The 72,089-nt window shown below is 43.6% G+C and overlaps 1 protein-coding gene across 1 annotated transcript; it reads left to right on the plus strand.

Annotated features, from left to right (window-relative positions):
* The first annotated feature begins 19,475 nt into the window (after positions 1-19,475).
* On the plus strand, positions 19,476-55,133 carry LOC119137208 (pinopsin-like). Its single transcript, XM_037276333.1, has 4 exons — positions 19,476-20,190; positions 32,562-32,890; positions 45,477-45,710; positions 52,655-55,133. The coding sequence occupies exons 1-4, from the start codon at positions 19,812-19,814 to the stop codon at positions 52,925-52,927; spliced, it is 1,215 nt and encodes a 404-aa protein (XP_037132228.1). The 5' UTR covers positions 19,476-19,811; the 3' UTR covers positions 52,928-55,133.
* Positions 55,134-72,089: the final 16,956 nt, after the last annotated feature.

Consider the following 72,089-nt stretch of genomic DNA (forward strand, 5'->3'; position numbering starts at 1 on the left):
ATGTAAAACAGCTGGTTGGGAAAGTAATGAGCAGCCTCTGATAGTGGATGTGCAGGGCCGCATTTTTCTTTTTGAATCACACACACGCACACATTTCGAGTCATAGGAGTTTCATGGTAGTCTTATCTATGTCTCCCCTTTGTCTCCTGAGTAGAGCATTATAACCATATGTGCTGAAGAGCAACAATCTGGGAGGAATTGTCTACGTTGAGTGTATAGTACGTGGGGAAGATAATCTATGGTCCCACTTTCTTTTCTCGCTTGCCCTCCTCCTAAATGTCCTTTCTAAGCACTTTCTTCACTTATTGATGAAATGAGTTTTTGCCACAATTATAATACAGCTAACAGAGCGATGCAGTGAACCGAACATTTATCTGAGCACAATGAAAGTTGTAATATGCTCGCATCCATTTTCTCACAAATGCTGAGGTATACTGCAAAGGCTTTGTATTTTATTTCAAAGCTTTGACCACAAAAAGAGTCAGGAATTATGCTAACAAAGTAATTATAATGGTACCTTGATATCGGAGCACGCGCGCACACAAAAAACAACACACATTTCAACTTTGTCTTTCAAAACTTTTCAATTTAAATCATATCATAGAGTCAATAATTATAATTAATTGCACATCTCAAATTAGTGGTGTCATAAAATGTTAAGTTTACTTCACAGAAGATGTTTGAAGAAGTCTGCATGACTTCACAAAGCTCGGTCAGAACGTAGCATTAAAGTATTTGGAAGCAAATTGCATACATGAAATCTAGAGTCTGCACGTCATTCAATTTGTTTACGGACGTTTGGCTAGGCTGTGAGTCGGTTACATTTTCTATTTACCTAATATGCTCCCTGTAGGAACTTGCTAAGCCTCTGTCTCATTTCAAATGTACAATACAAATATGAATACAAATATGTAGCACTTTGAGTATATAATGAACGCATTGGGCTTTACGGTGTACAACTGAAAGTATCAAATATTCCATGACCCTGTTGCCTACAAGAATAATAAGTCTTGGGTCAACATGTTGACTGGCATTGAAGCTGATGTGATCCCATCGTCACTTTGTTCCTTGGTGACGGCTCACTGGCAGCTCATTAAAATCCGAGGTCGGACAGGAGCTGTGAAACTGAGAAATTATTCTTCTTTTGTGTGCTGCTGCATTGTTGCGCAGGGACCCACACAGCCTTGGAAGGAAAAAAAAAATTCTTAACTCAGGGATGACTGTGATTCTGCTCCCATGAGCCAATTTCCTTCTCTGGTGGTCTTATTGAGCTGCTCTCACCTGTATGTAAAATAATAACTCTTTCACTTCATCCAAATCGAGAAGCAATTGATGAAACCAAGCATGGAGAAGAACAGGAAACCAATCAATTGAACATACGCCTGATTAAAAATTAATGTGAGAACAATGACCATGAGGATACTTGACTGTTTAAGCCAGACGAAATCTGTCAACATCAATTGATTCATTGACAAGTAATCGATTATCAAATAATCAATTTTAGTCATTGAGTAATTTAGAGCCAGTTTTTGCATCACAATTGTCCAAATCCTCTAATGTCAGCTTCTCAGCAGTAATTATTTGTTATTTTTTTAGTCATTCAAGTAAAGAAACTGAGTAGCTTTTGTGCTTCATCATAACGAGACATTTGCAAATGTCTGTTTTTACATTGTAAAACTGTAACCACGCCAATAACTGAATCAGTTTCAAAAGGTTTGGTGAATACAACATTCATCACTCTTATATTATTTAGTTGTTTTTATCGCTAAACAATACCAAATAAACAGTAAATGGGGTAATGCAAAATAAAATTTAATGCCATGATTCAATTAATCGATTCTATAAATATTCAATAGTGGCAGCATTGTTTTGATTAAATGCAAAATTTCAGCAGCATATGCATTTGGATGCTAATTAAAAAAAATACTGTGGGTGCCATAATATTAGCATTACATTTCATGCGAGTCATCGATTATTTTTTTTTTTTTGTCCTGTGCCGTTTAGAAATCATGTTCAATCATTGTGCATGTGCTCTTAATTCAGGATCAGTCACCACATCCCTTTAATGAGGTCTCACTGGTTACCTGTCTGACCTTCAGGGGACTCTGCTAGTCTGAATTACAGATGTGTGTACTGGCTAATAATGAAAAATATATCTATCATTGAACCTGTACTACCTACGTACCTTAGTCAGGTTTTATTAGCTTGACATGACCTCATATCGTGTTAGTTGATTTATTATTCTCCTGCAGCCTAGAAAAGGTTTATTAGTATTATTATCCATCAGTTTTGTGTATTGCTTGCGCTTATCAGGGTCACGAGTAACGAGAGCTTATTGTCGCGTACTTTAAAGCAAGAGGCACGTGTCAGGCTTCGGGGTGGAGGAATGGAGCGAGGACGACCAAATGCAGCTTGGACCAGGGTTTAATGTAGCAAACTCAAAGGACAGACCCGGCAAACTAACGTGACTAAACAACAAAACCAAAAGGACTGACCGCCCAAAACGTGAAACAAAAGACAGGAACCAAACAACCGCGTGACAGTGAGACATGCATTGTCCACATCTCAAGCAATGCTCCGACAGCGAGTGACACGCAAACAGAACTTAAATACAACACAGGTAACGAGAGGCAGGTGCGTGTGATTACACTAATCAAGGGCACACAGGAAGGGAGGGGCGAGCACACAGACACAGAAACAATGACATCACAAAACTGTGGACGAGGCATGACAGAACCCCCCCCACAAGGGACGGCTCCCGACGTCCCAAAAACCCAACCCCCCACGGCGGCACGCGGGGGGGCGGGGGGGCGGCACGCGGGGGGGCGGGGGGGCAGCGCACTAGTCCAGATGACCCCACTGGTCTGTGACAAAGTCTGAACCGCGCTCGGCGGCAACTCGGGGAAACAGAACCGCGCTCGGCGGTAACAGAACCGCAATCGGCGGCAACTCGGGGAAACAGAACCGCAATCGGCGGCAACTCGGGGAAACAGAACCGCGCTCGGCGGTAACAGAACCGCAATCGGCGGCAACTCGGGGAAACAGAACCGCAATCGGCGGCAACTCGGGGAAACAGAACCGCAATCGGCGGCAACTCGGGGAAACAGAACCGCAATCGGCGGAAACTCGGGGAAACAGAACCGCAATCGGCGGAAACTCGGGGAACGGAACTGTGCTCGGCGGAAACTTGGAAAGGCAGAGCCGCAATCGGCGGCAACTTGAAGTCCGGACCGCAATCAGCGGCAATTGGAAGGCGGAGCTGTACGCAGCGGCAAGAGTCACCACGCGCTGCAGCAGTGGGGGTGGGGCCATGGACGATCGCAGGTCCGGCGCAGCTGGCTTGAATCTGGCGACCGCGAGTCTGATGACGTCGGGAGGCACTCAGATGGCGGCCGCGGGTCCGGCGTCGCGGCAGCGAAGTCCGATCGCGACAGCGGAGCCGGTCGCACCGGGAGGAACTCTGATGTCGGCCGCGAAGCCCATGGCGCTGGAACCTGCTCGGACGACGGACGTCGATCGGGCGTCGCGGACGGGAGCTGATGGCGGAAGGTCCAAGCGCTGGTCGTTGTGATGGTCGGAGCATTCTGTCAGGCTTCGGGGTGGAGGAATGGAGCGAGGACGACCAAATGCAGCTTGGACCAGGGTTTAATGTAGCAAACTCAAAGGACAGACCCGGCAAACTAACGTGACTAAACAACAAAACCAAAAGGACTGACCGCCCAAAACGTGAAACAAAAGACAGGAACCAAACAACCGCGTGACAGTGAGACATGCATTGTCCACATCTCAAGCAATGCTCCGACAGCGAGTGACACGCAAACAGAACTTAAATACAACACAGGTAACGAGAGGCAGGTGCGTGTGATTACACTAATCAAGGGCACACAGGAAGGGAGGGGCGAGCACACAGACACAGAAACGATGACACATCACAAAACTGTGGACGAGGCATGACAGGCACGGGTACAAACTGAACTGTTTGCCAGCCAATTACAGGGCACACATAATCACACAATTCACACCTTTTCACACCTACGGACTATTTCTAGTTTTCAAGAGCTTGACATTAGCTTCTTTTGGCTGCTGGTTTCTCAGAGTTCCAAGTCACTCAGTATTTTGACTAACCACAGTTTTGTTGTTGGATAATAGCATTTATGTGGAACCAACCAAGATAGGTTGAAGCGAGAAATTAGGCATCACTGAAGTTACGTTAGTGCCTAAGACCTAGCTGAACTCTCCCGTTGTCTTTAGGTGACCACAAAACGGAGCCCCAGCTGCGATTTGCAAGCACTACCAAATCAACTGCTTCACCAAGTACGTATGTATCGATTGCCCTCTCCAGTGAAATCAAAAGCAAAACAGTAAGTTACCTTCTTATTTGTTGCCATCAATTTCCAAATCGAATGACCTGCCACAGGCAATTTTGTTCCCCCCTCCCGGCTGACATGCTTTGCATTTTGATGACTCTTGCGGCCGTGGTGGCTACTATGGCTTTGGGGTTACCAAATACGGCACTCCATGTGAAGGCAAGTTGGAGTTGAACTTCTAATACTTTAAAAGCTCAAGTCCTTATGGACTGAACTCACCTGCCCAAAGAGGGATGAATGTAATTATTAGGAATTGTGAAATGCAATTGTGGATTTTAATCTAATCCGCTCTAGCAGCAGACCTGACACAAAACTCAGTGGGCCCACAGAAGCCCAAACCCGACCTAAGGGTTGCATCATTTGTTCTGCATGAGCAGCAATTTTCATCAAACAGGAAGGACCTATGAGACAAAGTAATTATCTGAATGATTGGACAAACAACATTTGGATTTTTTTTTTCTCCCTGCATCTGTTCAATCCATTTCCTGACCTGGATTGATTTGACAGTGATTGTGCCTTTTCATATTCTCGCAGCATTGTGATGTAAATCGGGTCTATGCAATGGAACTGTCTTTCTGTTTTGCCCGTAATGAATATGGGGCTCCACTTGGAAAAGGTACACATGATGGAGATTACCTTTCAGCATTACGGCTTGCTCACACACAACACATTATCATGAGAATCCAATACTATTGCACAGACAGAGATGATAGTTCACACCTGTGATTTGACCTTGGTACGTCCCACGGTGTCTGCAGTGGTGTGGACTGATAATAATAACAACCCTCGTGCATTATTAAAATATTCTCTTCTCAAGTGGAGCACACGCACACATTCTTAGGTTTTCTCTTTTAAAGCACAGAAACAAAAGTCCTGTCTTAGTATTTCAAGCATTGCATTTTCTAGCCCTGGGGGGAATTTGATGTTTCACTAATAGGATGTTTGGCAGTTGCTTGAAATGTTGGTTAATACTGCCTATCATTTTGTCACAGTGGTTAGCATAATACCATCCGTCACTATTTATAATTCTCTATTCTACAGGTGTAATGTAAACGGATTTGAATCGGAAAATCGGTTTGATTGAATCAAACTGGCGGCTCGGTGATGCACTGGGTAGCACGTCCGCCTCACAGTTAGGAGGGTGCGGGTTCGATTCCACTTCCGGCCATCCCTGTGTGGAGTTTGCATGTTCTCCCCGTGTCCGCGTGGGTTTTCTCCGGGCACCCCGTGTCATGCCTCGTCCCCAGTTTTGCTGTGTATAGGTTGTCATCGTTTCTGTGTGTCTGTGTGCTCGCCGCTCCCCTCCTGTGTGCCCATGATCAGTGTGATCATACTCACCTGCCTCTTGTTAACTGTGTTGTATTTAAGTTCTGTTTGTGTGCCACTCGATGTCGGAGCATTGTGGACAATGCATGTGTCACTGCCACGAGGTTGTTTGGTTCCTGTCTTTTGAGTTTGCTGCAATAAACCCTGGTCCAAGCTGCATTTGGTCGTCCTGCTCCATTTCCACACTCCGTTCGTGACACCCCGGTTTCCTCCCACATCCCAAAAACATGCTTGGTTGGCCAATTGAGCACTCCAAATTGCCCCTAGGTGTGAGTGCGAGTGCGGATGGTTGTTCGTCTCTGCGTGCCCTGCGATTGGCTGGCAACCAGTTCAGGGTGTCCCCGATGACGGCTGGGATAGGCTCCAGCACGCCCGCGACCCTCGTGGGGACAGAGCGGTGCAGAAAATGGATGGATGGATGGATGGATCAAACTAAATAAAATCCTATTTTAAAATATAATATCCTGGAATTGTATCGGCTTCTATTTATCGAGATATGTGATGTTGCTAATGAATTGTAATTTCTTTAAATTCAATGAATTTGAATCAAACCATTTCACTTGAATGTACCCTTCTTGTATCATATTGTAAATAGATCATGTGTGAAAGCCACCTCGTCTCTGCCATCCCTCGTCAGAGCTGTCAGACAACGAACATGGGCTGTGTCTTGTCACGTTTCAATCCATACCTTCACTGAAATCTCTTAATCATAAATGATACTCCATAGACTGAATGTGGACTTAAGTCTTTTCCTAAAATGACTACTTGTTGACAGGGGAGGTCGCCTTTCCTGTCAATCAAAGCGACACAGTGACACACTCACCATATCTACTCTAAAGACACACATTCCTCCTCCACAACAGCTCAAATTTATGTAACGTGCATGTATGGGATGGGAGGGAGCAGAAATGAAACTTCTAATTCAAGTGTGTCATTTGTCATGGCAACACCTATCGGGCATTAGAATTAAAGTTGAGCTCGTGTAAATGAGATTTTACACAGCGGGGGGGCTCTCCACTCTTTTCTGCCTTACAAGCCTTCAAATCAGGACTACTCTTTTAGAAATCCCAGTCGAATTCTCCACTTTGGTCCCCTCTCATGTATTCAACTGGCAAACATCATGCATATCCTCACTGCATAGCCAACGACACCCCGCGGACCTCGTACGGTGGTTTGTTGAAGTACTCAGACTGCCCCAATTTAGCAACACTTTGTTAAATCGAGACCCCATCGATGCTACACCTTGTCTGAATCAAATTAGTGGGCAAATAGTTTGATAAATCAAGCAGCGACTCAATGCCACCGAAATGCAATTTCCCACACTTGATTAATTTAGCGGAATAATATCCAAGTATATTATGGCTCATGTCCACAGTTATTTATCTAATGGTCTTTCTCTTGTACCACTACGCCACATGTCCGTTATTCTTCACCATCTCCCTATGTCTCCTTGTGTCTCCAAGGATGTGATTAGAGGTGTCTTTTCTCCCTGTGGGAAATCACTTGTGTTCCTTGCTAGTATGTCCACAGTGACAGATTTGGCCCAGGATTCGCTAGCTACCATATGGGAATAGGTGAGATGAACATGAAGAGGAAAGAACGATGAATGAGAATGAAAAGCAAGCAAGAGAGCTGATGTGTGGAGCAAAGAGAGAACATGAGAGAAATGGTATGGTGACAAAAATCAAGTTTGGGGAAAAGGTGATGATTAATGAATTGTGCTGTTTGGACAAGGATGACACGTGTAGAATAATTTTACGACTGCCGGTCAGTTGCACAAGGCCAGTGCTTTACGATTCATATATCAGTGATAAATTTGAGTCCATTTTTTTCTTCTTCAGAAAATCCCCCCAAGGCCTTTCCAAGATACAATGCAGTTTTATATTGTGATGTTGGAATGGGTAGCTCTGTAGACGTGCTTCTGTTACCAATGAGAAAAGCCAGCAAAGTAACCAAAAGCCTACTCATGGAATAAATCAATGTCAAATTGTTATTTGAGTACCTTGCCTCACAATAGGCTTTAAAAAAAATGCTTCAACCTCTGATCTCAGCAATCATCAAAGTTAAATTTGTACAATGCTAGTGATACTTTGTCTTATGAAAGACTTCTATTCTAGTAGCTTTGGTTATTGTAATTGTGTGAGGTTTATACTGCTGAAAAGAGCCAGAAAAAGCCACAAAACATGATCAGGGGCATTCAATGATTATAGAAGTCACAACACAGTCATTTAATTTTGGTTGACAACATGAATTGATAGTAGAAAAATACAAAGAGTTGTAATTTGGCTTGAATTGCTTTTCAGTCATGGTTTGAATGACAGCATAGTATTGAATGTGTATTTGAATGTTCCTTGATCGGGGTAAGGTGCACAATGTCGTTTCATTAAAAAGACATTAAAGAGGGCCCGTTGACTGATTTTGTTGTTGGCCTTCCACAACAACATGGCTAAGTGCTACCGTGCTAATTTCAGTGCCCAGTCAGATTCACTCTGACAAATCCTTCCCATCATTTATTGCCTGCCAAATAACAAAGCAGTCCCCCTCTGTTATTTCACACTCTCCAATAAGTGTCATGTTTATGGAGTGACAAAAGAGCTCCCTGAGGGAAAAAGATAAATAACGACATCACATTGATACATGTTTTCTGCTTTCTCAGCTTGTCACTTTGAAAACTGCCGTTGACGTTGATGTCTGCTGGCACAAACCAAAAGTGTGTTTATTCTTCGACACACTTGGCATCGCCATTCACATTGTCTATGACAAAGAGTAATGGCTGTCAAATGTCAATTGTCAAGAGGGATATGCTCCCGTGCGGCAAATTTCCTGACGAGACAGACTTTTCTTTTACCTTGCACTTCTATATCAAAGCGCTTTATTTCAATTAATTGTTATTTATTTATAATGTAGCACAAGGTGGTTCACGTAGACCAGGGGTGTCAAACTTATTTTTGTCGCGGGCCGCATCATAGTCATAGTTTCCATGGAAATTGTCAATCCAAATAAATGTGGGAATGTCTCTCATATTATATACAGTATAGTGTAGACTGCGCAACAAACTAGTGAATAACTAGATGAATAACTAATTTTCAAAACAGAGACTAATAAAACTGTTCAAATATTGAAAAAATATGAATGTTAATAAAAATAGCTGGCAATATCGCTATTTTTTAAAAGTGAAAACAATTTGTAATTTTTGTCTTTGCGGGCCACATAAAATGATGGGATGGGCCATATCTGGCCCCCGGGCCTTGAGTGAGACACCTGTGACGTAGACAAAAATCATTCTCACAAATTTTATATTGAGCCCCCAATAATTATATTGTATAATGTCCAGTTTGTGAGATACTAGTGGTCCTTTTTTTCCCCTCGAGTTATTTTCTGCAACTCAAGAAGGGCACAACTAATATCTTTTCCCTTGTGAAAAGAAAGCCAATGAGAAAGCATTGAGCAGGGTCATAAATCACGTTTACACCTATACATATTTGTGCATGTCCTGTCAATTTGTTCCAGTAAATCTTCTCAGCTTTCTTGATATTACTTCAGACTGCATCATTTGCACGCTTGCACTATTCAATGTGTTATAATGCCCAATGGCTCATTTTATTTTATTTTTCACTGCCACACAAGCGTCTCCTAGCACGCGCCGTTTTCGCGTGTGGGATCGAAACTCACGTGGTTTGTCATCACACAAATTCATGTCACGATTTGTGCAGTATTTTTCGTTCTAAACATTTAACGTTTTTGCATAATTAGTATATACATTTGTGGTATAAGATTACGCATTCATTCTTGGCATTCAACATAAGTATCATCATTTATTTCCCTTTATCATTTTCCCACTTATCATTATTACCATTTATTTTTGATGAACATTTATCATTTATTTATTTATTATTTATTATTTTTGCCGCTTATCATTTTTAACGCTTATCATTTGTAACGCTCGTCATTTTCCCATTTATTTTAACATAAATTATTTTCCTTTTTATTCTTTCCGCTTATCATTTTTAACATTTGCCTTCGCCTTCACACGCAATTTCTCCAGAAATTGCAATTCTAGAATTTCCAGAAATTCAGAGGCCTCAGATGCGACAACCGCATAGTAAAGTTTGCTGACGACACGACTCTGGTGGGTCTCATCACCAAGGGCGACGAGACTCAGTACAGGTTGGAGGTTGACCTTCTGACCGCGTGGTGCAGGGACAACAACCTCCTGCTGAACGTCAACAAGACCAAGGAAATTGTTGTTGACTTCCGGAAGGGTCACACCCAACACCTGCCGCTGACCATCGACGGTCCTGTGGTGGAGAGAGTGAGCAGCACCAGATTCCTGGGGGTGCACATCAGTGAGGACCTCTCCAACACTGCATCACTGGCAAAGAAAGCTCAGCGCCGCCTGTACTTCCTGCGGAAACTCAGGCGAGCAAGTGCTCCTCCGGCCGTCATGACTACATTCTACCGTGGCACCATTGAGAGCGTCCTCTCCAGTTGTATCGCTGTCTGGGGTGGTAGCTGCACTGAATACAACATGAAGGCCCTGCAGCGCATAGTGAACACGGCTGGTAAGATTATTGGTGCTTCACTCCCCTCCCTGAAGGACATTTACACAGAGGCGTAGCCAGGAATTTTTCCAGTAGGGGCGCACGCCCACAGGAAAAAAAATCGAACATCACCCACGCCGTTCGCTGATCGCTAAAACAACGTCCGGGAGGCAAACGGTGAATGGATAACATCGCGCACACAGAATAGCACAAGCACATTCGCGCAAGACCGAAAGAAAAAAACGGCATGAAAATGAAGAATCGAAAAAGCTCGATTTTTTTTTTTTTTTTTTTTTTCAACCGGGGCGCAGGGAGTCCTAACCGGGGCGCCGCCCCGGCTCGCCCCGGCTTGGCTACGCCTCTGCATTTACACCTCCCATCTCACCCGCAAGGCGACCACGATTGTGAGTGATGTGAGTCACCCCGCTCACTCTTTGTTTGATCTTCTGCCCTCCGGGAAGAGGTACAGGAGCCTGTGCTCCCGCACCACCAGACTCACCAACAGCTTCATTCTCCGGGCTGTTAGGATCCTGAACTCTCTCCGCCCTTCTGCGTAGCGTCCTGTACTTTTGCGCTATATTCTGACTGTCTGCTGTATGCACACTTGCTCCATTTTTGCTCCTCTTATTTATTGTGTTATTTGTTTATTTATTATTTATTCATCACTCTTATTTATTCATTGTTTGTGCCTTCTTGTTTTTATTTTTTTTGTGTTGTTTACTTGTATGTACGTATATTGTGTACTATGTCTTGTCACCGTGGGATAGTGGGAACGTTATTTCGATCTCTTTGTGTCTTGGCATGTGAAGAAATTGACAATAAAGCAGACTTTGAACTTTGAACTTTAACCACAATTCTCCAGACTTGAATGATTCAAACGATTATTTAAAATTGTTCTGTTTCTACTGTGCATGATGGCGACGGTCATTTAGGAACAATTGATCATCCAACAAGTGCACTTTGGGAAGATTGTGCACAAGCAAGCATGCTGTACTCGAGCCCGCCTCATCCAACTCAAGTATGACAAGAAAAACATGTCCCAAGATATGGATTGCACTGTGTGAGCATCAGTAAAAAGTCCACAGTGTTCATTTGAAGATGGTCTTCTGCTTCAAGCAGTGGGACCCATCTGTATAGAACTCTTCTGACAGCTGCCAGTCCAGAAGAATGTGGTGTGCCACTTCCTCAGCAGCCTTCCTCTTCCACCATCGTCAAAGATAGATTTTCTCCTCATGTATCATGCCATGACAGGCCTTGCGAGGCAGCATTTAAAACATGGAGCTCAAGTGACACTGGTAGTCAGATAAAGTAGGGGATGTGGCAGACCTTCATTTGAGACCTGCGGACAATAAATCTACGTGATCCGTGGTGTCACATTTTGTCGGAGCTGTCCTTAATGCCTTGGGCATATTAAGTTGCAGAGCTGGAGGAGTTACAATTCCAAGGACACTGTTAGGAAGAGGCGGAAAAGCCAGAGTTGAAGGGAAGTCAAAGTGTGTGAGATAGGAAGAGCAAAATACATACAATTTTGACCAGCTCAGTGGCCTAGTGGTAGAGTGTCCGCCCTGAGACTGGAAGGTTGTGGGTTCAAACCCCGGCCGGGTCATACCAAAGACTATAAAAATGGGACCCATTGCCTCCCTGCTTGGCACTCAGCATTAAGGGTTGGAATTGGGGGGTTAGATCACCAACTGATTCCCGAGCGCGGCACCGCTGCTGCTCACTGCTCCCCTCTCCCCCAGGGGATGGATGAAAATCACACGGGGATGGGTTAAATGCAGAGGACAAATTTCACCACACCCAGGTGTGGGTGTGACGATCATTGGGACTTTAATCTTTTTTTTAATCTTTAATATAAGAGAGCAAACAATCTCTTTTGTTATAATCTGTGTTTTTCTTGACGCATTTTGTTGTTTTGTCTTGTTTTCCTTCCCTTGTCTTGTCAAATCATTAGAGATTTGTTTCCACTCGTTCTCAACATCCCCCCGTGTGTCTACAAGCTTCTCTGTCTCGCCACCATTTTGTCCGGAGGAATCCGGAGGCATTTCCAGGTCAGCTGGGCGATGAAGTATGTCTGGGTCATCCCCGAAGCTTCCTCCCGGTGGATCGCGCTCTGAACACCTCACTAGGAAGCCATCCAGCCTTTTCCAGCAAACTTTAGACTCAAAGGTTTTGACGGAATTGTGGAGTCAAAACCTGCACTGGTTGTTAGTTAATTAGACATGCTTGAATACTCTGGATCAGCGTTGTCCTATTTCTTCGAGGACAGGCGTTGGAATTCAAGCTATGGACAATTTGGAGTCTTCAGTGTTTTTGGAAAGTGACAGTACATGCAAAACACAAGACCAAAGAGCCTGAAGGTCCAAATCCGCAATCTCTGGAATCTGAGGCAGATGTGTGAACCGCTAGGAAGAAAGCAGAAATTTCAGTCATGAAAAACAACCTAATATGTTCAGAATGTCTTTGTGTTTCTGCTTGATGTATAAAACAATAAGGTAGGATGCATAAAACATGAACGTCGACATATCTCTGGAGATGTATTGTTCACATTGTGCCTCAATAAAAGCATTTAAAAGCGTCAGCAGCTCTTTCAATCAACTTCATGTTATCACATTTTCCATGGTCATCAGAAAAAAAGGCTTATAGTTATCATTAAGAATTGATCAATATTGCTTTCAAGACCTGTTGAAAGTTATCTGAAAAGACAAATAATGGATGTCCAATCATTTTGAGAAACTCTTTGATGCGTTCCTATTATGTTAGCCTGAGATTATAGTTGATCAATGCAATCTAAAAGAACTTGGCTTGGTTTCCCATCCAAAAGCTCTTTTGCAGTCACACTTACTCAAGGTTACTGATAAATCCCAATCACATATGCTCTTAAAACTACAAGGACTTGGACAAACAGGGATGAGCGGACAAATATTGCACCATGCAACCAGAGTGGGGCATTTAAAACTATTTGGCTGTAATCAGACGACAATTTCCCTTTTCATGTGTGAGACGGAGGCGGCTCGGTGGAGCACTGGGTAGCACGTCCGCCTCACAGTTAGGAGGGTGCGGGTTCGATTCCACCTCCGGCCCTCCCTGTGTGGAGTTTGCATGTTCTCCCCGGGCCTGCATGGGTTTTCTCCGGGCACTCCGGTTTCCTCCCACTTCCCAAAAACATGCTTGGTAGGCTGATTGAGCGCTCCAAATTGTCCCTAGGTGTGAGTGCGAGTGCGAATGGTTGTTCGTCTCTGTGTGCCCTGCGATTGGCTGGCAACCGGTTCAGGGTGTCCCCCGCCTACTGCCCGATGACGCTGGGATAGGCTCCAGCACACCCGCGACCCCCGTGGGGACTAAGCGGTACAGAAAATGGATGGATGGATGTGTGAGACGGTGATGGATGTTTGCAAGGTGATTCATACAAAAGGTTCTTTAGTCAAGTGTTGTTGGCTTTAGGACTTTTAGTAACTTTTAGTTACTGATGCCAGTGACCTTCAGATTATACACAACTAGAGGCAGAAATAAATCCTACTAACTGACTAACTGATTCAATTCAAGTTGATGTAAACACCTAGTTGACCTAGAAATGTGACCAAATACCAACTGCCCAGTCCCACTGAGATGATTAAATAAGGTTGATCTTCACCACAGAACCTGAGTGCCATAATTAGGACAGAATATGTTGTCAGAGTAAATGTCGCGGAACATTTTTCTCGGGTAATTACCTTGTTGGAGTGCATCAAGAGTGTTATTTAGTGGGCACGGATTAGTACGCACCTTGGAGAGAAAGACTAACTTTCACTTTTAGCTCTGTAACACTCCCCTGGCATTGCATAGGAAAAAGTTGGGCATATATTTGAAGGCCACGAAATGCCAGCTTTTAATCACATGGGCCTACTTTTAATTGCCACATAGTGGTTGACATCTTGAACCACTCATTGTGGTGAATCTTGTTAGACTTGTCTGCACTGACTAAAAAGACAAACATCCAATATAATTGCAGGGATGTACGGTGAAGACGAAGAATTTGTTGATCCTGCAGTAGACAGATTTAGAAATTAATTAGATATTTGGGGTCTTCTTAATTAAACAAAGGTCGTGCTGTTCTTTCCCTAAAAATAAGAAAGACGTTTAACCGAAAACCATAAAACCCAAGCGATTAGCGCTGATGCAAACGATATATATATATATATAAAAAAAAAAATATATATATATATATATATATATATATTTTTTTTTTATTGTTTTGGATTGCTTATAAAGTGTTTTTTGTACATGAGTAGGCGCCTCTTATTTTGTGGATAACCGCCCTTTGTATTTTAGACAGACAAATAAATAAACTAATTAACAAATACACATTAATCTAACAAAAAGCCAATTGTAAATAAAATAAGCGACAGAAATGTTATGATAGCGACAAATAAAATTAAACATGTCTTCATCACGGAGAACGCAGTGTAGACAAAAACTAACATTTGCAACAAAATGTTCACGCACGTGCTAATTTTCAAACGTATAACTTTACTATTCATGATTTAAGGAGTTACCCTTCCAATGTGATTTTGTTTCTCACTGGAGACCCCCTTTGCCTACACTATATTAGATTTTCAGTGCTGATATAATGCAGTCATGTTAAAATCCCTCAACAGTCATCACTACGTTTCTAGACAAAAGCATTTCTTTGCCCAGCGTGAGTTTAACTTTAACTTTGCTCACCTTATATTCTGTCTGTCTGTGAATACAATTATATAAAGTTGTCTACATGGCTTATAATTCTTGAGAGCCAGGAAATGAACAGCAGAATTATTTTTTAACTCTCCTCAAGGCAGGTGCAGAGGATGTAACTTTGGATAATTCGACTCGTCACTTGAATGAAGATGAGCTCATATTCCGAAAGCTTTTTTGTTTGTTTTTCTATTTGATGATGTTTAAATCTGTTCTAGTTTATTCTACAAATCTTTTTAAAATAATGCATCTGTTTACCGACAATGAGCACCAGTTTTTACTCTACAACTTTTCACTCTCCCGAGTGTGCAAATTTGCTTGCTCATCCTACAAGGGACACTGTTGAAATATTTGATTTTTCAATTTTCATTCATTATAAAACCCACTTTCAATTTCGATAATATGCAAAAAAAAAAAAACGTGTTCCATCACATCAACGGACATTTTTATAGAAAATTAGGTCCACAAGTTTTGACCACTCTGTTTAATCTTGTTTTTGATATGCAACCGATCATTTACCAGAAAAAGAGAAAAAAAAGATTTGTGGTGCTTCATGATTGTTTTACACCTACTAAATGTATTTAGTGGTGTTGTCGTTTTGCCCCACTTCTTCAACCCATCAGTGTGATGGGTCTGAGTCTGTTTAGTTCCTTCTGCTTCTCTTCGTTACAATTGTCCCTTTCCTATTTCTGACAGAGTTTATTTTCTCTTTATGGATTACAGTCTGAGTGCCGCTTTTTTTTGTCTGCATTCTCCTGCATCAAATAGGGTCACAAAGGACGCCAGTCCTTCGCTGCTATTTATGCACAGAAGGAGACCCTAATGGCGCAGATGCCGTGAATGGCCTGTAAAAACTCTATTTCCTATAAGAAACTATGTGCGAATGCTGTCAGTGGGAGGTGAATTATTGGCTTTGAGTAGCTGTGAGAGTATATATATACGTATACATATATACACATATATACATATATATACACATACTATATACACATATATACAGTAATCCCTCATTTATCGCGGATAATTGGTTCCAAAACCACCCCACAATAAGTGAAATCCGCGAAGTACCGTATTTATTCTAATTATTGCCCAGGGCGATAACTAGAGAAGGTTTATGTTTATGGGGGTGGGCGATTAATAGAGAACACTTTTTGTCCGATCGCCAAGGGGCACTGAAATGGGCGATAATATGTATATTTTCCTTATGTAGTATGCAATACCTGCATCTTCTTAACACTAGAAGAGCGGCTGTTTTGATCTACCTCTAACAGCGGGGTGCGTCAATTGACGCTCCATCGATGCGACACGTTACCGTCGCACATCAAATGTTGCGCACGTCAGTGACGTGCGGTGAGGTTTGGGGTTGGTGAGGCACTGACTCAGAGTCAGATTTACAAACGTACTGTATGACACGAAGGCACTGACTCACAAGTCAGATTTACATGCATACATGGTTGTTATCCCATTCTTCATTAAATTTAATAACATTTTAAACACACCACTGTACATTTAAACACACCACTGCAGTATTCTTACCTTTACTTGTAAATGAAGTCCATTCTCCTGTCCTTCTGGACGAAGATCTCGATGACAGGGAAAGCAATAAAGTCGATTTTTTTGCAGCACAACCACAAAGCCAGTCTTTTTTAGAGTACCAATCCTTTTGAAAAGAACGTGTTGTAGTCCGTCCCGGGAGGCCCGTAGTTTGAATTAATCCTCTCAAATCTGGCGTTGGTCTTCCCTTACTTATGATTTCTTGCTTTGACTGAAAGTCGAGTTTTGAAAAATTTCTTATCTTCGAGATTATATCCTCCATTTTCAGGGAAAATAAAGCCAAATAGCAACACGTTAGCACCGAATGTTGTTGGTTGTTTTTCTTTTCTTTTTTTTCTTCTTAATTTACTCTGCATTTACTCGTGTCGTGAACTATTAGCCGAAGGCTCACTATCGCCCCATCTTTGAGGCAAAAGTACTGGCTGCCTCAAGGCCCGTATTTTCCCGCTGACTGCAAGCACGCGCCGTTTGCACGCGCTCAGTACAGTGTGTGAGTGGTGCACACTCTCACACACACGCCCTGAGAGGCACTACCTGTCACTGCCTCAGCCTCCATGATTCTCGTCTCCCGTTGTTATTTGAACAAGAAATACAGCTATTTTGACTATGAAAATGATCCAAATGTATAGGAAACACACCAAAATTGCATTAAAAGCATAGACCACAGGACAGATATTATATTATGTTTTATTATATTACCGTATTTTCCGCCCTAAAAGGCGCACCGGGTTATAAGGCGCACCTTCAATGAACGGCCCATTTTAAAACTTTGTCCATATATAAGGCGCACCGGATTATAAGGCGCATAAAATAGAAGCTATACTGCATCAAACTGAGGTTGACTAGGGTTGCGGTATGCATCCACTAGCCAATAACCAACGAGCCCTCTGTAAACAATCGCGTTTCTCAAACGATCTCCTATAAAATGATCAGAACTGACTAAAGTTCGATCTAACGCATTGGTACTACTTACCTGTTTCCCTTCCATATCGATCCGTAGATTTACTCGAAACATTAACAGAGCAGCCTATTTTGGCATGAAATAGCCTGGTACGTATAGCAGCTATCGCAATAGCATTAGCCATCCGCAAAGTCTCACGAGCCTCAGCTCGCAATCTCCCATGAGCCTCAGCAAAGTGTAAACAATCGCGTTTCTCAAACGATCTCCTATAAAATGATCGGAACTGACTAAAGTTCGATCTAACGCATTGGTACTACTTACCTATGTTTCCCTTCCATATCGATCCGTAGATTTACTCGAAACATTAACAGAGCAGCCTATTTTGACATGAAATAGCCTGGTACGTATAGCAGCTATCGCAATAGCATTAGCCATCCGCAAAGTCTCACGAGCCTCAGCTCGCAATCTCCCATGAGCCTCAGCAAAGTGTAAACAATCGCGTTTCTCAAACAATCTCCTATAAAATGATCGGAACTGACTAAAGTTCGATCTAACGCATTGGTACTACTTACCTATGTTTCCCTTCCATATCGATCCGTAGATTTACTCGAAACATTAACAGAGCAGCCTATTTTGACATGAAATAGCCTGGTACGTATAGCAGCTATCGCAATAGCATTAGCCATCCGCAAAGTCTCACGAGCCTCAGCTCGCAATCTCCCATGAGCCTCAGCGAAGTGTAAACAATCGCGTTTCTCAAACGATCTCCTATAAAATGATCGGAACTGACTAAAGTTCGATCTAACGCATTGGTACTACTTACCTATGTTTCCCTTCCATATCGATCCGTAGATTTACTCGAAACATTAACAGAGCAGCCTATTTTGACATGAAATAGCCTGGTACGTATAGCAGCTATCGCAATAGCATTAGCCATCCGCAAAGTCTCACGAGCCTCAGCTCGCAATCTCCCATGAGCCTCAGCAAAGTGTAAACAATCGCGTTTCTCAAACGATCTCCTATAAAATGATCGGAACTGACTAAAGTTCGATCTAACGCATTGGTACTACTTACCTATGTTTCCCTTCCATATCGATCCGTAGATTTACTCGAAACATTAACAGAGCAGCCTATTTTGACATGAAATAGCCTCGCGGGTACAACAGCTATTCGGTGACGCCCCCTGACTACAGTTGCCGTAATGCTGGGAAGCGATGCGACCTTGTAATTTACTAGTCGTACTAAAACGTACTGAAACATTTTGGCAGAGCACTGTGTACAACCAGTATGGATCAACAAATTCATCAGTTGATCCATATATAAGGCGCACTGGCCTATAAGGCGCACTGTCGGCTTTTGAGAAAATTTTAGGTTTTTAGGTGCGCCTTTTAGGGCGGAAAATACGGTATTCATTTTTTAACAACTTATGATGACAGCTGAGGAAACCATGTTGAGCCCTTTACCGCCCCTGGTGGCAAGGTGAGGCACTGCCTCACCTGCCTCCTATGAGTGCACGTGCCTGGTAAATATGATTTTAGGACTCTTTTATTATTATAACTTTTTATAACAAGGTACAATACTGTAAATATGTTTTCAGAAGTCTTTTATTATAAGAACTTCTTTTATAACAAAGTACTGTAAATATGTTTTTAGAACTCTTATTATAACAACCTTTTTTTTGGCTCGAAAAGATCCACGATGCAGTGAAGCCGCCATAAACGAACCGCGAAGTTGCGAGGGATCACTATATATATGTGTGTGTATATATATATATATATATATATATATATATATATATATATATATATATATATATATATATATATATATAATATACTAGAGAATTCCCCTGAGAATATTTTGCTTCTTTTTGCCTGCACACGTAAAGCGCGTTGGGTTCGAGCGCATGCAGTTCTACATCTCATCCACGAAATGATGATGATGGCAATGATGACGATGAAGATGGTCTGATTGGCCGCTCAGTCTTTCCCACTGCACCGGCGCGCCTTACGTCAGCAGCCTTGCTCGGCCAAGAGTGATTTAAACACGGCCAGAGTGGGAAGGTGTCTGAGAGGGAGGCGCGAGCATCTGTAGAAAGAGCCAGTGTGAGTGTGCATGCACACTGCCACACGGTGGAGCAAAGCCTTATGAAACTTTTTTTCTCCGTTATTACCCCCTTCTCATACACTTTGAGAAGTTCTAATTACCCCCACCCCCTTTCAAAATAAAAATTTGCACCAAATTATGACCCACGGTCTTAAAACAGAAATTTGATGGCTGGACATAAAAGCCTTTGTCGACTTACACAAATAAAGACAAAGCCCAACAACAACAACAACAACGACTGTCGTGTAATTGTGGTCGTCAATTAGTTGGTGCGCAGTGGCCGCCCAGTGCGCCTACGCCGCGATGCTTTTGTCCAACGTGAGCCTGAGCATCTGCGCGGGCTTCAACAGTGCCCTGCACGCCGGAGCCGGGGAAGGGCACCCGGACCTGGGAGGCGGCTCTCAGCGCTCCACCCTCAGTCCGACAGGGAACCTCGTCGTGGCCGTGTGCTTGGGGTTCATCGGCACTTTTGGACTTGTCAACAACTTGCTGGTGCTGGTTCTCTACTGCCGCTACAAGATACTGCGCTCGCCCATCAACTTGCTCCTGATTAACATTTCCATCAGCGACTTGCTGGTGTGCGTGTTGGGGACGCCGTTCAGCTTTGCGGCCAGCACACAGGGAAAGTGGCTCATTGGAGCGAAGGGCTGTGTATGGTACGGTTTTGCCAACTCTCTCTTTGGTAAGTACGCTACTCTTTCCACAACATTCGTGTATTTAATTGACGGACGTTTAGCGACTGGAGGCTTTCCAGATTGCCAAGATCGATGATTCACGGCTAAATTCACGCTTTCTGTATTTAAATGAAGGGATGAATGAATGAGAACACGTTTTCTCACAATCATTGTGTTCATCACAAGTTTGATTCAAGCCTGGAAACATAGCGTTTCTCTAAGCGTGCGTGAAAATGATGGATTTTTAATGACAATTCTCAAACTGCCTATTTCCAAGTGGGCAAAAATGCACAAGTTTGTATTGCACTCCTCGTTGATTGCGGCTGTGGTCATGCTATTTTACGGTAATTATAGACTCCGCAGTTGCGCACCATGCTCTTAAATGCAGCAATTAATGACGTCTTCTGGTGTAAATGAGCATTGTTCCTATTGGGGGATACCTTTAAAGACATCCCCGTTCCATCCTCACGCATCCCACAGCCTGCGTGAAGGACAGTTGAGTACCACAGCTCGTATATATGGATGACATTTAAGTACGCTCATTAACGCGACTTTACAAGCGCGTCCTTAATATAGACTGCCTGGTCATTATTGTGGCAATGGCGTATTTGGGTTCTTGTGATTGCGCACACAGGATGAGGGAGAGTGCAGATGGTCGTTAAATATTGCCGATGTTATTGCGTATTGGATATTGTTATTGAGTGCGCCTGAGGCAACGGATGCTCCATTGCCCCTCATTTAGCTGTGGCGCACGCTCCTTCGGTTATGAGCAGGCGGAGGCACAAGCAAGGCAAGAGGGACAGTTTTAATAAGAAACGGGACCCTGGTGTAGCTACCTTTGCTGGGATCATAAAGAGTGAGCATGGTGATGGAAATTATGAAAAATGGCCTGTTCACCTGAAACCAGGTCAGGCTGTGAAAAAAAAAACAGCCATCATGTGTGCACCTCTTTAAATGCAGTAAAATCAGCGGGTCTGCATAATTCATAGAACGGCAATTTGATCAGAAAACAGCTAATCTGTTTTGACCTGGTGCAACAACCTGGCAATGTCCAATGAGGAGAGCTGCTCTAATTGGCCCAGAAACAAGTCAACTGTGTTCACTTCCACCTCATTGTGAACGCTCCCTCAATTTACAAAAATACCAAAAGAAAACCCCAACCATGCACTTTGCACTGCAAACAAAAACGAATGCTTTGTTTGTTTTTAACTGGTCAGTTTTTCATCCATCATCTAACGACCAAAATATTTGTTAAATAATTCTTGCAATGATCTGAAAAAAAATATTGTCTTATAATTTATTGATATCATGTTTGAGTGAGTGACCAAAACAAATAATACATATCTAAAAGTGTCAGTATGCTTTTAAATATGTTGCATTACAAAGGCACATCCTCACAATTGTTAAAACTGCGATATACAAAGCAATCTATCAGCGCTGTTCTTGTTTTGTATTTTAGTCATTTATCTTATTCTCATTACCTGTTTGTACAACACGGGACACATCCATCAATCCACCAAATTTTACGCTCACCTACTCTGAAACATTTCCTCCAGCTCGTCCGTCTTAACAATGAAACCGTGTCGCCTTATGCACAACTTTTAATAGGATCACAAAATAATCCATCCATCCATTTTCTATACCCCTTGTCCCCACGGGGTTCGCAGGCGTGCTGGAGCCTATCCCAGCAGTCATCGGGCAGTAGGCGGGGGACACCCTGAACTGGTTGACAGCCGATCGCAGGTCACATAGAGATGAACAACCATCCGCACTCGCACTCACACCTAGGAGTAATTTGGAGTGCTCAACTGGCCTACAAATCATGTTTTTGGGATGTGGGAGGAAACCGGAGTGCCCGGAGAAACCCACACGGGCACGGGGAGAACATGCAAACTCCACACAGGGAGGGTCGGAGGTGGAATCGAACCAGCACCCTCCTAACTGTGAGGCGGAGTGCTCCACTGAGCCACCCTCACAAAGAAATATTGAATAAAATTTCTGTCAGTTTTCAGAAAGTCTTACCTCTACATTCTTTCTCAAGCCTATGCACGATAAGCTGCAGTCGCCGGTCATAAACTTACCGCAGTTTTGTGGCAGGGCTCGTATATCTTTGGCTGGCTACTATGTGTTTTGAAGAGCTGCTTTTTAATTTAAAACATTGATTCGGCTGTGTGTTGCACTTAAAGAGAATCTGGAATAGTCCATATATCACAGAAAACTGTCTGAAGAAGATATGTGGATGAAATGTGGACATCCAAATTTTATGTTTGAGAAAGACAAAAGCAAGGTGCTCAGTAAATCAGATTCAGCATAACATTAAGATCATGTCTATTATTTACTTCGCTGGCTTTGTGAATTGACAACCATTTTGCTTTCCATATCAAATACTGAAACTCCTTCAACCTTTTGTGCTCCACATGAATAAATTGAACTTTTCCTTTTCTTGAATCTAGTATAAACCCAAAACAGACTCTCATGCTTTCACTTCTGCGGGGATAATTCATCAAGTTCCGAAGCGTTTTTTTTTTTTTTTTTTTTAAAACAGCATCGCACATAACAAAGTCAGCCACCCAATACTGTCGTATATCTGGATGTCGTTTTGCTGATGCCAAGTCAAGTGTTACGCTGATATTAAGCTCTGAAGATGTGTTGCGCTCACATCCATAGGAGCCAATTTAGTCTGATCTGACAAGAGTTTGGCTTGTGCAAGAGGAGGAGGAGCGCCACATTGAAAGTATGTTGAAAGAGCGATAACTCTGACATCATTAGCATCTGCATTGCTTGTGGATGGATGACTTATCCCCTAATGGGCTCATAAAAACAGCAAAGAATCGGATTGGTTATATTTAGATGGAACATGTTGGATTCACTTGTGAACCTTCAGTAAAAATGGTCATTGGAGCTTGAAATTGAAAATATGTTTAAAGGCTGATGCATCAATGCATGTTATATGTGCTGAGTTATCATCCTGATTAAGTTTGTTCGAGTCTCTCGGTTGGAGTCTGCTGCTTTTATACTCACAGCTGACTTTATATTCTATTGAGAACTTCCACAGATTTTATTTTATCAGGAGCACAGACTCAAGCATTTTTAGCAACATACATGTTCTGAATAAATTCCTCCTGCATCATTTTTCCCGTGTCTTACACTATATACTACATTTGACCCATTCACCTTTGTCGGCCACCTTTGACGATGGGGACTTCCAAAGGTTCCTTTTTTGCCTTTTCTAAATGACATCAATGCTGCGTGCCCGCGCATGCTGTTGGACTCCTGCTCCTGGGCTCAATTGGACTCTGCACACAGTCACTGGATTAACCTTGCGGTGCTCAGCCCACTTGCTGCATACTGAAGTTAGATTGCCTTTAGTGCACGCACACACACACACACACACGCACACACACATGCACACAAACACGCACGCATGCACGCACGCACAAACACACATATGCTTGGATATCTATAATGTGAGCACAAAGATGAATGCACACGTTCAGAGGGGAGTGACTGCATATCAATATGGGCATTTTGTAGACACAACACCTGGTTGGACTGAGGTTAATTTGTCATGACGGTGAAAATTGATATTAGCATGGAAAGAACAACACACATCGTTATGAGGTTCCGTTGGAGACATACTAGTCATTAGTAACTAGTGAATAGATAGTGACTGAGGATCACTGCTGTGATATATATTTTTGCATTGGAAAAACATCTCAATCCCATGTTTTTCATTCAGTCTGCCTTTTCCTGGCTACATTGTATCAGTGGTGACATTATGAGCTTGATGCTTCCTATCAGACTCTGAAGCGAGAGGCGCAAGAAAGCGTCAGAGCTAGGACAGAATAAAGATCCTTTCTTTATCTCGTCGTAACGTGCTTGATTTCGGGAAATTAGATTCAGCCGTTGCCTTTGATCCGTTCATTTGATTTGAGATGCTGTGAAGTTGAGCAAAGGTTGCGCTCGCTACTACATTGAATCGCCTCAAGCAGCGGGAGATGGCATAATAAAAAAGGGACCTGTAATTGCTATGGAAAACACAATATTATAACTAGCAGATTTAAATATGTTGGCTTGACTGGAGATCACCTACTTTACTGGTCTGGAATATTAGAACAGTATGGAAAATTGTGTTAGTTCTGTCAGGGTCCGGGGTGGCATGTTTCTTTTATCCACAGGGAGCAACTGTGAGCAGAGTGCAGAGGGCCCAGGTGTGACTCATCAGGCTCGTTAAGGAGTGCTCTTAAGGAGCATGCTGTCGACTGCTCGTCAACTGAGTGTCCCTACCAGTGTGATCATCTCCACGGTTGTGCCTCTTGCTCCTCGAGCTTGCTCCTAGTTCTCGCCTTGCTCATCCACGCCACGTTCTTCGGATTCCTCTGGTTCGCAGTAAGATCTCCGCCACAGTCACGTTGATTCCTCTGACCAGGTCTTGTGCATCCTGCTTGCAGATTACTTCCACCGATCACCACCAAGATCCACCCCGGTCTGGCTGAACTCCTCACGCCCCGCCACTGCTGCCCCGCTCCGTGCTCCTGGCTCAGATCATCCCGGTCTACCTCACCGCAGCTCCTCCAATAAACACTCCTAACCCATTCTGGACATCTGAGTTGGTTTTTCTGCATGTGGGTCAAATCAGTCGTTACAACGATGACAGAACACTCCGGCCAATCAGACCCAGCAGAGCCAATCAGACCCAGCAGAGCCACTCAGACGCGCCCTCGCGGAACACCAATACCAACTCCAATCCCACGAGTCCACTCTCCAAGCCCTCCTGGAGCAGCAGCAGCGAACCAATGATCAGCTGGAACAAGTGACCAGATTGCTCCAAAACAGCCAGGTCAGAGAAACCCCCTTGCCACCAGCTGGCACCTCGAGCTCTTCCGCATCGCCGCCGAGTCTGCACTTTGGCGAGGTTCGTTCCCCTCATCCGGAGAAGTTCTCCGGAGAATGTGATAATTGCGGAGGTTTCCTCCTACAGTGTTAGTTCGTTTTTAATGGGTCTCCCCAGTCTTTTTCCCACGACGGAGCTAAGATCTCGTTTATTTTGGGACTCATCACGGGCAAGGCGCTGCGATGTGCAGAAGCCCGGTTTCTGACTGCAGGCATTTTGGCTGTTCTTACGAGGAGTTTTTGGAGGAATTTAAGCAGACCTTTTCGACCGAGACCGATCAGACCGGTGTGTCTCGCCGGTTGTGGGGGCTTAGGCAAGGGAATAGCACCGTGTCAGATTTCTCCATTGAGTTTCGGACGTTAGCAGCTGCGTCCGGGTGGGGCCCTGTAGCCTTGAAAACGGGTTTTTGTATAGCCTTAAATGAGTCCTTAAAAGACGAACTGGCAGTCCTGGAAGAACCAGGGACTTTGGACGACCTGATTTCCCTGGCCATTAGGTTGGACAATCGAATTAGGGAGAGACGGAGAAGCTCCCGATGGGAGCGGACGGAGGCGAGATCACAGTTTTTAAGCAGGACCAGTCCGCCCAGGCGATCGCCCAGCCAGTCCTCTCCAGGCCATGCAGATTGGCCGGGCCCGACTCTCCCCGGAGGAGCTGCAGCGGCGCCGCGAGTCCCGACAGTGTCTGTACTGCGGCTCCCCGGATCATTTCATTGCCTACTGTCCAGTTCGGCCAAAAGAGCGGGTCCGACGGTCTTGAGGGGAGGACCGCCGGACCAGCCGACAAGTGTTAAGTCTCCTCGCTTCTCCCTACCCGCCATGATGTCTGTGCATAACCATCACTACGAGCTATCCGCGCTGGTCGACTCGGGGTGCGAGAGAAACTTGATCGACCAGGACTTCGTCTCCCGAGCCAAAGTCGAGATGGAGCCCCTCTCGCTGTCTCTGCCCTGGATGGGAGAGGGCTCTCTAGCATAACCCAACGCACCAGACCCGTGGAGCTAGTCATCTCTGGCAACCATCGTGAAGTCATTTCCTTTTATGTCTTCCCCGAAAGACAGTCAGCTCTTGTACTTGGTTTCCCCTGGCTCCAGAGACACAACCCTCAGATCAACTGGTCAGAATGCCATATCGAGTCCTGGTCCACGACGTGCTTGTCTTCAGTCTGCCGTGCCATCTCGCCCGCCCCTAGTAGCACCCGAGGAACCTGGGCTGATTGACCTTTCACAGGTGCCCAGAGAATACCATGACCTAAGACAGGTTTTTAACAAGAGCAAGGCTTCATCCTTACCACCGCATCGCCCCTATGATTGCACCATAGAGCTTCTTTCCGGAGCTCCACTACCGTCCAGTAGACTCTACAATATCTCACGCACCGAGAGACAAGCTATGGAGACTTACATCAATTAATCACTGGCCGCTGGCATCATTCGCCCATCCTCCTCACCCCTGGGGGCAGGTTTCTTCTTTGTGGGCAGGAAGGATAAGACTCTCCGCCCTTGCATTGACTACCGTGGCCTCAACCTCATCACCGTCAAAAACAGGTATCCTCTTCCCCTCTCATCAGCATTTGAACCAGTCCAGGAATCCACCATCTTCACCAAGCTCGACCTCCATAATGCATATCATCTGGTCAGGATCCGCCAGGGAGATGAGTGGAAGACCGCTTTCAAGACCCCGCTAGGCCACTTCGAGTACCTGGTCATGCCTTTTGGACTTTGCAACGCCCCCGCAGTCTTCAAAGCCTTGGTCAACGATGTCCTTTGGGACTTCCTCAACATATTCGTCTTTGTCTACCTTGATGACATCCTCATCTATTCACGGAACCCCTCTGAACATCGCCATCATGTCCGCCTGGTGTTGCAGCGTCTCCTGGAAAATCGCTTATTTGTCAAGGCTGAGAAGTGCGAGTTCCACAAACATTCTTCACATTCACATTCTTAGGATTCATTCTCGAGGGAGGTCAGGTTCGGCCTGACCCCGACAAGATCAAGTCTGTCCTGGACTGGCCTGTTCCAGAGAACTGCAACCAGGTCCAACGCTTCCTCGGGTATGCCAACTTACCGCCGATTCATCCGCAACTACAGTCAGGCAGCCTTGACCTCTACCAAGACAACATTTACCTGGACTCAAGAAGCCAACGTCGCGTTCATCACTTTAAAGGTGATGTTCTCACAGGCACCAATCCTGATTCATCCAGATCCCAGCAAACAATTTACCCTGGAGGTCGACGCTTCCGACAGTGGAGTAGGGGATATCTTGTCACAGCACTCTGATGGGAAGCTTCACCCCTGTGCCTTTTTCTCTCGACGTCTGTCACCCGCAGAGAGGAATTATGATGTCGGTGACCGGGAACTTTTGGCCATTAAAGTGGCGCTTGAGGAGTGGCGTCACTGGCTGGAGGGCACTGAGCAACCGGTGCTAGTCTGGACCGACCACAAGAACCTGTCATATCTACAGTCCGCCAAATGCCTGAATCCTCGCCAGTCTCACTGGTCCTTGTTTTTCTCTCGTTTTACTCTGTCCATTTCATATCGCCCAGGCTCCCAGAACACAAAGCCAGATGCCTTGTCATGCCAATTTGCTCCCGGCGAGTCTGTGGAGGAACCAGCTCCCATCCTTCCCCCCAGTTGTACCATAGGCTCCCTCTCCTGGGATATCGAGGGGCTCATTGCTCAGCTACGGGAACCCGATCCAGGCACAGGGCCACGGGGAAAGACATACGTCCCTTCCTCAGTCCGTCCTCGCTTAATTAACTGGTTTCATTCAACCAAATTCTCAGCCCATCCCGGGACCAGCCGCACCATCGCGTTGATCAACAGACGCTTCTGGTGGCCATCCGTCCACAAGGACGCCAGGGAATACATTCTCGCCTGTCCCATCTGTGCTCGCAACAAGTCCTCCCATAGACCCCCTGGTCTTCTACAGCCTCTCGCCATACCCAATCGCCCCTGGTTCCATATTGCATTAGATTTTGTCACTGGCCTGCCCATTTCACAGGGAATGACCACAATCCTCACCATCGTCGACCGTTTCTCCAAGTCATGTCATCTTGTACCGCTCAGAAACTCCCCTCTGCGTTCCAGACAGCTCAGCTTCTCATCAAACACGTATCCCGCAGGAGATCCTGTCTGATCGAGGTCCCTAGTTCATATCCCAGGTGTGGAAACAGTTCTGTTCAGCCCTTGATGCAAAGGTCTCCCTGACATCGGGCTACCATCCCCAGACGAACGGGCAGACTGAGCGCTTGAACCAGGAGCTCGAGGCCGCGCTCTGATGTCTCTGCTCCGATACCCTGTCCGAGTGGAACAAGTTTCTCCCCTGGGTAGAGTATGCCCACAACTCATGTCTCCTCTGCCACAGGACTCTCCCCGTTTGAGATTTCATTAGGTTATCAACCGCCGTTGTTCCCGGCCGACGAGAAGGAGATCGCGGTCACGTCTGTTCGCCACCATATCCGACGCTGCAAGAGCATTTGGTCAAACGCCGTCAAAGCCCTTCGTCGATCGAACAGAACCGCAGGTATGCCGACCAATGACTCACGCCTGCCCCTCTTTATTCCCCAGGTCAGAAGGTCTGGCTTTCCTCTCGGGATGTCCCCCTCAAGTCCGTGTCCCGGAAACTGGCCCCCCGCTTCATCGGGCCATATGAGATCCTGGCAGTAATTAGTCCCTCGGCGGTCCGTCCCCGTGATCCTCCGAGTCCATCCCACCTTCCACGTCTCTCAGATAAAGCTAGTCGAGTCCAGTGCGCTTCTTCCCCCAGCCGTGCCCTGCGCGGGATCTTGATGGGGACTTGGTCTACCCGGTCCGACGGATCGTGGACGCCCATCGGCAGATGCTGTGTCAGTCAAACACTTCAACACACATTAAAATGTCAGGTCGTGTACACTATTTGATTGATTTATTAAGTAGTAAGAATTCTGTCCATTTTCTTAAACTGAATCTTGAAATGTTTTTGAACAAATACAAGTACACCAAAAGAGGCAGTCTATACTCACTGGCACATAGGTTGTGATCCAAAAAAAAGTATAAAACGGTTATTGAAAGTTGAGCCACAAGAACTTCACACTGCCACTAATCTCATGACAGCACCTCCACGGAAACAGTAGCCGGAACCAGCCAGAATCAAAACACTGCGGTAGATTTGAAAACCAGTCTAACTTTCATGCCAATGTGAAAACCGGTATTACTAAAGCTGCCCAATTAAATCAGTAGCAGGACTTGATTTCAGAGAGGGTCTTCAGCACATTGATCAGCTCACTGAGTAGGTATTACCGTGGGTATTATTTTTCAAATCAATAGAAGAACAGTGCCCATTTTCTGTTTCTTGATCATTCAATGGGCCTTTCTTTATTCTGTTTAACCAATTCCACGCATCATTGCTGCGACGTAATTCTAGCCAATCGGTTTGGATCATAAGATTAGATCAGATAACTACATGCTACAATGATGACTGACAGCTTTTTTGGAATATTTGATGTGCTAAAATAAAGAAAAACATGATTCAATGCATATTTTCTGTGTGGTAAATAGATAAATAAACTTACATATGTACGTCTCTTAGCTGTCCATCGCATTCGATGATGACGCTTGCTCCAAGTGGGAGAGGGGGGCGGGGAGGGTCAGCAACAATGTCGCTGGTGGCACTTTTCGTGGGCGTAGAGTCCGATCCTTGAGCCGCATAACCGCTCACAGATGGAGCAGGGGAACCCGGATACCAGGGGGTTACCAGCTGCCCACTGGTGTCGTTGAATGCACCTCTCAGATCATCTGTCTTGGTTGGTTTGATGAATTTTTGAAATTGCAGTGGCACAAGTCATCTGCCAGGTGTATCTGTCGAGTACCAGAGTTTCAAGCTGCGTTGTGTTTATGTTGGATTGCTTTAAAAGGTCCCTGGTGTAGTCCTTAAAGCACCGCTTTTGCCACCCAGCAGAGCGCTTTGCACCTCTCAGTTGGCCGTAGAGAACTTGGCGGGGCAGACGGTGGTCAGGCATGCGGTGTCACGGAAGGAATGGAGCAGGGCGACCAAGTGCAGCTTGGACCAGGGTTTATTGAAGCAAACTCAAAAGACTCGGCAAACTGACATGACTTACTAACAAAACCAACAACAGGACTGACCGACAAAGACGTGAAACAAAAAGACATGAAGACATTAATGATCCGACGGGGCGTGAGGGGCAGACAGGATTTATATACACGACAGGTAACAAGAGGCAGGTGAGAATAATCAAACTAATCATAGGCACACAGGAGGAGAGGGGCGAGCACACAGACAGAAACCATGACAACAGACACATAGTGGAACGGCTGGGGACGAGACGTGACATGGGGATGGTGTTTCCAGTCCACCGAAGATGCTTCTTAGCCACGGCCGCGTCCATGCAGGTGGAGTTGGTGTTTTTGAGGGTGTCTGTATAGGGGACTCGATCTTTCAAGGACAGGCCAAGGATCTTCTGTAGGGAGCGGATGTGGAAGGCCTCCAGCTTATTGATGTGTCGACAGTATGGGGTCCATGACTCCGCCCCATCGAGGAGAGTGGAGACACATACTGTGTTGTACACGGTAATCTTGAGCTGCCCTTCAGGTCACGGTTTTCAAAAACTCTGCGGCGTAGGCGACCAAAGGATGATGAGGCTTTATTGATACGGGTGTGCAGTTCAGCATCAAGGAACTGCACACTGCATGAGGACAAAGTGGAGCCAAGGTAAGTGAAGCGATCCACTGTGTTAAGTGGAATGCCATTTATATGGAATCTGGGGGGTGGGGAGGTAGAGGTAGCAAGTTGGGACATGACTTTATTTTTTTTAATGTTGACCTGGAGACCAAAGGATTTGTACAGGCTGGAAATGGTGTTGAGGGCGTGCTGCATAGAGTCTGGGCTGTGAGCTAATACAGCGCAGTCATCAGCATACTTACTGATGTTGGTCACAGATCCAACTTGGTCTTTGTGTGGGCCTGGAGCCGTCGGATGTTGAAGAGGCTCCTATCTAGGTGGTACTCCACCTGGACACCATCTCAATGACCCTTGCCACGATGGAAGAGGCACGTAATGGCAGAGAGGAGGATGTTAAAGAGCACTAGAGCCAAGACACAACCCTGCTTCACCCCAACATTCACCTTGAAGGGCTCTGACTGGAGCCCACCTGTGAGCACTCTGCTGGAGGAGACATAGAAACTTGGGTCATACGCCTAGTTTGGAGAGATGTTTCCACAGCAATTCACGGTTGATGGTGTTAAATGCTTCGCTGAGGTCGATGAATTTTCTTATGAGAAAATGCAGTAGAGGTCCTTGTGATGTTCTCTGCTCTTCTCCATTAACTGTCTTAAGACAAAGATCATGTCTGTGGTGGATCTAGTTTTCGAAAAGCCACACTGAGTTTCCGAGAGCACAGCATCCGAGATGTGATCGACCAGCCTGCTGAGCATGATCTTCGCCACACATGTACGTACATACATACGTACTATATAGTACGTACGTACATACGTACATACATACGTACGTACATACGTACATACGTACATACGTACATACATACATACATACTCTATACATACAAATGTACGTACATACGTACGCAAATATGTACGTACGTACATACATCATATACATCCGTATATTCATACGTCCGTACATACGCACAAAATTAACACTAGCATACATACCGTATTTGTCAGAATGCTAGACAAACAGACATCAGTTTGTTAGAAACTATACTTCAAAAACAATTGATTAAGCCAAATTAAATGCAGTGAACAACATCAAATTTTGACCTTTGATCGGAAGTATGAATATCAGAGGCACTTTCTTCTCATGTTTGGGTGAAAGTCCTCTGACCACGCTTTGATGTTGCAGAGCTATAGAACAAACACAAGCAACAGACAAATAGGAAAATGCAACACTAAGTGGTTTGCGAGCAAGATTAATGAAGCAAGATAAGTTGTTGCCATCAGAGCAGATCAAATAGAAACACAAGCATGAGGTTGTAAGATAATAAACATGTAAGCTATCTTTTTTAAATGAATATAATTTTTAATATGTGGGGAGTGAAAACTTTTATGTTCACTCATGATGACTTGATGGGCTCTGATCAAGTGGACGTGTTCTTCACAATGCCCTGAGCAGAACCAAACGCACAAACATTTTAGCAATTATTGTTTTACCTTTCAGATTGGAGCCACAAAAATAATATGAGAGCCATAGGAGAGATGATTTTTGAAGAGATCATTTTAATAATATTTTACTGTCAGGTCATAGAAAAAGTTTTAACACATAAGACTGCAAACTGTGCCGTTAAAGTTAACAGCATATTTTCAATGCCTGCTAATAAAAGTGGTTATTTTTAATGTTAATGACTGCATTGTTGCTTCGAGTCTCACACAAAGATATGAAGTAGTTAAAACTTACTGAAGTGGTGATTTGGTAAAGACGATTCACTGTTTGTTGATATCGTTGGGTTTGATGCATTTTTCTGATTTCACTGTAGGCATTGTGTCCCTCATCTCTCTGGCTGTCCTCTCCTACGAGCGCTACAGCACCATGATGACCCCGACTGAAGCCGACTCGTCCAACTACTGTAAGATCTGCTTGGGCATCACCCTTTCGTGGGTTTATTCCCTCATCTGGACCCTGCCGCCACTTATTGGCTGGAGTCACTACGGTCCAGAAGGTCCCGGGACCACCTGCTCCGTGGACTGGAAAGCCAAGACGGCCAATAACATATCTTACATCATTTGTCTGTTCATCTTCTGCCTCATTGTGCCATTGATGGTGATCGTGTTCTGCTATGGAAAGCTGCTGTGCGCCATCAGACAGGTGAGTTCTAACAAGGCAAGGGGAAGGTTTGCTACATCAACGCAATCAGGTGAGCCTAAGTATAACATTTTCTTATGAGAAAATGCACCCACATGTATAATTTTCATATACCCCATATCCTCATTTTACTACTACTACTACTACTACTACTACTACTACTACTACTGCTGCTCCTAATAATAATAATAATAATAATACCACTACTACTACTACTACTACTACTACTACTACTAATAATAACTCTTGCTAGGAAATGTCAAACTTAAGTGACTCACAGGAAAGAACATGCTAACTTCCCTAGAACACATAGAACAATTTTGTACTATTGATGGGTTTGTACATTTACAATAAATATTTCCGAGCAGACTGCCCATAATGCCCATCTCGAAACTGCATTTGGAGGTAATCATTGTTAGCATTTCACATTGTCCTGACTATCTGGAAGAAAATGTGGGGAGCCAGAACAAGTGCTATATAGTCCTTTCCCTCTCTAGGGAAAGCGCATAGACTCACGCTCACACACACCCAAACAAAGTCCACTGTTTGCAACCAGTTCTAGAGCAAATTTTCCAGGATTGCAGACTACTCCATCTGTGAGAGTCATGTCTGTCAAATCAACGCAACGCGCATGTGTTTTTTTGCATCAGCACACTCGTGTCTTATTTGGCAGCAGCCTGCCATTGGTGTATGAATGTGTGAATGGGTGAATGTGAGGCATTGTAAAACGCTTTAGGCACCATGTGGTATATGTAGATAAAAGCCACCATTTACCATTTATCTTGTAAATTTCCCTGCAATCTAAGGCGTGATATTGAGACAGCAAAGTGGTGGAAAGAATGACAATCACTCTCGGCACAACACTTGTGACCTTCCTTCAGTCAAGACAAGTGTGTAAATGTTTCTCTGATTAAATTGAAGTTGTTTCTTTGACAACTCTAAATTTTTGTCCATTTCAAAAAGAATTATTTGTGTGTTGGAAGAAAGAACCAAAGTGAATAAATTGCATTTAGTTTTATTTGGTGCTGTGTTATTTGAAGGTGACGGGTGCTGTCATTTGGGACATATTAAAGGGAAGGTGCCAACGAAATGTGGAAAGTTCAAATCCCTCATCTAATAATGGGGCACTCAAGTGAACAGTCTGCATGGGGGTGATTCATATTTAATTTGGGCCTTGAGATTGATGAGAAAACAAGAATTTGGGAAATATTTGTCTTCTTTGAGTTCTCCTCACATGTAAGAAATAAAACCACCAACATATAAACAGAACAGTCAAATGTTTAGGGATCATTCTTATTTTGTTACGGAAACCAGTAACTGCTAATTTACGCCAGTAAAACTGATTTAAAAAGATTTAAAACATCATGTTTGAATCATCAGGTTGAAAAGGAGCAAAAAATAGTTGGTAAATAATTTAGGTCATGTCCCCCAAACCTGCGGTCTGAATGATGCAACTCACAAATCCTTGTGATTTTTAGCAATTCACTCATGCTTTAAATTTCGCCAACATCCTTTAGGCTATGTGACACAGTTAGAAATGGGGCGGGAGGGTCGAGGGGGAATGAAGATATCAAGAGAAAGTGTAGCAGCCAGAGAGATGAAAGAGAAGCGGATGGCTGTGCTGGTATGGGAATCCCCTTCAAAGTGCCGGGCCCGAGTTTCAAATGTAGTGACCTTGTATCAGTCAGTGGTAAATTCATTCGCCACAAGCATTTTTACCCCAAAGTCTCAGACCATTTGCTAATGCTAATGACCTGCTATCAAATCACCCAACGTAGGCACAGGGTGCTGAAGAACATTTCGATGCAAATGAGCTGCTCTCGGGATGAAATAAATTGAACCATCTACTTAACCGTCAAGTAAAATAATTTCTTCTAGGTGTGGGAAGACGTGCCTTTTGTGCCTCTCAAGTCTTCTTGTAAAGAATCAAGTCCATGTTGTTGCATAGGGAAACCAAAATTATTTGTCAGAATAATAACCACTCATTATGATATCACAAAACAGACAAAATAAATCGAGAGCGCTGCCATGCTATGTTTTGATTTACACTTTCAGAAAGTCATTTATTGAACACAAGTTCATTAAAGTTAGAGTTGAGTTTACGATCTGGCTATTTGACATTTTGGAAGTGTTTTCCAGCATATTTTAATCATGTTATTTTGGCCAAAAGCTTTATTGTTTTTTGGGGTTTTTTTTACCTTTGAAAATCGTAGTCTAATCTGTTACTTTCTGAGTCCAAAGTAGTGGCCTGCCAAGATGCAATAAAAATCCATCCAAGCTATCATCTCACAGTAACCTTCACTTTTGGTTGTCAAAATCCAATCATTTCATCCCCATACGTAAGAATCTGTGCCAAATTTGCAGAAAGTCCCTTGTGGCGTCAAGGAGTACATCACATTCATGAAAATAGGGCGATTCCGAAACACATGCCTCTCGCCAAAGTTCTGATAGCACAGCTGCACCAAACTGACATACGTTTAAGTGGGAAAGTGTCTGGACTCGTACTCTGACTCGAAAAAAAGTGCTATGATACTATCACACCTATACTACTTCGCCAGACTGACATAGAATTTCAGGCTGTTGGAGCCATGTCAACCATGTGGAGATACTTCAAGATAATCCGACTGTAAATCATGCTCTGTATGAAATACGATAAATTCTGTCTGGCTAGCCCCATCGCCGACGTGCTGCCAACTATGCTCCTGTCACGAAGCTGTCGTGTTGTTGTTTCATACATCCAATAAGAGAAAGAAGTGCATATGCAACAGAGCATCAATCCAATTGTTCTGTGAAAGCTTTCAAGAAGCAGCCTTGTACTGTATTTGTTTCTACTCTCTTTATTTTGTAGTTAATACACAGAAGTAACGTGGTGTCTGTATTCCTTCCTGTCTATCCACTATATTTGACATTCTTTTTAATCTCTTATTTCAGCACTCATTTGATGCAGCACGCCTTTGGTTCGGAATGAAAAACAGCATCGCTGAAATGCCTCGTAGGCTACATTTCAATCAAATGTGAGGCAATATTGCTCCAAAAACATGCTGTTGGATGTTACAGTGTCAGTATTGACAAGTTGCCACTCAAAAAAAGTGTTAGTGGAGTTTGCGTTGTGTTTTGAGCGATATTTGATGAAAATAACGCATTTTCATCACAACAGCAAGATATAATGACATCATCAAGTATCGATACCCAGTATCGGCATCCCTAATATTTTCAATAATTTACTTTGTTGGAACTAGGAAGTAGCCTATGACTTAATAAATTAATAATCAATTGAGCAGTTGATTGAAAACAGTCATTTAAATTGAATTGGGATTCTGAAGACCTGTTTCTATGAAGGATTTGCATTTAATAGAATAAAACAATCTTAATGACAATAAGCGTTGCCATAGCAAAAGTCTGTATGGATAAAGTTCACCTTGCCATAGCTGATGTCATGTCGTTCTTCTTTGGACTGAATCAATTGCACATATCTCACTTTAAGCTAAGTAGTACTGCACACCTCAAGTGCTTCAAGATACAAAATAACACAATTGAGTGAAGTCCTAATGATCAAATAATTGATTACTCTGGCCATCCCTAATGGGAACATAATAGACTTTCTACAAGAACACATGGACAACATCTGTTACTCTGGTGCTTTTACAGTAAGACACAAAACGGTTGCTGCTGTTGCATATACATGCATGTACAGTAGATACATTTCCCAATAGCCGATTCCCATCAAATAACCACGTTCCTGTAATAGCAGATTTGTTTATGTGATCATCCATCACACTAATTATCGATATCCATTTCTGCTGCCGAGGCGCCTCATGCTCCTCACTACACTGACTCTGTATACGTGCAGGAATTCAAACACACTAACATAACACACACTACATACACAATCATGGCAGAATTAAAAATTCAATCCATCCATCCATCCATCCATTTTCTGAACCGCTTAGTCCCCACGGGGGTCGCAGGTGTGCTGGAGCCTATCCCAGCAGTCAACGGGCAGTAGGCGGGGGACACCCTGAACCGGTTGCCAGCCAATCGCAGGGCACACAGAGACAAACAACCATTTGCACTCGCACCTAGGGACAATTTGGAGTGCTCAATCGGCCTACCAAGCATGTTTTTGGGATGTGGGAGGAAACCGGAGTGCCCGGAGAAAACCCACGCGGGCCCGGGGAGAACATGCAAACTCCACACAGAGAGGGCCGGAGGTGGAATCGAACCCGCACCCTCCTAACTGTGAGGTGGACGTGCTACCCAGTGCGCCACCGAGCTGCCGTATACGTATATATAGCTAGTCGTGGCCGAAATGCGGCAGATTCATGAAAAGTGCAGGACATAAATGTGAACATGTGGAATGGACAGTTTGCCCCCTCATCCAATCTGCGAGCCGCTATCATCTAGAACCCGCTGATTCTTAACCTTAGTGAGGAACACTTCCACCGAGCGGAGGTCACTGTACCCATTTTACAAAATCCATTTACGTAAAATCCTGAGAGACAGATAAATCGGATGAAAAGGTGTAATCAAGTTGAAACTATAAAATCGTGATGCAAAAAAAGTGCTCCGCTGCCGAAACAGGTCAGACAAAGCCAACAGAGATTGTGTCCCGCTTGATCTTTGCAATCCTGATCTGCTTTTATCTAGGGACTTTGGTTCAATTCCATCATCGATCCTGTGTTTGGTTGTTGGAACAGGGGAACTTTTCCCAGGGTACATTTCACAACCAGAGACATAATGAGGTTTTTTTTTCTTCGAAACATATACACGTTCACACACAACATTTAGCGACATATACAAATATTCAAATGCATCATCATTAGTATGGTTGTGATGAAGCATGACTGGCAAAAAATGGATATGCTCTTAAAACAGATGGAAGAAAGAACAATTAATCTATGCATCTACCTGTTGCCATTCATATAAAAAGGAGTCAGTGTACGCACACACACTAAGTAAATATGGGATAAATGACTTGTACGAGCATGTCGATGTACGTGTGATCATTTCTAGTAGGTGACTTCAAAATCGAGATATGTTCATTTGATGGCAGGCCAAAAGCCATTTACTCCTCTTCAATTATTAAAACTGATTAGAATGAGAGCGTTCATATTTTAGAGCAGTTGGATATTGAAATAATAACCTTGAGGTACTTCAACACCCACTTTATTATAATACTCAATGGCTATTTTTGTATTTAAAGGCAATGTTCACTCAATCTACACTGTATGCGACATGCAGTCTTCTATATGTAATGTAATTTAAAAAAAAGTTAATCTTATAGAGTATTAATCGATCCAAGTTTGTAGTGGGGGTAGTAAAAGCTTTCCAATGTGCATGAGTGACCCAGTAAATCAAAGCGCAAATTATAAGTGACTTGAGTTAAAGCCATCTGTCCCGTGACGTTTAGACAGCTGTCATCAAATGCCATATATGGTACATCTTCAAATTCCCTTCACATTTGGCAAAGTGGGACATAAAGTCTGAAAATAACAACCTCAATGTTTTAATGTGAAGCTTTCATCTTGACTTCCTTCAGACAAAGTTGAAACCAGTTGGCAGTAATGCATGTTAGGAATTGAGGCTTCTCTATTTCATGTGACTCTTCAACATCCCTCAAAGGCCACTCACTGAGATACTTGAAATGATGACAATCAGGATAATTTACATTAGAAATATAATAATCTATATGAAATATGGGGATTGCCCCACCCTCATAAAAACAAAACAACCTGCGAACTATTTATTATTTTCCTGCCTTCCCCATGCTTACATTCAGCAGATGTTTTTTTTTAGTTTGACCTTTAATGGCCAAAGAGCCTCTTTGAATTTATTATTAATTAAAAAAAAAAAAAAAAATTGGTATCAGGAAAAAGCTCCAAAAGCAATCTGAAGCAAAATAACAACCCTTGGGTCTGCAATTCAAAAAGTCAATTCCATATAGTAGTGTGTAGTGGCCGCCCTGAGGTCTTCGCAGCACTGCAGTGTAAAATGAAGGGACATTTCTGGCTATTCAATTTGATACTGCTAATACAGATAAGTGCGCACACACACACGCACGCACACGTACACACACACACGCACGCACACACACGCACGCACACACACGCACACTCACGCACACTCACGCACACACATTCAGTCCCCATCCTTCCCTGAATTACTTCAATGCTCTTCCCATGCATCCGCCACTCTTTTTCAAGTTGTTTGTCTCAAGCAGACGGTGAATAAACTTAACAAGTGCAGGACAGCTTTTCTTGAATCTTTGCTTTAATAAAAGTTCAAATCACAAGCATGCATGTACCTTAATGAGATGGTGAAGGAAAAAGATGGTGCAAGGGTCGATCGGGCAGAAGTGTTTGTGAAGCATTTGGGCAAATTATTCAGGCGGAGGGTTTAGCAGGCCACAGTTGGGGGGCAATGAACAAACGCAGCACACTGAAATCCTGTAATCAATCATGTTTAGCAGCCATCAAGTGCGCTGGCAGAACAACGGGTTGAATTAGGTACCAGATTGCTGAGGTGAAACAAGCCAGCTAAAAGTGCTGCATCCATGTCTTTGACACTTGTGCGGAACTATCACCCCTTAAAAATTAGCATTATTCGTCATACTGAATTGAAGAGGAAGAGAACACAGCCACTGCTTTTTGTAGATCAGATAAAAATCGAATCGTTTCATAGTCCCCATTGCCACAAGTTTGCCGCTCCCAGTTTGAAGCTTAGTTTTAACACCTTCTGGCTGAGTCGATCATGTTGGGAGCTTTAAATTGCCAACGGTTGGGAGAAGCGTTCATGTTGTGGTGCCAAGAGTCTGGTTAGCTTTGATATTGTCATGTCGTTGCTGCTGTCAGTTACACCAAAGGCACAAAAACAGGATTCAAACTAAAAGAACAAACCCCCCCCCAAAAAAAGTTGTACTTTCCAGCATGTGGAATTATTTCCACTTTTAATGATGCCTGAAAACAAAAAAGTGCCACTTTAATTCCATTAAAAAGTGTATTCCGCGCATGCTTTCTCGACTTTCTGTCACACACATATTGATGTTAGAAATGATATGCTCGTGCAAGTGATCATATAAGGAAAGTGGGGGTGGTGCCAGTCAAGAGCGCTGGATGCAGAGATGTTATCCGACATGCCCTTTTTTGGTCCTTTCAAATTAGACACATGCAGTATATAGCTTGCAGCATCTTAACTTTCAAAGTGGTGTCGAGATTTAGATTTGATATGGAACATGTTTTCCACAGAGCAAGTTTTTATTCTTATATTCATAGAAAGGGACCGTCGCTGTCCAAAATGCTGTCATCTCCTTTTCCTTTTCTCTTGAGCTAGTTGCATCTCACCAAGAAGGTTGAGCTCACCTCTCATGTCTGTTGACGGTGCCTTCCTGGAAAACATCTTTCCTGGAGATACGTACTGATTGCTTTAAATCATTGGTGTCAAACTCAAGGCCCGGGGGGCAGATACGATCCGCCCCACATCATTTTATGTGGCCCGCAAAGATCATTACTAAAATTACAAATTGTCTTCACTTTTTAAAAATAGATATTGACAGCAATTTTTATTACCATTCATCTTTTTAAATAATTTGAACAGTTTTTACTAGTCTTTGATTTCAAAACTAGTTATTCATCAGTTTGTTGTGTAGTCTATAGTGTATGTATATAGAAGACCTAATCATGTCATAATGACCCTCCGAGGGAAACTATGACTACAAAAATTAGTTTGACACTCTTGCTTAAAATGATCAGGTAAAGGTTTTCTGTTTTGCAAAAAAAGTCTCCGAGCTTGAGTGGTTGAGATTGTTGAGTACAGCAATGTAGCAACTGAACTTTGAAGTTACAGCGCAACCTCTCAAGTCAACACACTTGATTCTGGGATGTTGTAAAATTTCATTTCTTTATATTTTCTATAAGGTTTGTCATTAGGGTTATGAGTGAGTGTGTCTTTGGGCAAGAGGCGCAGCATACTTTGGAGGAGTCGCTAGCCAATCACGGTTGACAGATAAAAAAAAAAAAACACTGACACTCTCATTCATACCCTTGGGCAATTTAGAGAATGAGAATACATCATTTGTAGTTGCTTCATTGGCAGGGTTGGATAGGTTCATTTCAAAATATACTCTGATACAGTTTCTCCATAAAAGCATTGTCTCATCCCCGCCCTCAACTGCTGATATGTAAATTGAGGCAAATAATGTGTTTTGCCTTGCTTTTGATCAAATTTTACTTTCCCACCTCTCGGGTCTCCTTTCGCCCTGCTGCACCTCTCCACATGTTTGAAACAACCAATCTGATATATCCCACTCTCTGTACTCTATCTGCTCTATTTTTTCCCCTGACTCTCTTGTTTGGCTCATACTATTTTTTTTTTTTTTGCTGCCTGCCACCAATCTCACGGTCGAATAGCCAGTTTTGTGTTGCGACAAACTGAAAAGAAATTGAGAGAAGGACAGGTGGTGCAGCAGCAGGAGGTGCATAACTGCCTCCAAAGACTGGGGTGATTTTCAGTCACCAGTCTGGCAACCACTCGCTTCAACCTTCTAATTAGTTAGTGACTCGGAATTAACTGATTATGTCAATTCATTAAGAACACAAGAGTGAGTTAGGATTGCATCGGACACGGCTGCCACGTGTTTCCTTCCTGTGAGATGTGAAAGGAGTCACATCGGCTGTCAAATCCCCTGACATTGAGAGAAAGTGAGCATCTAGGCCTAAACAAATGAAAGCGTCTGTCGACTAGCATTAGCTTGTAAACATGTTTTGCATATTTGGAACACATCCCCGAGAGCCTCTCGAGGATGATTAACAACGTGTTGTTGAAAGTAAATGTTTGTTCTTCTGTACTGTACGACTCAACTGATTACCTACAAAGTTTAAGATTTGCTGAGCATGTTGGGCAATTTGGTAGACCGATCTCAGCTAAGCTCGACGTGCTGGCGCAATGATTTAAACCTAGGCCTTCTTAAACCATATCGGCTGCTTAGAACATCTGCCTCAGTTCTGAGATTCAAAGGCTACAGGACGTTGCCGAAAAATCTTCCATGTCTGACTAAAAGCACTGTTTAAATAGTAAATTTAAAGAACCGTCGCAAACAAAGTCCACGTGGGCACTGTGGCCACTTAAGTGCCACTTAAAGAAGAGTTAATTTGCCCCATTTGTGTTTGCCTTTCTTCCACAGCGTTTGTAAAAATGTCAGTCGTCTCCCACAGGCAGATCATGGTTGACATATTGAATGAGAACAGAGCCAAGTGTCAACTTTAATTGCTGCAGTGCTTCTCTAAACTTCACTGCAATATTCTAAAAAGACAGTCACTGTTTAATTAAAAAAATACTGTGTCACTGACGATGACTTTGCATTTTGTTCACTCTAAATGTTTAACTCCGAAAGAGCAAGTGTGCCATGGTGCCTTGTTAAATCACAGCATTCTTTTACACCTTTAATATTGTTCCAGCCCCTTAATCTCAGTGCCAGCTGCCTCGACCTACAAAATTTTAAAAACAATTATCAACTGCATGCCACTGGAGTACCACTTTCTTTTTTAATCTTGCTTTTTGGCAAAATTCCCTGAAGACTATGGTTATCAAACTAAAGGTTTCCTGTCTATGGGTAGATTTTCTTTTTTTTTTAAAGTCAGACTTTACTTGGTTGAACTTTTAGGCACAGCTTGATTTGGTAGATTTTATTTTATTCCCAGAAGGCAACACTAATGATGTGTCAAATAAATGACAGACTGCCAGGGACTCAAGAACAGACAATGCACCTTCTGTTGAGGCAGAAAGATGTAAGTCATTGGATATTTAATATACTGTAATGTATCCAATCAATGGCTGTGAAGGTTGGGGGAGTGGGCCGTTTTCTGAATAAAGTGTCTTTTTTGACAAAACAAAATCCCCTGCAAAATAATTTGCACTTTTTCTTTCTGCCATCTTTGTGCATGCAAGTGTCATGCGCATAATCTTCATTTTACCCTGGTAGGTAAAACAGGGTGTACTATTGTTATATTTAGAAGTTTACAACTTGAACATCATGTCCATCAACAAGTTTATTTTTGCCAAGCCAGCGTTTTGACACAAAAGTTCCTCATATAGTCCTCACGCAGATGCAACATGTAAAATAATTCCATTTCTTCTGAGACTGCTGCTCAGCATATGAAAGTGTTTCCTCATCAGAAAAGACGCTTAGTAAATTTGCTCCGTTCATCAAATAACCTTTCTGATTGCAATCATTTAGTATTTATTCTGCATCTTTTTCATTTGTCTATGAATTCTTGTCATTTCATGCATTGAGGTTATGTAGTGTCACGAGAGAAGCAAGATCATGGTACAACTAATTAGTTACAATAAAAAATTAAATTACTAACAGCAAAATTTAGGAAATATGTTCAAACCAACAAGATTTTTAATTGTCATGTTGATGATTAGCCCAAGCATCCACAGTTCTTTGCACGCCATTCATTCCCTGATACTCGTGGCTTATTTTTTTCGAGCAAATTATCTCAAAGATGAAAAAAAAGAGATTCTATGGACTGTACGTTTTGACTGTAATTTTTTATTAGGACTGGAAATGGACTTCCATTGTGTGTCACAGTAATAAAAAAAAATAAAAAATCAGGTAGGACACTATATCTTATGTTAATGTTACAGAATGATTGACAGTAAGGGAATCAACAGAAACGAGCAACTTATAGCAGCTCGGTCAGTGGGGGGCAAACTGAATAATGCATTATGTGAGAAAAGTTCCTAAACATACTTACACCAGCTTAGCTTACAGGGTCTTGTCTTGCAGTATCCATATACAAAATGAAATCTTTGTCTTCCTGGTTCATGTGTGGCTTTATTATATTATTACCGTAATTTTCGAAATAAAAGTCGCTCCGGAATATAGCCATTAGCCATAAAATGCACAATAACGTGAAAAAAACATAAGTCGCTCCGGAGTATAAATCGCATTTTGGGGGGAAATTTATTCGACAAAATCCAACACCAAGAACAGACATGAACGAGCAACAACAGGCTAAACGATAGGTATGCTAACGTGACATAAACACAAACGAAGAGCTGAGAACGGGCCTGACGTAACATTCAGAGTTATTAAAAAAAACGATTACATAAATAACACGTTTATAAAACCATCTGTGTCACTCCAATTCATTAAATCCATCGATCGTCTTTTGTCAACAATGGGTGCGCGCCGCTGACGGCGCTTGCACGTCAAAATATTCCACAGGCCCATATAACGATATATAAATTAGATATCAAATAACTATTATATAAGCAATAATATTATCAAACCATCTGTGCACTCTAAATCTTAAATCCATCGATCAAATTCCTCGTCCTTTGTCAACATCGCCGCGCGTGCGCCCTGACGTCAGCCTCGTCGTTATTCCACAGATCTAGTATATAACTATATTGTAGCGTTAACAAAGTACAAGGAAAGACGTGGGTTTGGTAAACGGCTCTTTATTTAACAAAACAAACTTCCAGGCGTGTGGCGGCGTGCACTTCCAGCCATGGAGGTGGAAGAGAGATCCATAGAATAGGACCGGGCGTGCGTAAAAGCCATGACCGAGCCCCATCCACCGTCCCCGGACAGCCACCCGACCGAGCGCTGGCCCCAGACTTCCATCCACGGAGGTTAAAGAGAGCTCCGTAGAGTAGGACCGGGCGTGCGTAAAAGCCGTGTGCGAGCCCCATCCACCATCCCCGGACAGCCACCCGGCCGAGCGCCGGCCCCAGACTTCCATCCACGGAGGTGAAAGAGAGCTCCGTAGAGTAGGACCGAGCGTGCGTAAAAGCCATAATAGTTTTTCAAACCTTCTGTGTCACTCCAAATCCTTAAATCCTTCAAACTCTTCGTCCTCCGTGTCACTTAGAAACAAAGCTGCTAATGATGCCGGTAGTACATGGGGCCCTTCGTCATCTTCGTCATCCCGTGATCAATCTTTGTCCTTTTTGTAAACAACCGCCGCGCCATGCCGCGTTGCACTGCTGACGTCACTTGAAAATCAAATTACAGTAATCCCTTGCTACATAGCGGTTCGTTCATCGCGGTTTCACTTTTGTTTTTTGTTTTTTGAAAGTTTTTTAAACAAAACCCACATATAAGTCGCTCCTTATTATAAGTCGCCCCCCCACCCAAACTATGAAAAAAACCGCGACTTATAGTCCGAAAATTACGATATATGTTTGTGTTGTGAAGCTCTCCCAACAATCCAGAGAGGATAACCAGAAAAAATGAAATTTTCAGATGCCTCTACCCCTTCCCTCAATGATAGTTATTTTCTCTTGATGCACTTCTTGATCCTGTCGTCCGCCATAAGGTTCCCGGTTCTCAAGAACCTATAAACCTGATAACATTATCATCATGCGCTTATGAAAGGCCCTGTGTCTCCACCTCATATCCTCTAAACACGTGATGCCTTAATCTGTGAGGCAAGTCAGGCGATGTTGCGGGTTGGAGGCTTGTTGGGGGCTCCATGTCAACAACACAATGGGAAATCCTGCTGACACTGCAAGGACAGATCAGGATTGTGGAAACTGCCACTGCCTGAAACCAATTTTCCCTTTCCTACCTTGCTATCTACAGGTGAGTGGGATCAATTCGTCGATGAGCAGGAAACGGGAGCAGCGAGTCTTGTTCATGGTGGTGATCATGGTAATCTGCTACCTTATGTGCTGGTTGCCTTACGGAGTCATGGCGCTGCTAGCCACTTTCGGACCACCTGGCCTTGTCACGCCCGAAGCAAGCATTATACCTTCTGTCCTGGCAAAGACGAGCACAGTCATCAACCCGGTCATATATGTCTTCATGAATAAACAGGTAAGGGAGGTCCGTTTATCTACTACCGTTTTTTTCCATGTATAATGCGCCCCCATGTATAATACGCACCCTAAAAATGGCATGTTGATGCTGGGAAAAAGCCTGTACCCATGTATAATACGCACCCAAATTTTGACTTTTTTCTTTTTTTTTTTTTTTTTTTTTTTTAAAGTCCCAATGATCGTCACACACGCGTCTGGGTGTGGTGAAATTTGTCCTCTGCATTTGACCCATCCCCGTGTGATTTTGATCCATCCCCTGGGGGAGAGGGGAGCAGTGAGCAGCAGCGCCGCCGCGCTCGGGAATCATTTGGTGATCTAACCCCCCAATTCAAACCCTTAATGCTGAGTGCCAAGCAGGGAGGCAATGGGTCCCATTTTTATAGTCTTTGGTATGACCCGGCCGGGTTACTTAAGTCCGTAAACATAAAATTATTTCAGAAAAAAGATCATCTTTGGGAACAACCGGATGTTATTCTGCCGGTCAGTATCACTGCGCATGCAGTAGCAAACTCGATAGCGAAGAAATATGTGAGACTCTCAACGGGATCACCAATATTTGAGTGATGTTCCAGTTATTTATCACAATTATTTATTATTATAATAATAATATATATAATATATATAATAATTATTTATTTATTATTCACAATTGTCATGGTGATCTTTCTGGTGATTTCTTAACTAGGCTGGATGTATTTTTTTTGTTGGCGTTGATTTCCCCGACTGCCCAGAAAGGCACCACCGCGATCAGTTAGGTTAAAATGAAAAGAGAGGAAAGTGACGTTGTAAAGAACCATCCGTGACAAGATTTTCTTCAAAAATTGTTGTACCATGATTTTCTTCACAAAAAAAAAAAAATAAAAAGTTTAAAAAAAAAATAAAAATTTTAAAAAAATTGTACCCATGTATAATGCGCACCCCAGATTTTAGGACAATAAATTAGTTAAATTTTGCGCATTATACATGGAAAAAAACGGTAATTTGTTATTATTATACTAATGGTCTGCAGCCATTCAGACCCTACTTTGATTAGTCTGGACCTAAGCTTTAGATTATCAGGCATCACCAGTTATGGTAAAATCTTTTGAGATGTGACGAACTTGTGTGATATAATAGACAAGGGCAGTTTAATTTCTTTCTTTTCTTGCATGGCTTTTAACATGGGATTCCACTTTAGGGATTCTATTGGATTCTAAATTACACCGTGTACTAGAAAATATATACTATAATCTTTTCTTTGTCCCCATAATTGTTTGTTACAGATCAGAGGGCAACATAAAGTGGTAAAGTCTGATAAAGCCTCTAAGTAGCATCCTATCTAAAAATAAACACATTTATATATTTCTAATTAATTTCTCACTGCAAGTGGTGGCATCTAAACCATGGGGGACACCTGCAGTACAATTAACAATGGCATGTTATTATAAACACTCTCAGCGGGTCTCGATGCCCACTCAAGACAGTGTGATTGATTACCTAAAAAAAAAACAGTTTTTTCTTTATGAATTACTTAGGGATATTGTGCTCTACTCTTCTATACTGGAATAGAATAGAATAGAATGGGGTTAGGGTTTAAAACTAGGGTTAGGGTTTCAAAGTAGGGTTTCATACTAGGGTTAGGGTTTCAAAGTAGGGTTTAAAGCTAGGGTTAGGTTTCAAACTAGGGTTTCAAACTAGGGCTAGGGTTTCAAAGTAGGGTTTCATACTAGGGTTAGGGCTTCAAAGTAGGCTTTAAAGCTAGGGTTAGGGTTTCAAACTGGGGTTTCAAATTAGGTTTAGGGTTTCAAAGTAGGGTTTCGGTTTCAAAGTAGGGTTTAAAGCTAGAGTTAGGGTTTCAAACTAGGGTCAGGGTTTCAGACTAGGGTTTCAAACTAGTTTCAAACCCTTAGAACAGGGGTGCCCAAACTTTTTCAGGTCGCGAGCTACTTTTGAATAGACCAAGTCACAAAGATCTACCCACTAAAAAAAAAAAAAAAATTTTTATATATATATATATATATATATCATCGTGAAAAAAAATTCCTACTCCCATTCCCTATGAAAGTGATACTTCTTACTATGGCCAGCTGCCCCACTCATTTTTATACCCTTTCTTAAGTTTAAGAGAAAAAACAGGGAACTCGCGAGCTAGCGTGTTTGTGTTGTGTTGTTAGCGCCGTTGTTTGTACACGCATCAAGTGCGGAAAAAAAAGAAGAAAAAAAAACATTTTAATGTCACGCGATCGACCAATAGTGGCTTGGCGATCGACCGGTCGATCGCGATCGACGTATTGGGCACCCCTGCCTTAGATGCACAAGGCCATCAATTTTTCTTTGGTGACATTTTTCTAACTACAATTTCTTAAGATGTATGTAAGTAAGTTAAAAATGTAAATGACATTGTCAAAAACATGCTTTTTGAGGAATACCTGGAAGATGAAAAGATAACTTTTATTATGAAGATATTTATAAAAAATAAATAAAAAAAAAAAGAAAAATCTCACCAAGTCATTTTTGACCCACTGATGCATCTAAGGGTGATTGTTGGACTTGCAAATTATTTTGAACAATATGCCTTGGAATGACTAGTTGGTGATTAACATGTGCTGAACCACATCGGATTGAACACGAGCATATGAAGGGTTAACAGGCTCTTTGTATTCAAGCCATGTCATTTTTCTTGACCATCTTTTATTGTTATTGATTCCATTCCACAGTCTGGAAATCTCATGGCCAACTAAGAGTATTAATGTTTATACGAGAACTGTGTTAGTTTAGTCTATTGTAAGTCTTTGGAGAAATTAAATAATCTTTAATGAGCAACATTGCCAAGCATGTCAAAGTAGTGTTGAAGTTTGAGGTCAGGTATTGTATAATGGTTATGTCTGGATGCCTTAACTGCGGCTTACATTTCCAGGACATTCTCATCCCCTGGTGTCCAACACAAGTGTATTAAATGGAGCCTCTCAGTATCTGATATTGACACACAGCAGGTACACTGTTGGAATGCAGTATAGTAAATCTGAAGTACCGTATTTATTCTAATTATCGCCCATATTCTAACAATCGCCCAGTGTGTGTTAGCGATGCCATAAATAAAAAACATTGATACCTCTAATTATCGCCCATGCTGCTAAAAATTCCCCCCAAAACTTACGTTTTCCTCCGCGACCGCATGCCGACGTCATTGCGCAAGTTTAAATATGACTGATTTGACAGCACGTCGAATGTCCCTTTAAATTGTTTTTCTCCATAAACTGTGATACAATTACATTCGTCACTCCGCTACAATATCCTCACACAATTACGTTATAGGGGCGTGCGCTCGAACAACACGATCGCGATAATATGACGTGCGCAACATGTGATGTGCGACGGTAACGTGTCGCATCGATGGAGCGTCAATTGACGCACCCCGCTGTTAGAGGTAGATCAAAACAGCCGCTGTTCTAGTGTTAAGAACACCAGTGAGATGCAGGTATTGCATACTACATCAGGAAAATATACATATTATCGCCCATTTCAGTGCCCCTTGGCGATCGGACAAAAAGTGTTCTCTATTAATCGCCCACCCCCCCTGTTGGACATAAACCTTCTCTAATTATCGCCCTGGGTGATAATTAGAATAAATACGGTATTTCCAACACTCTCACCAGGTGCGCGAAGAAACTAGAGTTGAATTAGATTGCATTTTCACAAAATATATTTATTTTAACATACTATATTTTATTTCATGATGACTTTTGTGTTTATTTTTTTGCGTTGTTGAAATCGACGTGTTCCAGATCTCATACGAAGCAGTTTTATCTCGTTTCCATCTTTAAACACAAGACCTCCGCTCAGCTACAAATAGAAGACCTCACTGGAAATTATAACCAAACACATTTACCAACTTGTGACAGCCTGATGGGAACACTTCAATGTCCTGTATGTCATTTTCAGTCTTCAATTCCTCCCAGCCCGTTACTATGGAAACTGTGAGTTGAGGCGAGTTGAAGACTAAAAATGCTGTACAGATACAAGGAACAGCTGGCGTGCGATTCTCCCGTCACCCGTCAGTGGCGCCAATAGTGCCAACGAGGCCACCGGGAACAGGAACTCATACCGTGGACCTGTGGGTATGTTTTCGCTCTATACTCTTTTTGATTCCCGTCAACAAACGGTGTTTTGCATGTCATTGACAAAGTTGCAGAGACAGAAAAGCACTGGAGTGAATAACGTCCAGATGAAACATTACTGATGCCTAATTAACTATCTGCCCATCTGGAACATCTTGCAAACCGTCACAGCTCACAGCCAGCTTGACAATTTGGAACAATCTTGAGGTTATTAGGGCAGCGTTTGAAGTTGCCGCCCCTTTCTGAGACCTTACAGACCCGTGCACATTAAGCAGCCTCATTTTTAATACGTACAAAAAAAATCTTAACTTATTCCAAAAACACAATTCCAAACATCCATATATATTTTTATATTGATATATTGATATAGTTTTCCAAAACACGGTTGTACTGTAGCTCTTCAGGACTATTTCACGTTAGATATTTAGATCAACTGGTGCCTGAAAAAAATCAATACGATGCATATTACAATATAAGCATCCTCCTACTCAGTCGTCCGGGAAGTTAACTTATTGTCATTTAAGACAAGCAGCTTTTGTGCTATATGAAAACATCAAACTCAACTGTCCGGAAATCTGATGCGTCTGAAATTTCAGGCTCATGTACATGTACAACACACACGATACCAATTACATCCTGACCAAAAGGAAGAATCCTTTCCTTCATATATTCTTGTATGTGGCTCTAAAACAGTTTGTGCTCAAAACATATTGATTCACGTTTTTCAGTTCCGGAATGCTATTCCATCTCACTGTTTATGGACGCAAATCAAATCATCCAATTATCATAGTAATGCCCATAAACAAAGCATCCGAGCATGGAATCACTTCATTTAGATTATTTAAACGGCACTCAAGTGACTGTCAGCATCTTAATAACTATCAGACCACTGGAGAATATGGAATCTATTCTGTGGCAAAGATTAGCGCACATCCTTTGGAAAATTCCCACTGAATATACCGAAGGAGGATAGACCTATACAGGCTATTTATTTGCAACTGTATGTCTATTTTGGGAATCTCAGCTACATTTGACATCATTTGGTTTGGATGGGTAATGATTCACAAAATCAGCTGGAAAACAAATCAAGTCTAAATAATGAATCAATTTTATTTTTAGAAATGTTACAATTATTTTCCATTACTAATTTCGCGGACCACCTGCAATATTGCCATGGACCACTCGAGGGCCACGGACCACCGGTTGACAATCCCTGATCTAAACAAGTATCCTTGTATGTGTGGATTTTAGACTTCTAGACAAAACCATGACAAACTGATAATGGCATCGCTCTTAATTATCTAATTAAAAAATAGACATGTGAAGTGATATCCGAGCATCAGGTAGCTCAGATCACTGTCCGAAACCATTGTGATCATTCCGAAATCACTCTCTCAAAGGCACCTCTGTCCTCAAAGTACCTTGTCAGTGCACCCCCATCTTTCAATCTCCCTGCCATGATTCATGTTCCCGTGCCTGTCTTCTCCGTTAGTTTGACCTTATCGCCCTCGCATGCGTACGTGTGTGTTGGCACAATTCAACCCCTTCCATTTCTTCCTTGGTCGACTGAGCCTCGTCAGTGTATTGGGAGAATCGTTGCTTTCCTCCATTCTTAGACGAACTGCAGGTTATTGACAGCCAGGCAAATGGGACCAATGCCTTGCTTATAGAAATATACTGCTCACATCCAGCAAATATTTGATAAGGTCAGGGTCAAGTCAGCCAGGTTTGTTTGTGACGGTACAGAGCATCTAAGAATTCAGTCATTCATTTATTATTTAGAGTTCGTGTGTTGTCTGCGAATGTTTTATTCAATACATTCAATGTAATGTAAATACAGTTATTGTGAATGAAGGTCAAAGGGCAAATACAAATGTGGCTGTTGATGTTTCTTGTGTGGACTCAGTTGGGTTCTCATTTTTATTTTTTATTTTATTCAAAACAATATATTTCCCCTCCACTTTCATATCTGCTAGACCTTTGTCAATGTACTTTTTGTAATGTTGTGTAATATTTTGGGATCAATGATCTCTTCTGTATTTTGTGTTTATTGAAACAATGTTGTGTAGTTGTGTTTCCTCTCTTGTCTCTCTGCTTTTCTAAACAGGCTGTGAACAACTTGGACCGTATTTTGCACTTATGATCAAATGTAGTAGACTATAAGTAAACGTTCAAGTCATTGCGTATACTAAGTATACTACGTTTTCTCAAGAGTGTTATCAGATTCCACGCTTACTTGGAATGAAGGAATAAAAGTGTCAAATGTGTGTTTCCTGTCTTAACTATACACTCTGCGGATGGACGTGTTTGGAAATGCCTGGAATTTCAAGTACAGCCAAGCATGCTGAATGAATTGTTATGCTGTCAAACTGCTGCTCGGGTACTCAATTATTCAGAATCTTCCTATCTGTCCATCAGCCGAACTGGATACCTGGACTTTGAGCTGCGTGACACGGGACTGCAATGGTTATTTTTAGACAGAAAGAAAAATGAAATTAAGTTCTTCTGTGCTCTCTCAGTGCAAATGAACAACTTCATCATTCAGGCAATTGAGAATGCAATAATGGTGAATGAAAATCTAATTACTAGTATGTTTGATATCATTTGGAGACTACCTATAAATTACATATGGGAGCCTTTTTCTTTTGCTTGTAAAAGTGTTTGGCACAATAACCCCAATAAGAGAATCATGTGGCGAGACGCAGGAAGGAGGGAGATCAGTCAGAATTACATCTAAGTACTCACTATGCGAGAAATTACATGGCAAACTTTGATTTGCTACAGGAAGGATCTTTACTGATTCCGTACTTGTGTTTTGATCCAACCCTTGTCTACTATGCCTCAGTTTTACAGATGTTTCCAAGCGCTGCTACATTGCGAGGCTCCTCGGCGAGGCTCCAGCGTGAAGAGTTCATCAAAAGTTGGCACCAAGCCCATGAGGGCTGCAGCATTGACTGGTCCCCGTCGTACAAACGACTTTCTGTTCATGGTGGCCTCTCTGGGTCAGCCAGCTGTTGCGCTGCCCCAACTGGAACCCACCCTTGATGTCACCAAAGCCCCTTCTTCAGACCTCAACCAGCCTGTTGTCGTATCACTCGTGGCTCAGTTCGATGGGTGAACGCTAACGATAACCGTGACATCGGCAGAAAACCATGAAAAGGCGTCACGAATGAGTGGTGCTGTTTTCTAGTTTGAGCCAGTTCAGACCAGTTCAGACCAGTGTCCAGGTTGCTGCCGAGCAGTTCTGGACGGAACCCTTGGACTTGCTTAGGGTTGAATTTGACAAGAACTGAACTGACGTACATTTACAGTCTGTGTTTTCTTGAGGGCAAAATGTGGACAACTCTTACAGTATGACCTGAACATGAAAAAAAAACAGCAAAGAGCTAAAAGAATACTTTTGAAGTGGATGATTTATCTTTGCAATCCGAGATCAGCATTTTAGTCAGATCTTGAATTGATCACTTGTCACTTTAAAATGCATTCAAGTTCCCCCTAATGGTCTTTTCATCCTAATACGGAATTGCACATGTAGCATTGCTGCCATGTAAGCGGCATTGGAAGGTAATAATGATCTGCATGCTCGAGCGTTACTGAATCGTTGCCTCATGTGCACTTGACGATCGATACCATTAGAATGTTTGATCCCGCTTAATCTCACATTGACATTTAGTCATGTTTAGTGGATGGCACTAGAAAGTTTGCACCCCTGCCAGAAAAAAACAAAACAAAATGAACAATCCCTTTGGAATGATCTTTTCATTGTTTGTAATTTGATGCATGACAGTCAAATGTTTCTGGTTAAACCCATAACTCAGGGACCCTTGTTTTCTAAACCCAAAGTGTTGGCAGTACAAATGTCTTGCTAAAATGGACACATTTTATACGCCTTGCAAAAACATGTTTACAACCAAACACCCGAGACTATTTCCAACAACGAGGATTATGTCATACTTCTTTCTAGAGCAAAACAAAACAGTCTGTTCTTGCTAAGATTATTTTGTTGTGTATATATTGTTTGTCGAATGCTTGTCTGCATCCAGTTGAACTATTTCGACCTTTTATCGTCTGCTACGATAGCTTACGAAGATGTTTAAAAGCAGATCGAGAATCAGTATTGTGGTGCCAGTGAATGTTTAAGATTTCAGTGTTGTGGTTATCGCATTGCTGAAAAGATTTGTGTTGTGTAGAACCCCCACCCAACCCCACCCCTCCCCTTCCTATGGGCTATAAAGATCTTGTATACATCATTGTATGGTACACAAGGTGATACCAAAGCTAAAGAAATTTTGATATTTTTTTGAGAGGTGATGTCTTAATAAAGGTTTTTTTTATTTGTCGGTTTAGCTTCAATATATATTATGTGTATTTATAATCACATACAGAACCGCACCAGTGAGATTCTAAGATCACAGCTTGACGAAGCCAACAGAACCTTGCACATCATCTGCAAAAAGCTGAGATGTGATACATCATCAATCGGGACTCCCTCAACGCTTTGGCTGCGGAAAGAAATTCTGTCCAGAAAAGTTTTGAAGAAAATCCGTGACAGAAAGCAGCCAACCATCACTGGAAAGAAAAACGTTTTACTGCTGGCAAAGCGGATGCACTCTGGGTACAAGTTCTGATGAACTGGTAGAATATCCACAAGACCTTGACATGAAATTCTATTTATCTTACAACTTCTTCAAGATTCTTCATCAACAGCCATGTTTGCCACAAGGTATCTGCATTAAAATTACTTGGGAGGATTGGAGATTCGAGCACTCCTCTTGGAATTCAATGTACTTATCTTGTTCAGGTTCATAGCTCGCTGGAAATGATCTCAGCTGGACTAGTAGGTCCAAAGCCAGACTAGTCACCAGTCAATCACGTGGCATTGCATGCAACTGAAAAATAACATTTTGTAGATTTCTATAATGTACTGTATAATAAGCCTTATCCTGGTCTTTGTTTTGATCTAATCTCAACCCTTTAGTTTGTTCAGTCTAAATAACACCAGTCAGTATTCAGTCTAATTTGTGTGAGTGGCATTATTTTTTATAGTTAAAAAAAGTTTCACTATCCACCTTAAAATAAATGAAAGCATTCATTATAGTTCAGTAGAAATAATAAAGCTGTGCAATATAAGCATTACACTAATTAAATATTAAATATGCATATATTACAGGACCCGCAGGAAGTAATGAACCGAGTGATTAAATTGTCCCAGAAAAGAAGCAAGAAAACGGCAAAAAGTTTCCCTCCCTCCATTGTTACGCTACAAGAACTCTTCCTCTTAAAGTAGAAAATGACCTTGTTATAATTTTGAATAATTGATTGTCTCAAAATGTTGCTCTGCCCTAACTAATGATGGGGAAATCCTGCTAAAGGATAATAATGGACAAAAAGCCATTAAGGACAAGACAGCAGATTAAGAAGAAGATTGCTATTTTGAGCTAAATGAAATCGCACAGTGGTGCACACCTCCACTTTGATAGACTTTTATTATCAGAGCACTGGAGACAAGTGTGACTGATAATCACATATCAGGTCAATTGTCCAGTCAAGTATATCTATGGACTCTCTCTCTGTCTCTCTGTCTCTCTCTCTCGCTCTCTCTGTCTCTCTCTCTCTGTCTCTCTCTCTCTCTCTCTCTCTCTCTCTCTCTCTCTCTCTCTCTCTCTCTCTCTCTGTCTCTCTCTCTCTCTCTCTCCCTCTCTCTCCCTCTCTCTCTCTGGCCTTGTGCCATCCTATAAATTGTGTTAATCATATTTAGAGAAAGAAAAAATGTCCTGCAGGAAGAAATAAAGTTGGAAAAAAAAGACCAACAAGGAATTACACAAGACAAAATGAGGATATTTTTCCCTCTTAGAAATTAGATCTCTATAATCATAATACATACAAAAGCATAAACAGTGATTCTTCATTTGGCTCACTTTGCATTTTCTTTTCTAAATATGGAGCTGAAAAATTACACAGAAATGTATAAGTAAGCAACGCATTCCTAATCTCAATTCAATTTGAGGTGCCCCAGGAATATTTATTAACAAATTTATTTTCCTCAAAATAAAATGCCACTTTTCTTGGATTCATGCTTTTATTGTGTTCATACGTCTGCTGTTGTGTGTCTTGTGATTAAAATAAAATGCCACTTTTCTTGGATTCATGCTTTTATTGTGTTCATGCGTCCGCTTATTATTTTCACTCGGTCGTTATCACACAGAAATGTAGGAATGTATGTATATCCTCATTTGTTTGCTGACATTATACTAAGAGCCCCCAAGCTTTAAGCCCTGCGCCTAAGATATGCTAAATAAATGAGGTTGCAGTGTCTTTTCTTGATTGCTCAGCGTGTGATGCGGCCACACCTCCAGAGGAATCAGCAGATGGTGCTTGCTGCCCTCAATGCAATATGCCTCTCGCATCTCCAAATAGCAAGTGGGAACAATTTGACTTATCCCCTCACTGGGCTTGCATAGCTTAAAAACAGCAGGTCACTTTGAGGATGGGATTTCTGTTTCATTAGGCAGTATAGTAGTGCAATTTCTTATCTGTACCATCACTAAAATAAAAAATATAAAATAATGTGAACCCCCATGACACTTAAAGCATCCATCCAGAGTGCAGAGGGAGGATGAATTCCCCATGTTCTCTTTTTTTATTTATACTTTTGGTCTGCTACCCACTTGACGAGGTCGAAGCCTATCCCAAGTGAGTTGGGCTGATCACCTGTCAATCACAATACTAATAGAGGACTACTGTGCGACCTGAGGGTATTTCATTTCTTAGTTCTGTAAATTTGGAGTGCATTAAATACTATATATATACGTATATTTTTATCTCTTTACCACTAGACCTTTCTAAAATTGTCTTCATGAGGAAAATAATCACTGTGTTCATTATCAAAGTCAAAGTCAGCTTTATTGTCAATCCCTTCATATGTCAAGACACACAAAGAAACCGAAATTCCGTTTCCTCCATCCCACGGTGACGAGACATACAAGTAGGCGACACAAAACAAAAACAAGAAGGCACAAACCATAAACAATAAATAATAAATAAAATAAAATGAGCGATGAATAAATAATAGACCAATAAATAAGAGGGGCAAAACCGAGCCAGTGTGCATACAGCAGACAGCAAGAACAGGACGCTACGCCGAAAGGGGGAGCGAGTTCAGGATCCTAACAGCCTGGAGTACGAAGCTGTTGGAGAGTCTGGTGGTGCGGGAGCGCAGGCTCCTGTACCGCCTCCCAGAGGGCAGAAGTTCAAACAAAGAGTGAGCGGGGTGACTCACATCACCCACAATCTTGGTCGCCTTGCGGGTGAGATGGGAGGTGTAAATGTCCTTCAAGGAGGGGAGAGAAGCACCAATAGTCTTACTAGCCGTTTTCACTATGCGCTGCAGGGCCTTCAAGTCGTAGTCAGTGCAGCTGCCACCCCAGACAGCAATACAGCTGGAGAGGACGCTCTCAATGGTGCCGTGGTAAAAAGTAGTCATGACGGCCGGAGGAGCCCCCGCGCGCCTGAGTTTCCGAAGGAAGTACAGGCGGCGCTGGGCCTTCTTCGCCAGCGATGCGGTGTTGGTGGACCAGGAGAGATCCTCACTGATGTGCACCCCCAGGAACCTGGCGCTGCTCACTCTCTCCACCACAGCACCGTCGATGGTCAGCGGCAGGTGTTGGGCGTGACCCTTCCGGAAGTCAACAACAATCTCCTTGGTCTTGTCGACGTTCAGCAGGAGGTTGTTGTCCCTGCACCACGCGGTCAGAAGGTCAACCTCCAGCCTGTATTGAGTCTCGTCTCCCTTGGTGATGAGACCCACCAGAGTCGTGTCGTCAGCAAACTTCACTATGCGGTTGCCGCTGCAGGTGGCAGCGCAGTCATGCGTCAGGAGGGTGAAGAGCAGCGGACTGAGCACGCAGCCTTGGGGGGCCCCTGTGCTCAGCGTGATGCTGGCGGAGATCTTGTCGCCAACACGTACCACCTGCGGCCTCTGACAGAGGAAGTCCAGTAGCCAGTTGCAGAGGCAGGTACTGAGGCCCAGCTTGTCCAGTTTGCTGATGAGACGCTGCGGCACAATGGTGTTGAAGGCAGAACTGAAGTCCACAAACAGCAACCTCACATACGAGTCCCTCCCCTCCAGGTGGGTGAGGGCCGAGTGGAGGGCAGAGCAGATGGCATCCTCAGAGGACCGTTTGGCTCGGTACGCAAACTGGAAGGGGTCAATGGTGGGGGGGAGAACTGACCGGATGTGCTCCATGACATGGTTGTAGTATTGGCAATTACATCTGATAGCAATCTCTGAAGCCTCTCTTCCGTGCCTCGTTGTCCTCACCCTTGTGGCATAACACTATCAGCTGCCTCTCTTACACTTTCCAAGCCTGTACTCGATCTGTTATTCTCCTCCCTTGCCATTTGCCACTGCCACAAATGTAGAGGAGAATCATCTTTGAATCTCAAAATAATTGCTGCCCAGCAAGCTATGTTTAAATGAGAAAGGCACAGATGCTGTGGGAGTAACAGGAAGGGCACTTTTTGAGTCGAGAAAGGAGAAAGGGAAACAGTAGGCTGCTCATACGGCATTAATCACCAGCCAGGACGACAGCCAGATTAAATTGGAAAGGCAGGAGACTTCTTCTTTTGTCATATTTCTTCATCTGACAACTTTGGTTAGATTTACGCTGCACATTCAAGCACCATTAGATTCATTCAGATTTTATGTGGCACAATTTGGTTTTGCATCACTAACTCATAAGATGTGCATGGAACCAGACAACCTCTGATCACTTTCAAATTCCATTAGAAATTGGTTCATTATTGGATCGGCCAATGCAACTGCAGTGGAAACTTTGCTGTCAATGTAAACTTAATACACCACCTTAAAAAAAAAGCCACATCTACAGATCTTAACCATCCAGAACATTAATTATGGTGTGAAACTGGTACTTCACAGGTTAGTCCATCCCTAACCCTAAGCACCTAACCACCTACCAACATTTTCAAAACTGTTGTGAAGTCTCAGCTGAGTTACAAAATAACCAACTGCTTGACAGATTTCCTAAACCACTGAAAGTTTCTCCTATCAAGCCACTTCTAAAAAATAGAAAACAATGAATATTTTCTCTTCAGCAAATTGAAGACCCATCTCAACCAGGCTGTAAATATTGAAACAGAACTTTGTGAATATGTAAACATACATACCGTAATTTTCGGACTATAAGTCGCGTTTTTTTTCATAGTTTGGGTGGGGGGGGCGACTTATACTCAGGAGCGACTTATATATGTTTTTTTTTCACAAATTTTTACTTGATCATTAACATCACTTACTTACAAGTATAGTTGACCACTTCACATGTTATTTTTAGTATAGTTGATCACTTCACATGCTTTGATATCTTTATCTTGAACATATTCAAAACATGAAAAATAGAGAGGAAAAATCAAATAAAGTAATTAACACTTTAAAGCGACATGTCCTCTGTCACCAGGATGACATAAAGGACGAGAAATTTGATCGATGGATTTAATGATTTGGAGTGACACAAATGGTTTGATAATATTGTTGTTTATGTGATAGTTATTTAAAATATAGTTTATATATCGTTGTATGGGCCTGTGGAATAATTTGAACTGCGGCGCGGCACACGGCATTGTTGACAAAGGACGATCGATGGATTTAATGAATTGGAGTGACACAGATGGCTTTATAAACGTGTTATTTATGTAATAGTTTTTTTTAAATAACTGAATGTTACGTCAGGCCCGTTCTCAGCTCCTCGTTTGTGTTTGTCACGTTAGTATACCGTATCGTTTAGCCTGTTGTTGCTCGTTCATGTCTGTTCTTGGTGTTGGATTTTGTTGAATAAATTGCCCCCCAAAATGCGACTTATACTCCGGAGCGACTTATATGTTTCTTTTCACATTTTTGGGCATTTTATGGCTGGTGCGACTTATACTCCGGTGCGATTTATAGTCCGAAAATTACGGTAAATATTAAAAACGGCTAAATTGTTTTGCATTGGACTGCATTCCAGAAAAATTGATTTTTCCTCTTTTGCCAGCAACCCATTTCCCCGAATTCCCAAAAGCTATTTAGGATTATCTGCACTCTATTAAATGTTATTTAGTAGTACACTATAGTTCAGTGGTTCCCAAAGTGGGCGGTACCGCCCCCCTGGGGGCGGTGGAAAGATCTGGGGGGGCGGTGAGGAAGAAAGGGGCGGTAGGGGGGCGGTAGGGGGGCGGTAGGGGGGCGGCAGTCGATTTGTACACAACACGCCGCTCTGGCCCAGTCAGATCCGACAGCATAGACTACAAAAGCAAAAGCTCAGATTTGTAATTTCAAGCTTGTAATGTTCAGAATGTTATCTTATAATAAAAACCGCATTCTGGCGGTCAACATCATCTTGAGTTCAAGTCAACATGAAATTGGGGACTCGCCAGAACGCGCCGTGTTGTGTTGAGCTGGTTAGGGCAGTGGTCCCCAACCACCGGGCCGCGGACCGGTACCGGTCCGTGGGTCACTTGGTACCGGGCCGCCAAGCCGCACAGAATTTTTTTTTTTTATCGACGATCAATTAATTCAGGTCAAGACACTCGTCCCGGTCACGTGACATGTTTCCCCAGTCGAGCCCGCAAAGCTAATATGTGGCGACAGGCTAACTAACCAGGCAGTGAAGCATTCAAAACTGCTTCAACACATGGAGACCAAGCATCCTGCAATAAAAGACAAACCTTAAATCACTTCGGGTGTCATTGTCTCCGATTACCTCTAGATGGGACCGGCTCGTTTCTGAGAAACAAACTCAGTGCTCCCACTAATTCAACGTAATGGTAATGATATTATAAATGTATTATTTATTTATTTATATAAATGTATTATTTATTTATATAAATGCCTTGGGGGGGGCGCTAGGAATTCACTGGGGAGCCAAAGGGGGCGCCAGCCTGCAAAAGTTTGGGAACCACTGCTATAGTTGCTTTTAATGCAGCTCCAACAGAAAATAGTAAGGGAAGCGCATGTTGCAATTTACCACAAGTTTTTTAAATGTCACTTGCCATTTTGTGCTACATTACATATTGATGTTGTGCATGAAAAAGCTCTAAATGCCATGACAGGAAAGCGTATAGCAAGGAACATAAGGTCACATATTTTTTAAATGGTCACATATTGCATCAATTACTCACCGACGTGTTCTCTCTGTTGACATGGAGTGACCAAAATTACATAATGTGCTATTATACAAAGGCCCTCTTGGGGTCAGTGGGAGCTAATTAAGATAGTAATTGTTAATTATATGCTCTGTTTAGCTCTTAAGCGTCAACTGTGTCGAATAATTTTGATGAACACCACTTTTTTTTTCACTGTGAAAAGATCAGAGTGTCAAAGTGCCAAATGTACTGTAATGGGATTAAAGTCATTACAATTGGCTGTTTGTTTGTGTGTGTGTGTGTGTGTGTGTGTGTGTGTGTGTGTGTGTGTGTGTGTGTGTGTGTGTGTGTGTGTGTGTGTGTGTGTGTGTGTGTGTGTGTGTGTGTGTGTGTGTGCGCGCGAGTGCGTGTGTGTGTGCGTGCGTGCGTGCGTGTGTGCGTGTGTGTGTGTGTGCGTGTATTTGTTCATTCGTTTTTCATTTCTTCTAATTTGTTGACATATTATTGTGCTTCCAATCTTATTATGGTTTGTTAATGTTTTGATTATTTTCAGGAGGATCGATTTAAATCTTTTTGAGTAAAATAAAAAACTGTCAAATGATGACATTAAAAATATAAGTCCCAAGTCCCAATGATCATCGTCACACACACCTCTGGGTGTGATTGATTGATTGATTGAATATTTATTGATCCCCAAGGGTGGGGAAATTCAGGCCCCAGCAGTATCCACACCACAGAGTGGGTATACAAAAGACACACAGATGGCATGAGCGCAACTCAATAACTCTCATAAGGCTGCCACACAACGGCGCCACAAAGAAAGTTAGAAAGTGCTCAAGATAAAAGCCATCAAAGCAAATCAAAGCTAAAAGACAAAGGAAAAAAAGTAACAGCAGCCAACCAGCACCCCCAATACAAGAGAACACCCCAAAACACACAAAATAGCCTCCACGGGGTCCATCGACAGGTGTAAGGGCAGTCCAGTTCAACGGCGCCCAATGGACCGTGGTCGTGAATCGGTGAAAACATCACAAAGCAGGCAAACGTGTGAGCAGCGTCCCGGGCACCCAGCTGGGGCACGTGCAGATGGTCACCACGGGGCTAGCATGGCGAAAGTCGTTGGTGCGGTGAAATTTGTCCTCTGCATTTAACCCATCCTCGTGTGATTTTGATCCATCCCCTGGGGGAGAGGGGAGCAGTGAGCAGCAGCGGTGCCGCGCTCGGGAATCATTTGGTGATCTAAGGAGCAGTTGTTGGAGGTACATAATTCAGCATATTCTTTTTCCTAATTTTTTTTTTATAGTTTTGAATTTTACCACGATTCATCCCAAATGAAAACAAGACAAAAACTGCGTGTCGAAAATGTTTGTCTGACAGTGTGATTTATTCAGATGGCTTTGTTGCATTTTACACGTTGACGCACGTCCCGTTTGAGAAGGACAGCGGAAATGATCCGAAGAGCATGATGGTATGCTAATGAGGTCTCAGTGGCACTAAGTGACCTTCCCAGCTGAACTGGACAGGAAGAAGAATGGATGGAAAAAAGAAAGTTAATGAACAGCCTTGTCCACTTTCAAGGACTGTTTGTGATGCAGATGTGCACACTCAGATTGACTGGAAAATGGGTTGCTTTCCCTTTTTTTGTATGACATCACACACAGTCTCATTTAAGTGTGTTAATGAAAAAATGTGAGTGCAATTTTTGCTTGGAAGTTGTTAGCTGGTTTGGTAGTTAGCAGAATTTCACAAAATCTACACAAATATTTTGCTTGAGACTCAGTGGCGGGGTGAAAAACTGGAGCCATAGCTGCAATTTTTAGCCATTTATTAAAAACAGGGAGAACGGCAAAACAAAGTGAGCATACTCAAACGGATGCTACTGTCATCCACATCTCATCTCATGGTTGTCTCCCTTGACTGATTAACGATGCAGCAACGTCAAATATCAATATTGTCACTCTGCACTCGAATGTGCTTGAGTCTCTAGTGCACAGGTGTCAAACTCAAGGCCCGGGGGCCAGATATGGCCCGCCACATCATTTTATGTGGCCTGCGAAGACAAATTGTGCATCAAATTCGTGTGTCATTACTAGAATTGCAAATTGTCTTCACTTTTAATCATATCTTTTTTTTTTTAATGTTTGACCAGTTTTTACTCGTCTGATTTGAATATAATTTACTGTATATAATATGAGGTGCTCATACATTTATTTGGATTGACAGTCATAATGGCCCTCCGAAAGAAGCTATGACTACAATGCGGCCCACGAAAAAAACGAGTTTGACACCCCTGCTCTAGTGTGTCTGATTCAACAATATGCATTGAATAGTGTTGCAGACAAAAAGCCATGTTTTGATAATATCACCACCAGCTCAGTGGGCTAGTGGTAGAGTGTCCGCCCTGAGACTGGAAGGTTGTGGGTTCAAACCCCGGCCGGGTCATACCAAAGACTATAAAAATGGGACCCATTGCCTCCCTGCTTGGCACTCAGCATTAAGGGTTGGAATTGGGGGGTTAGATCACCAACTGATTCCCGAGCGCGGCACCGCTGCTGCTCACTGCTCCCCTCTCCCCCAGGGGATGGATTAAAATCACACGGGGATGGGTTAAATGCAGAGGACAAATCTCACCACACCCAGGTGTGTGTGTGACGATCATTGGGACTTTAATCTTAATCTTTTTAATAAGCTTAAGGGAACAATGCTGCTTAACTTTGCTATTGATTGTTAATGCTGAGGGAGGAAAACTTAAAACTTAACCCAGCAGATCTTTGTTTATTTACATCGTCTATGTTTTTGTGATATATTCAATGCAGATTTTTTTGGCCGTTTAGGAAAATCAATTAAAGTAGCCCATGTCTAATAATTTGGAACACAGTGTAAGCTTGGGCATCCACACAGAACCCTGACTTATTTTTCTTTAAATTTACCCATGTTAGGTTTAAAAATATCCAGGGAAGGACATGGATTGTGAAAATGAGACAGGGGGAGGAATCAATATGCCATCCCAGAGGTCTCAGTGAAAAGGGTGGCTCTGGTTGTTGGAGGGGAGAAAGAGAGCTTGTCATTTGCGGAACTTTAATTAATAGTGGCTGCCCCTGAGACCAAGAGACAAAATGGAGGTTGTATGACACCTAAACTCAGGTGGGTGGACAAGAACATTTGGAGGACATCTGGGTTCTATAATCGCTTCTTCGTGTTTATTCATTTTGATATCCAGGCTCATCTGCTGAAATGAGAACATCTATTGCTGCTTTTCAATTAAGTATTTGTTGGATAATACTCCTATAAAGTTCATCCATCCATCTTCTTCCGCTTATCCGGGGTCGGGTCGCAGGGACAGCAGCTTTAGGAGGGACTCCCAGACTTCCCTCTCCCCAGCCACTTCATCCAGCTCATCCCGGGGGATCCCAAGGCGTTCCCAGGCCAGCTGAGAGACATAGTCTCTCCAGCGCGTCCTGGGTTGTCCCCAGGGTCTCCTACCGGCGGGACATGCCCAGAACACCTCCCCAGGGAGGCGTCCAGGAGGCATCCTGATGAGATGCCCAAGCCACCCCATGTGGCTCCTCTCAACGTGAAGGAGCAACGGCTCTACTCCGAGTCTCTCCCAGATGACCGAGCTTCTCACCTTATCTCTGCGGAGGAAACTCATTTCGGCCGCATATATCCTGAATCTCGTTCTTTCGGTCACGACCCATAGCTCGTGACCATAGGTGAGGGTAGGAGCATAGATCGACCGGTAAATCGAGAGCTTAACCTTTTGGCTCAGCTCTCTCTTCACCACGACAGACCGGTACAGAGTCCGCATTACTGCCGACGCTGCACCAATCCGCCTGTCGATCTCGTGCTCCAACCTGCCCTCACTCGTGAACAAGACCCCAAGATACTTGAACTCCTTCACTTGGGGCAGGATCTCATCCCCAATCCGGAGAGGGCATTCCACCCTTTTCCGACCGAGGACCATGGACTCGGATTTGGAGGTGCTGAACCTCATCCCGACCGCTTCACACTCAGCTGCGAACCGCTCCAGTGAAAGCTGGAGATCACGGCTTGAAGAAGCCAACAGCACCATGTTGTCTGCAAAAAGCAGAGACGCGATGCTGAGGTCCCCAAACCGGACACCCTCAACGCCGAAATTCTGTCCATAAAAATTATGAACAGAATCGGTGACAAAGGGCAGTCTTGGCAGAGTCCAACCCTCACTGGGAACGAATCCGACTTACTGCCGGAAATGCGGACCAAACTCTGGCATCGGTGATACAGGGACCGAACCGCCCTTATCAGTTGGCTCGGCACCCCGTACTCCCGAAGCACCCTCCACAGAACCTCCCGAGGGACACGGTCGAACGCCTTCTCCAAGTCCACAAAACACGTGGACTGGTTGGGCGCACTCCCATGCCCCCTCGAGGATCCGAGGGTGTAGAGCTGGTCCACTGTTCCATGGCCAGGACGAAAGCCACACTGCTCCTCCTGAAACCGAGGTTTGACCTCCCGACGGACCCTCCTCTCCAGCACCCCTGAATAGACCTTACCAGGGAGGCTGAGGAGTGTGATTCCCCTCCAGCTAAACAGGTTCTACTGCAGGTTTGATCGGTCCTCCCACACAACAGGACCTCCTGCAGCACAATCAACATACTCACCTCCCCCCGCAACCGCTCTGTCCACACCTACATCACCGTTGTCACCTACTCTCTCTCTTGCAGAGGCCGCGCCCGCACTCCAGATCCGCGAGGAGGAAGTGCGCCAGATGTTCCGGAGACAAAAGATCAGGAAGGCACCGGGCCCAGACGGCGTGTCACCTTCCTGCTTGAAAGTCTGCGCTGAGCAGCTGGCACCCACCTTTGCACGGATCTTCAACCATTCCCTGGAGCTGTGTGAGGTGCCCTCGTGCTTCAAGAGCTCCACCATCGTTCCAGTGGCCAAGAAGCCCGCCATCACAGGTTTGAATGACTATAGACCTGTCGCACTGACATCTGTGGTCATGAAATCTTTCGAGAGGTTAGTGCTGAAGGATGTCACGGGCCCCCTGCTTGACCCCCTCCAGTTTGCCTACCGGGCAAACAGGTCGGTGGATGATGCGGTCAACATGGGACTGCACTACATCCTGCACCACCTGGACACCCCAGGAACGTACGCCAGGATCCTGTTTGTGGACTTCAGCTCGGCGTTCAACACCATCGCTCCTGACATCCTCCAACAGAAGCTCATCCAGCTCGCGGTGCCTGCCTCCACCTGTCAGTGGAACACCTGCTTCCTCACCAACAGGAGACAGCGTGTGAGGCTGGGGAGCATCACATCTGACACCCGGACCACCAATCACCCTCAGGGGTGCGTCCTCTCCTCACTGCTCTTCTCTCTCTACACCAACGATTTCTCCTCAGGTGACTCTCCTGTGAAGCTCCTGAAGTATGCAGACGACACCACTCTCATCGGACTGATCCGGGACAGTGATGAGACTGCGTACAGACAGGAGGTGGAGCGGCTGGTCCACTGGTGCAGCCAAAACCACCTGGAGCTGAACCCGCTCAAGACCGTGGAGATGACAGTGGACTTCAGGCGAAACCCTTCACCACTTTCACCCCTCACTATCCGCAGTAATACTATTCTCTCCACAGACACCTTCAAGTTCCTGGGAACCACAATCTCTCGGGACCTGAAATGGACCGGCCACATAGACTCTGTCCGGAAGAAGGCCCAGCAGAGGCTGTACTTCCTGACACAGCTCAAGAAGTTCAACCTGCCACGGGAGCTGCTGAAGACCTTCTACACTGCGATCATCCAGTCTGTCCTCTGCACCTCCATCACTGTCTGGTTTGGATCGGCCTCCAAACAAGACAAGCACAGACTGCAACGGACAATCAGGACTGCAGAAAAGATAATTGGAATCAACCTCCCATCTATCCAAGACTTGTACCTGTCCAGGACCAGGAAACGTGCAAGTAACATCTCTACAGACCCTTCTCACCCAGTCTGTTTGAACTACTCCCCTCCGGACGGCGTTATAGAGCTCCGTACGCCAAAACCAGCAGACACAGAGACAGCTTCTTCCCCCAGGCTGTTGCTCTGATGAACTCACACCACTCTTAGAGTCTCAGAGTCATTGCTGTGCAATAACATCCTGCTCTCCACACCTTCTTTTGAACTGTCTACACTGTTTGTACTATATGTCCTCTCTGCATCCATTGCAGCCTGGTCATCCTGGAAGAGGGACCCTCCCATCTGTGGTCTCTTCTCAAGGTTTCTCATTTCCCCTAGTTGGAGTTTTGAGTTTTTCCTTGCCCTCCTGGGAGTTTAAGATCAGGGGATGTGTGAGAATATTTGTCATTTTTCACATGTCCTTAGTGTTGTTAGTCACCTAAATGTTGAACAGAGGCTGTGATGTACCGAAGTCAAATTCCTTGTTTGGCACGCTCAAACATGGTGAATAAAAACTCTTGAATCTTAATTGTAACACACCCTCCAGTCCCCCTTCTTAAAGAGGGGAACCACCACCCCAGTCTGCCAATCCAGAGGCACCATCCCCGATGTCCACGCAATGTTGTAGAGGCGTGTCAGCTATGACAGCCCCACAACATCCAGAGCCTTTAAGAACTCCGGGCAGATCTCATCCACCCCTGGGGCCTTGCCACCGAGTTTTTTAACTACCTCGACTTCGACCCCAGAGATTGGAGAGTCCGCCTCAGAGTCTCCAGGCCCTGCTTCCACAATGGAAGGCGTGTCGGTGGAATTGAGGAGGTCTTCGAAGTATTCTCCCCACCGACTCACGACGTCCCAGGTCGAGGTCAGCAGCACGCCATCGCCACTGTAAACAGTGTTGACAGTGCACTGCTTCCCCCTCCTGAGACGCCGGGTGGTGGACCAGAATTTCCTCGAAGCCGTCTGGAAGTCATTCTCCATGGCCTCGCCAAACTCCTCCCACGCCCAGGTTTTTGCCTCAGCAACCGCCAAAGCCGCGTTCCGCTTGGCCATCCGGTACCTGTCAGCTGCCTCCGGAGTCCCACAGGCCAAAACGGCCCGATAGGACTCCTTCTTCAGCTTGACGGCATCCCTTACCGCCGGTGTCCACCAGCAGGTTCGGCGATTGCCGCCACGACAGACACCAACGACCTTACGGCCACAGCTCCGGTCGGCTGCCTCAACAATGGAGGCGCAGAACATGGTCCACTCTGACTCAATGTCCCCCGCCTCCCCCGGGACGTGGGAAAAGCTCTGCCGGAGGTGGGAGTTGAAGCTCTTCCTGACAGGGGATTCTGCCAGACATTCCCAGCAGACCCTCACAGAGCGTTTGGTCTGCCAGGTCGGACCGGCATCTTCCCCCACCATCGGAGCCAACCCACCACCAGGTGATGATCACTTGACAGCTCCGCCCCTCTCTTCAGCCGAGTGTCCAAAACAAGCGGCCGCAAATCCGATGACACGACTACAAAGTCGATCATCGAACTGCGGCCTAGGGTGTCCTGATGCCAAGTGCACACATGGACACCCTTATGCTTGAACATGGTGTTCATTATAGAAAATCCGTGTCGAGCACAGAAGTCCAACAATAGAACACTGCTCGGGTTCAGATCGGGGGGGGGGGATGTTCCTCCCAATCACGCCCTTCCAGGTCTCACTGTCATTGCCCACGTGAGCATTGAAGTCATCCAGTAGAACGATGGAGTCCCCAGAAGGAGGGCCCTCCAGCACTTCCTCCAGGGACTCCAAGAGGGGTGGGTACTCTGAACTGCCGTTTGGTGCATAGACACAAACAACAGTCAGGACACGTCACCCCACCCGAAGGCGGAGGGAGGCTACCCTCTCGTTCACCGGGGTGAACCCCAATGTGCAGGCGCCCAGCCGGGGGGCAATAAGTATGCCCACACCTGCTCGACACCTATCACCGTGGGCAACTCCAGAGCGGAAGAGAGTCCAGCCCCTCTCGAGAGGGCTTGTACCAGAGCCCAAACTCTGTGTGGAGGCAAGTCTGACTATGTCTAGTCGGAACTTATCTGCCTCACACACCAGCTCGGGCTCCTTTCCAGCAGAGAAGTGACATTCCATGTCCCAAGAGCCAGCTTCTGCAGCCGGGGATCGGACCGCGAAGGTCCCCGCCTTTGGCCGCCGCCCAGCTCACTTTGCACCCGACCCCTTTGGCCCCTCCTACAGGTGGTGAGTCCATGGGAAGGGGGACCCACGTTTTCTTTTCGGGCTGTGCCACCAGGCGCTCGCCTTCGAGCCCCGCCTCCAGGCCTGGCTCCAGAGGGGGGCCCCGGTGACCCGCGTCCGGGAGAGGGAAAACTAGGCCCATATATTTTACTCGTCATAAGGGGTCTTCTGATCCTATAAGGTTGAGAATTACAAATAGATTTGTGCCACTGTCAAGGGTATACCTTCCTGGTGACCAAATGATTTCTTTGACCAACTCATTAGTAAGTCTAATCACTTACGGCTAATGGGAAATTTGGATACTGGCTCCCATTGTCATTACCTAGTAAAGAGACTCAGGATGCGTGATAATGAGCCAATGCATTGATAACCTGACTACTTTTGTTCAAGTAATGATTGCACACTTTCTGTAAAGCCTGTAAACTTAGAGAGAGAGAGAGAGAGAGAGAGAGAGAGAGAGAGAGAGAGAGAGAGAGAGAGAGAGAGAGAGAGAGAGAGAGAGAGAGAGAGAGAGAGAGAGAGAGAGAGAGAGAGAGAGAGAGAGAGAGAGAGAGAGAGAGAGAGAGAGAGAGAGAGATAGATAGATAGATAGATAGATAGATAGATAGATAGATAGATAGATAGATAGATAGATAGATAGATAGATAGATAGATAGATAGATAGATAGATAGATAGATAGATAGATAGATAGATAATGGGAAATTTGGATACTGGCTCCCAATAGTCATTACCTAGTAAAGAGACTCAGGATCAGGGCCGGTTCTAGGAATGCACATAAGAGAGGGGGCAGTCAGAAATGTGAAGGGGGCATGTTCTTTTTTTTTTTTTTTTTTTTACACATTTTTAACACTGTTAGTGTTTTCTTCACGGCAGTTGTTAGCTGTGTGTCCAGATCTCAACCTGGAGAAGTGGATTGCACTCTGTCAGGCCTCTACACTAAGACCTGTCCAGCTTGGGTGTCCCACCTGAAGATTAAAGCTTCTGCTGGTATTGCTCTTAGGGTCACTGAGGCACGCAAACCCCCTGACCACAATAAGGTGGCAATCTCTCAGGGGGGGGAACATATAATATGAATGTTATATTAACTATTATTTGAGTTGTCGTTAATCATTAGTTATATCACGGGTCATTACGACGAGTTTGGTGAAGTTTTTACTGCTTCTTCCAACTCCTATCGCGCTGACTGTAACTTGACACTCTCTGGCTGCGTCTTGCCTCATTTGCATACTCACAGTGATTGGATGTTTACGGAGGGGCGCGGAGTCCTGACAGCAGGCTGTGTGAGGGAGGACACACACTGCACCGACATGAGAGAAGAGAGGGGGCTGATTAACGTGTGTTTCTATCAGTGGATTTTTCACTTCTAAAAGTTTGATTCGAGGGGGCAGGACATCTGTTTGAGGGGGCGTTGCCCCCTCTTGCCCCTGCGTAGAGCCGGCACTGCTCAGGATGCGTGATAATGAGCCAATGCATTGATAACCTGACTACTTTTGTTCAAGTAATGATTGCACACTTTCTGTAAAGCCTGTAAACTTCAATTATATATATACTATATATATACACGTATACGTATATACGTATATATATATATATATATATATATATATATATACACGTATATATATATATATACTAGATAGATAGATAGATAGATAGGTAGATAGGTAGATAGGTAGATAGATAGATAGATAGATAGATAGATAGATAGATAGATAGATAGATAGATAGATAGATAGATAGATAGATAGATAGATAGATAGATAGATAGATAGACAGATAGATAGATAGATAGATAGGTAGATAGGTAGATAGGTAGATAGGTAGATAGATAGATAGATAGATCGATAGATAGATAGATAGATAGATATAAACACCTATAGGGGGGGTAGAGATATATAGATACATATACACACATGTATGTATGTATATATATATATATATATACATATATATATATATTATATATTTATATAAAAAAAGCAGTAGCCATCGAGTCCAGTTTTAGTGAGCATTCGCTATTCCTCTCTGTGAGGGCGTGAACAGAGCGTTGTGCGAGTTATGAATGGTGTGTGAAATTGGAAGTAAATAATAGCAGTGTACATGCCATACCTTTGCTCTGTAACTCTGTAGAGTAGAGGTTGCATGCCCATCGCACTGAAATATGGCGCTGTCAGATCGAGGCACATATAGCAGCGCTGAGAAGGACACTGTGACCCAGGCAGGGAGTCGAGTGGGGTGGGGTTGCTATTGCAACATCATTGAGCACACACTTTGATTAGGTACACCGGTATGATGGATATAAATATAATTAATTAATTATCATTTTTCCATGCCTTAGCACTATGAATTGCCCATATATGAATTGCACTTTATAAATGAGCTTGACCTTGCCAAAACATTAGATCACACCGCCAACTTAATTAACGACAGCAATATTGATAATTGTGCATGCTACTTGAGAAATTAAAAATAGATTTCTAATTCAATTAGGTTCCACAATCAAGATCTTAAATGAGCACATTTGATCTCCCCAGCTTTGCCTTTTTTCCAAGTTGTTCGACACAGAGATGCCCTGGAAAGCATTTCAATCGAGCCTTAAGTGGACCACCAAAAGTGTTCTTATTTCCTTTGACTAATCAATATAATGATTTAATCCAGGCATTGAACAGCTGGTGGCACGTCCAAGCTGGCATTGAACAGCTGGTGGGACGTCCAAGCTGTCTGTATGAAAATTAATCAACACTGAGGGTCCAATTAGTCAATAATGACCGTCCGTGTGTGTGTGTGTGTGTGTGTGTGTGTGTGTGTGTGTGTGTGTGTGTGTGTGTGTGTGTGTGTGTGTGTGTGTGTGTGTGTGTGTGTGTGTGTGTGTGTGTGTGTGTGTGTGTGTGTGTGCGTCTTTACGTGCAAAATGTGTATGAGTACATGCGAGTGCAGGGGAGGCAACAGTAGCAGGGGCCCCTTGTGGCGAGGCGATAACAGCAATGAATGGCCCCGC

Source organism: Syngnathus acus, chromosome 17 (genome assembly GCF_901709675.1).
Source record: "Syngnathus acus chromosome 17, fSynAcu1.2, whole genome shotgun sequence".
Lineage (NCBI taxonomy): Eukaryota > Metazoa > Chordata > Actinopteri > Syngnathiformes > Syngnathidae > Syngnathus > Syngnathus acus.

Coding starts and splice junctions, on each gene's coding strand:
- LOC119137208 (XM_037276333.1), top strand. CDS start 19,812: ATGCTTTTGTCCAACGTGAGCCTGAGCATCTGCGCGGGCTTCAACAGT. Junction 20,191..32,561: donor TTTTGCCAACTCTCTCTTTG/GTAAGTACGCTA, acceptor ATTTCACTGTAG/GCATTGTGTCCCTCATCTCT. Junction 32,891..45,476: donor TGCTGTGCGCCATCAGACAG/GTGAGTTCTAAC, acceptor TGCTATCTACAG/GTGAGTGGGATCAATTCGTC.